This window comes from Trachurus trachurus, assembly GCF_905171665.1.
Source record: "Trachurus trachurus genome assembly, chromosome: 6".
Taxonomy (NCBI): Eukaryota; Metazoa; Chordata; class Actinopteri; order Carangiformes; family Carangidae; genus Trachurus; species Trachurus trachurus.
Genome location: NC_139897.1, coordinates 5202521 through 5272346, shown reverse-complemented (window position 1 = coordinate 5272346; position 69826 = coordinate 5202521). Strand labels below are relative to the sequence as shown.

Below are 69826 nucleotides of genomic sequence, written 5' to 3'. Positions count from 1 at the left end.
ACATCAGACCCCCACCCCCCCTCTCCCCCCTCCCAGTGTGGGTATTTATTTTATTTTTTATTTATTGGGTGGTCTTTTCATTTGCAACCCAGTCAGTCACGATTCTCCCCCCTCCGTCTGCACTGCACAGTGACTGCCTCTCCTGACGCAGCCAACGCGCACATTACTCACTTTAGCAGTCACGACTCGGGAATCCGTGTTGTTTCCACCGAAATTACACGCTCGATATTGAATTATTGAGCGAGATCTCCGCCGTCGACACGGTATTTTACTAGTTTGGCCGACGAAGAATCACAGACTTGTTATTTTTTGGTGTGTTTGGGGGAGGTGGAGGAATGTCAAGCCTATGTATCGCAGGTGAAGTGCAGTCGGGATTTTTTTTTTTTTTTTTGCCTGACCGAGGCAGGTGGTCGATGTATATGTAGGCTGTGTGTGTTTGTTTCTAGCCTCGTAGTCTGCATGCAGGAATTACTGGGCCAAACTGGCCAAAGTCGTGCTCAGACTGGGACTGGGGCGCGAGCGCGGATCCATGTGTCCCAGTCGGGCTGCAGACGCGGGTCGCTAACTCAGCTCTGATTGGCTCCTTGGAGTGAAAAAGGGTGATTCCTTCAAACTCTTTCGCGGAGTAGAAGCGACAATAGCGAAGCTGCTCCTTTCGCCTCTTGCGCGCCCTTCTGGTGGCGAGGACCCAAAGTTATTGTGAGGAGAGCTCTTGAACCCCCCCCCCCCCCCCCCCCCCGAAGTCAGACGCGTCTCGCTGAACTCGAACTCTGAATATCTCAACGATTTTTGCTACTTTTTCCCCCCTCTAACATTTTTCTCAGCGCCCTGCGAACCTGACACCTGCTACACAGATCCAGTTCAGTTCTTAACACGACTCACATTGCGAAGAGAAAGAGAGAGAGAGAGAGAGAGAGAGAGAGAGAGAGAGAGAGAGAGAGAGAGAGAGAGAGAGAGGTGGATTGGTAAAAGGAAATCAGACTGATTACTTTATAACTTGGTCAGACACAGAAGGAAATGACGGGACTGACGTGAGCAGAAGAAGAGCTCATCCAAGTCGACCCGACTCTCTCTCTCTCTCTCTCTCTCTCTCTCTCTCTCTCTCTATTGCACCCGAAGAGGCAGTTCAAACTCTATAGGCGGGAAAAGCTCTGTTATAACATCTATTCGAGCCAAATGTCTCCCCTTAGGAATTAAAAAAAAAAAAAAAAAAAAAAAAAGGCAGGAGGGGCGTGCTTTAGTATTTGTCCTCCACCGTCGCTTCTGGAGAGAGGCAGCAGCACTCACAGTAGTAGATGCTGTTGGTTTCCAAACAGGAGTAAATAAAGCTTTTGGCTGCCAGGAACAACCCCCCCACACATGCACATGAACACACATACACAGAAGACACACCAGCAAACACACCACCGCCAGCAACAGCCCACTACCGCCACTTGGTGTGGTTTCAGCACCATTGCTGCTGGACAGCTCCCGGGGTTCCCCATGCGGTGCGCCTGGTCTCTGCTGCAGCAACAGCTCCTTCTCTCCTCTCCTCTCCTCTCCTCTCCTCTCCTCCTCTTCCTCCTCCACCGCCGCTTCTCTGCCAGTACGACTCCTCTTAAAAGCAAAAAAAAAAAAAAAAAAAAAACGGAGGGAAAGGCGTCCTTAAGCTCTCATCAGAGAAGGGTTTCCCTTGCTTTCGCGGTTAAGCAGGGAGATGGGAGGGAAAAAAATAAATATGTGATAGAGACTCAACAGCGCCAACAGACAAAGGGAGTTTTTGCACTTGCTTATTTACCAAAAGAGGTGATTCCTACTCTGCAGGAAGGGTTGCTCTATGCTTCGGTTCTACACGCAAACATGGCCAATTAAATCCATGCTTACGACCGGGAGTCAAGTGTTTCTTTTCATTTCTTCTATCTTTTTTTTTTTTGAGTGTATGAGACCGAGGAGGAGTCAAAATATGGGAAGAAAACAAGCAGCACAGGCACTCACGAGCATGCACTACTGAAAAGATACAAAAGTAGCACGGAATTAAACGTGTTGCATGTGCAAATGTCTGACTTACCACAGTGCAGACACGTCCTCGTCCTAAAAGTGGAGAAAGACAAACAGACAGAGAATGAGATTTTTAGTGCAAAGCCGCAACAAGAGTCTGGAAAGATATGCAACAGATTAAGTCCTCCATTTGTTATTATAGGCTTACAGTGGCACGTCCAAGTTTGCTCAGGATCGCCTCCCTTTTTATACAAGTGATACCCGTCTGTCTATTTCTGGCGCACGATCAAAACTATGTTGCTATTTTTAGGTCACAGTACGAGGAAGGAGAGAAAAAAACACTCTCAAAAGGCATCGCTTAGGAGCGTTACGTGAAGTGCATGTAATGTAAATTAATTTTGCCTCTCCAACTCTGCACAAGAGCCCCGATTCCCCTCCGTTGCATCATTGCAGTGATTTTTTTTTTTTTTTTTTTTTTGGAACCCACTGTGCCTTCAACAGCACCACCACCTCCTTCTCATCCTGAAATCTCACTACTTTCTTCCCCTCAGCAACTAAAAATATGGAACTCGTCGTCGCCGCCAACATCATCGACATATGTGATGTCTTGTCGCCCTCTTCAGAAGCTTCTCGTCCCAGTGTCACTTCAGCTGCTCAAACTCATGAACGCAAAATAGCTCCAAATACTGATGAACGCGGATTACCCGACGCTTCCCGAGGGATTTTCTCTTTTCTTTTTAGTCGACGGAACACAAATTTAGTAATCAGGCTTTGCTGACGAGAAGAAGAAAAAAAATAATAAATAAAAAGCCATTTTTGTTGAAGGGCTGCGTCAGTTACTAGGCATTGACGTCACGTTTAGAGTCTCTCACTTTACAGCCCGTAGAGCCTGATTAAAGACACTACCGCTCTGTGATCAGCTCTTGGCAAAATGTGCCATGGAAAAAATGAGTGCCAGAATAGGAAGATTTTACAGGTGGATATTTGTGGTGTGGAGTCGTGGAAACTGTAGCTTTGGAGTAGGTTATCTCCTGGTAGAAACCCTCCTCTAATGCTCTAGCATCTGGGTTTCCACCCCCCACCCCCTTCCCTCCTCCTCTCTCTCTCTCTCTCTCCCTTGTCCATATAGTACCCCCCCTCTCCACCAAACGTTGGTGCTGTTTTGGTCTTGGAGAATTTTTTATCCCAGCATCCAGTGCATTTAGCGACCAGAACACAGCATCTCTGAGCCGACGGCAGAGGACAACAGCGAACTGAGCCGCTGCCTCCACCATCCGGTTCTTATATCCACTGGCCGTGCCCACGCACCAGACCTCGCTCATCCGCGGAATAGACCCACAGGGAGCGCACACTTGTCCGTGCAAAGGCGCACAAACTACCACCACCACCACCACCGCCGCCACCCCTCTCCCCCCTCTACAACACGCTCTGTCTCTCACCTCCCCTTCAATATCTACAACACATTTACTGTAAGACCCTCTCCACGCGCCCCACACCGTGCATCTGCACTCATGCCGCGTGGAGATTCACGAGACTTTACGAGATGGGATGGGTTGCGCTAAGGTGGATGGTATTGGGGGTGTGGGGAAGGAGGGAGGTGGAGGGGGGGCACTGAGTGGCAGCTACCCAGAAAAGTCGGCTCTGAGAAGGGAAAAGGGCTGCGCCCGACGCAACGGTTTGTGCTATTTTTATCCCCGCCTGTAGGCCAACTGTATGTCCGTGACTGCTGGCGAGTGCATGTAGGCTATAGAGACACACAGGACGCTGTCAGTATGTTTCCTACAACCACCAGTATAATGATAATAATAATACAGAATCATTTTAAGTTATAAGTTGTATGCTCTGGATTTTTTTAAGACATCAAATGAATCAAACCAAAGTAAAAACAAGATGAGTCAATAGTCAAATATCTCTTCTAACCCCCCACACACACACACAACAGCCACGCTACACACACAGTTCCCTGTAGTCCACAATCATTCAATCAAAGAGGGAGCAGTATCAATGGGAGTTGCAACCGAGGTTCCTCAGTGCAGTGCGCCAACGTCACCGCGTGGTGTCGACAAACTCAACCAGAGATCCCCCTTACCCCCCCCCCCCCCACCACCACCACAGCCCTCCCGCTTCCTTAAAAAAAAGAAAAGAAAAGTATGCATTCCTGACTCTAGCAAGTTGCAAACCGCAGCAGAGTTCCTCTCTGTGAACTTGAGCTGAGAACGAACGAGAGAAGATGAAATTCTCCGCATATTTTCCATGTCACAGCCAGTTCATGGAGTTCATTGGGTTTCAGGAGGTTGGTTTGTGCCGCAGCCGCAGTTTTCAATCGAAGTGCAATCAGTTAAAGCCACGAAGCCCAGAGAATAAAAACTGAGGCTGAAGACTTTTACTTTCACAATAACGAGGCTATTGCAGCTCTAGAGAGAAACACCTGTTCCACCGGTCGGTCGCTGTCCCTGGTCAGTTTTGCGGCTCTCTAACCTCCCCAAGGATGCGGCTGTAATTTACACACAGACAGCTGATATTGATGCTAAACCTTCTGCCCCAGCCAGCGCCAAGTTAAAGGGCGTGCGGGGTTCGCAGTCGTTATTGCAGCCATGCAAAAAGGAACAGGACAGTGTGTAATTTAGAGGTGGCTGGCATTGGCAACACGCGTGGACTGACGCAAGTCCGCTGCGGAAAGTTGTTTACAAGTGAAGAAATGAAGGCGCTTTAAGACTGGAACAAGTCTACATGTGAGACGCTGTCACGCTCCCTCACTCTCCCTTTCTCTTTAAACTTACATTTCCTTGACTGGCGTGACAGAGTAGAAACTATACAGAGCTGTCAAAATATTTCAGATTTTAGAACCACAGCAAACAGAGACCAAAACTTCCCTTCTCCCTATCCCTCCCTCTCTCTCTCTCTCGGTCTCTCCCGTAGTTGTTACTAGGCATCTGAGAAGAGCAGAGGATCCCCAACACGTGAATAACACTCCTACGCGTTACCGCAGCCCGCTCTCTTTAAAGAGCCTGCAAAAATCCCCTCCGATGTCAATATGCACAGAGACAGAGAGAGAGAGACCCAAAAAAAGACCAAGCTCCCTGAATACAGTCCCGCTGCTGTGTTTATAGCCTCGTCTGAGATCCCGGAGATAGTAACGCTTGTAAACAGCAGCATGCCCCCCGATGAACCTCAACAACACCGCTCTGGGAGGCTCGTGCAGCCAATGAGAAACAGTGTTAATTATGAGCTTCAGTTAGAAATCTCTGTGGGGACACACATCCGTGATTTTAAGCAAAAAAAAAAAAAAGGCACCAAAGGTTTCCCCTCTAATGACCGACATCATCGGATAATTTGTGTCAAAAAGGATGGATTCAGACTATAGAAGCGGCGGGTAACCTGATTTTGGGGAAAACAAATTGCGTCCCCTGCTGCTCACCAGACTGCTGCTAACCTCCAAGTACCCAAAAACATCCAGGCATGGTCCAACTGCAAACTTCCCTGACTAATAGCCTAGTGCACATCACATTCTGGGTTCGGGATTCTACAAAAAAAAAAAGAATGCACTTACCTCTCCGCTTTTTTGACTTCTCTCCCTCTCTCTTTCTCTCTTTTCTTTCTTTAAACACATTTTTAAAAGGAGGTTTTTGTGCAGGCTGAGACTGACAGAGCAGACAGAGGGAGAATAGAAGCTGGGGCAGCCCACAGTCTCTCTCCCCCTGCGCCAGGATGGAGAAAGCAGGTCAGTCCGATGTGCGTCGTCTCCCCAGTTCTGTCGGAGACTAAAATATTTGGTGTTGCCATTCAGGATTTAGGGAGCTATAGCTCAAATAAAGGTGGCTTGGCTGGGTGGTGGTGGTGGTGGTGGTAGTGTTGGGAGGGGTAAAGGGTTTGGGGATGGAACGTGGCGGTGGTGGTGGTAGCTGGAGAGGAGGAGGGAGAGTACAAGAGAGTTACAAATGTGAGCCAGCTGATAGAAAGAGCCCGCCAAATCAGGGGGACTTTACGCATTTGGGGAGGCGCGCCGCACGATTCGCCTCACTGCATCTCTCTCTCCCCCCTCCCCTCTCTCTATCCATCTCTTCTCCCGTCTGTACGTGTCTATGTGCTTGTGTCTATGTGTATCTCTGTGTGTGTGTTTGTCTCCCAGACAGAGACGGAAAGCATGAATGGGGCAGGAGAAGCACGAATGAGAGTCCGTTCTATTGTCGGCGCAAACACGCCTGGAGACGAATGAATGGAGCGCAATTAAAGAGGAAGGATAATTCATTTTAATATTCATTAAAGAAGAAATAATAATAATAATAAAAATATATGTATTGCAGTCACCAAATGCAGCCCCCTCTCTCTCTCTCGCTCTCTCTCTCTCTCTCTCTCTCTCTCTCTCTCTCTCTGTGTCTCTCTCACGCCATCTCTGTGTTTGTCTCTCTGTGTCTCTCTCCCCGGTCCTCTTCTCCAGCAGTGTGCTATTGACCTGCATTGACGTCATTGCGTCATTAGGTATCCCTTAGAAACACTGACTTTCAAAAATAGTATCAAATTAATTCAGCTGGCAAAGAGAGAGGGGTAGGGCTTCAGAGTGTTTGGGGTAAAGTGGTGTGTGTGTGTGTGTGTGTGTGTGTGTGTGTGTGTGTGTGTGTGTGTGTGTGTGTGTGTGTGTGTGTGTGTGTGTGTGTGTGTGTGTGTGTGTGAGAGAGAGAGAGAGAGCGAGAGAGAGAGAGAGAGAGAGGGAGGATGGGGGGGGATATGATGCCCCCCATCCTCAAACACACCCACCTTCTCTTCCACCTTTTTCCAAGCCACCGGGGTTATGGGGCTATATCCCAGACGCATCAATATCTGAAGCCTAAAGATGTGTCCCATAGGGTTATTTTATTTTTCACATTTTTCATGTGAAAAATAATTCACATGAAAATTGCATTTCACATGTGTGTTCATAATGGCTGCCAAACCAAATATATATAAGTACGGAAACAACTGGAGAGGAGAGAATGAAGAAACCGTACACTGATTAAGGCGATGGTAAAAGATAAGAAGTGATAGCTTTAGTAATCAGGTCAAGCGGGTCAGATAGGTCGATCTCTTTCAGTTTCTGGCTCCCTGTCTCCTCCAATCTAAAAATATCCTCCAGCTGACTACGTTGAAAAAACATTTTCCCCATTTAACCCACAGCTCTTAAAGCAGAGCGACGCAAAAGCAAACAGACAAGCAACCAGACAGACAGGTATAGGATCAGAACCAACATGTGTAATTCTGCAGGTTTAAGGGATGATGAGAAGAAAACCATTCAGTGCCACCGAGTCTCAACAGACCTGTAATGACCTCCAAAAAAACCCAGTAACTCCTACAAATACAAAACAGACATATTGATTTAGAGAACCCAGCCTGGTTCCTGATGAACAGATATGTTGTCACTGGAACATTTGGTACATTCAGACAAATTCAAAGAGATAAACAATGAAGGACTGGACGTGGCCCCTGGCAATGGATTGAATGGTGATGCCAAACTCAAGAATGATTCCATTCAGATATTTTTGTCTGTAGAGCATGAATACCCGGAGCTGTGGTGGTTTGTGCTTTTAGTTTTAGGTCATAAATAATGTGACTGAAGCTGTTTGAGAACAAAGTGTATCAAAGGTTTTTCTGAGGGTTCCCTTCAGGAGCTGTCCCTGGTGCTGAAATACCATCACAAGCTCTTTTCTTCTGCACAAATTTAAAAAGTGTTGGTGTAAAAGAACATTGTTGAAAACTGCTGTGACCAGTAGCCTCTTCAAAATAGAATTACTGTTGCTGCAAAATATCCTCACCACCATCTCTACAGACCTGCACACCTAATCCACACGGGCTAAAATCAAATGCATCACATGCACACTGCAAAACATTTGCCAGTTCTACACACGCTGAGATCTTTAAGGTAAAGTGACAGATGATTGTTGCTCAGTATAAATTATGCTCACCAAAGGGATATTTCAACATTTTGGCAAATTTAATTATTGTCATAATCCCTATAGTTTTAGGAGCAGGTTCATTACCTTTAATTGTTGATGCAAGCTGGTTTTAGATCAGCGGGGCAGAGACGTGAGCTCTGCACGGTGCACGGTATTTCTGCTTTTCCCTCATCAAACTCATCAAATACACAATCCAACAACTCCAAAACGCTCTGGTGGACAAGTTGTGACCTGCACATTCACCACGCTATAAATAATAATGTAACATTACAAGACAGAGTCATTTTCAAGATAAATGTGTTTGCTTCATGTGTCGTAATGTTACATAATTATATGTTATTATTTCTTCAACTTGTCCACCAGAGTGTTTTGGAGTTGTTGGATTGTGTATTTAGTTTGATGAGGGAAACGTGGAAATACCATGCAGCTTGCGTCTCTGCCCCACCGATCTAAAAACATCTTGCACTGACAATTAAAGGTAATGAACCTACTCCTAAAACTATAGGGATTATGGCAATAGGCCAATTTGCCAAAATGTTGAATTATCCCTTTAATGTTAATGTTAATCACAGCAGTGAAACATACTTAAGTGGCTCAGTTGGTTGACAGACTTATTGCCTGGTATTGGTGTCTACCATAGTTCATGAGGCTACATTATAAAGTGTGTTCATTGTTTTAACACACAACTAAAATTGCAGCATGAAATATAATTAAGGAGAAAATCCTCCAACCGCTGGACATTTGATACCAAGCATCTGGGATACTCACTCATCCTGCCACTGGATCCTGGATGAAGCTGAGCACTATGGAGGATTGCCACCTTCCTGCATAGGTTTAGAAAAAGGAGCAAAAATAGATATTCTGCAGTCAAATGTTTCAGTTAGGGTCAAAAAGGGCATTTTGTTGGACAACGGGCTGGTATCTTCATATTTGATATATGATATTATGTGTGAGCAACATTAGCTGTTTACATTTTTCTTTTAATCTGATTATGAGATGTGTTGTTTTGGAAAGTGTCGCCTCCTGCACATTTATGCAAGACGCACATTGTCGCTGATGAACTGTCACTGAACGCACACATGTAGATGTTGGCTATTGATTTGAAACGTGTCCATCTGTTAATCAATTTTTTAGGCCAGTTCCTTTGAAAAGTTTACCAACCTGATTTAGTTGCTTTTTTCCTGTCTCATAGACAGAGAGTCAGGCTGTGTGTGGTTCTATATGTGATATATGAAGAGAAGGAGAGGACAAGATTCAAAAAGGAGAAGGGAGGGAGGGGGGGTGGAGAGACTGTGGCAAAAAATATTTCACCATTAGACTAAATTAGGCCTCATGAATCATCCACTTGAATTGAGACACACATTTTGAATGTCGTAGGATGCTCCATCTCAAGTCTGCACTACACCGTGCAGGTTTTTTCGCGTGCCAAACACACTATAAAAAGGGTGTGAGTGCTGCTTGGGAGGAGGAGGTGAATGAACAAAGAGGAGAGATGTTCTGTCTACACCCTGATGCATAAACATATACCACTGACCCGCTGAGGTTATTGCAAATAACAGGTGGCAGGTCAAACTTGGTGGGGCTTTTTCTTCAGGCTCCCTCGTGGAGGTCCTGCAGCTGATGTCTGACCTCTCTGTGGATGGAAGGGGAAAAGATTCCAACAGAAACCAATAAAAAAATCACATAAAAAAAACAGAAAACAAATTTAAAAAATGATGCGTAAAACACATGTTCAGGTACAAGCTGTAGGAATTTGAGATGTGTGATTGCAGGACAAGGCGGGGGGACCCACATGGGGAGAAAATGTATCACGGAAGACGTCACCACCACCAGTGGAAGTCACGCAGCATTCAGGGGTCAGTGCCAAAGCTGACGACAGACTTAGAGAGACAGAGGGAGAGAGATCCTGGGTGTGACTAAGACACTCCGACCATGGAAAAAACAGTGTGCTGTCCTCCATTCCTCCTCCATAATAACATAAACACATGAGTCAGTCGGCCTATCTGAGCGGAAATGTTAGCCTTGATAACGAAATGAAAATAACGCTCCTTCCATACAGTCTATTGAGCTTCAATCCTTTGCCCTATCTTTATTTTAGCATGTCAATACAATAATAATACCTTCCAAAACATTTGCCTAGGGTGTATGATGGCCCCAGTCTTTTCCACTTGGATCCCATGTGTGTGTGTGTGTGTGTGTGTGTGTGTGTGTGTGTGTGTGTGTGTGTGTGTGTGTGTGTGTGTGTGTGTGTGTGTGTGTCAGTTGGATACACACAGGTCCTTTTAATTTGTTTGATGTCCCCTCCCATCTGCCTTGTGGCTTTCCATTCCAACTCGTAGGCTGAGTCTTTCTTGGAAACAGTAGGTGTTTTGGTCTGATGTTTACTATTGTGGCCCTGTCAACGAGGGCAAGCATACACTCTGAAAAGAGAGGATCCTCGTACTTCATGCTGGACCATTACACCTATACAAACAAATAACAGAGGAGAAGGTTTTTTTTTTTGTGGTTTGGTGGTTCATGGTTTTGTTTTTCTCATTTGGTCTTAGTGGCTTCATAATTAGGCGACTCCAACTTAAGCTAGTACCCACCCCTCTGGTCTTTGGCTGAAAGTTAAAAGAATAATAATAAAAAAAATACTATAAGCTACATAAACTAAAATGATTTCATCTGTTGTTTGGAGCCTGTATTGTTAAGGTCTGTATGGGACCATTTAAGACTTCTTTGTCAAATTTCTTTTCTACTTGATTATGTGTAATAATTCACTGAATAATAAAAAAATAATTTAAAATTGTTTCCACTCCAGGTGAACCTTTCCCAGCTTGCACCATTGTTGTTGAGAGTGTGCAGAGGGATGGCTGGCCAGGTTTTGTTTGAATTTCAAGCCCAGATTAAGGAACCCTGTGCCCTCTCCTCCCTCGCCCTCCCCTCCCCCTATTTATTTTTCCATCTCTCCTGCCTAAATGATGTCAATGGAAGCAGAGCTATAGTGCTATTTATAGAACGCCCCCCTTACACCACAAGCGCACAGAGAGAGAGAGAGAGAGAGAGAGAGAGAGAGAGAGAGAGAGAGAGAGAGAGAGAGAGAGAGAGAGAGAGATACACACGCCGCCACCACTTAGATTTACATACCCCCCCACTCTTTTACCCCCTCACACCCACAGCAAACACTAGCCGTCCTCAGCATCACATGCCTGGTGTGGAGCTCTGCTGCGCACAATAAACCACTTCAAGAGAAGAATCCGCATGAATAGAGCCGCTGAATATTTATGAACAGGTTTGTCACATGTACCGCGCGCGCACACGCCCCCCTGCCCCATCACCCATCCTCGAACCCCCCACCTCACCCCACCCTTTAATGTGTGTGTACTGTATGTTTGCTCTCTAAGCCTGGTTATTGGCCGTGCAGCCGTACTTCCCCCTGCCGGCGGAAAGAAGGAAAAAAAAAAAAAAAAAGAGAGAGAGAGAGAGAGAGAGAGAGCCCATTGAGAGGGACAGGAGCGATGCGCGCCCCCTGCGTTCTTATTCTTCTTCTGCTGCGGCTCTTCATTCACTCATTTCGTGCAGTCATTCATTCATTCATTCATCACTTCCCCCTACTCATCACTCATTCACACAGTTCCACCCTCAGTCTGTGAATGAAGGGGAGAATGGGATGGATGCAGGGAGCCCACCTGTTCCTGTTGGTGCACTGTTTGCTGCTCTTATTCTAGTTTTTGCTTTATTTAGGCTAGTTGTTGTTTTCTTCCCTATATATACAGTTGGAATCTGTATCTGTGCGCGTGTGTGTGCGCGCGTGGAAAAAAAAAAAAAAAGAAGGGGGGGGGGGGGGGGGGGGGGGATATCTAACAGACCAAGTCTCAGGGGACACCAGAGTACACAGTGTTCCCTGGGTATGAGTTTTGGGAGCTCTATGCATAGACCAAATAACACCCCCCCTCCTCCTCTCTCCCTCCTCCCATCTCTTTCTCTCCACGACTCTTTCTGTCTCTTGACATTCACATGCTGGATTACGTAACATAGTTGGGAGGGGGGTGAGGTGGGGTGGGGAGGGTGGAGTTTAAAGCTGGAGGGGAGGGTGGTGGGGGTTTAAAGTCTCCTTCTATCACAAATAAATGCACGGTTTGCTGCACAAGCGTCTTCGATTGAGAAGAACTCATGAGGTCTGTTTTTTTAGACTGCCTTCTATTTCTGAAAGGCGGCCGTGATAAAAATAAACTACCCCCCCCCCTCTCCCCCCTCCCTTCACAGATTCAGAAACGCTGAATTTCAGACCCCGTCCTTAATCAACAGAGTGGTGTAAATACCTGCGTGTGTGTGTGTGTGTGCGCGTTAATGATGGTCGAACGGAACAAAGACCCGTCTGGAAACCAGTTTCATGACTGGTTTTGATTCCCAGAGCTGCTTCCTTTAAAGTTGATATAGGCTACAGTCTTTATAGAGGCGGAGAAGCTGTATCGTTATGTTCAAATAGAACATAGGACGTTTGATTTGTCTCCGGGGGCTTTGGAGACAAAAAAAAATCTGCGCTTTAGCGTTTTGTAGGTTGGCGATCGGAAAAATTTCAGCGCGTTTTAAGATGATGATGATAATGATTGTTACTACTATCATTCCCGACGAAGCAACCAAAGCTTGATGTATGTAATATATACAGCAGCAGGGTATATTTATAGCGCTACTGTGTACATCTCCATCCACAGCGGTCACATGTGCAGCAGCCGCTTCCCTGCACTCCTGCTGAAGTTGACATGTTAACACTCACTGGCTGCTATATTTAGCTCAGCCTCACAGTGCTGTTACTATTCCCAGCATTGTACATGAGGGGGCGGACTTGGCGTTTTTTTTTTTTTTTTTATATGATAGGGAAGAAAAAGTTCCTTTTTCACAACTGATTTATTTTTCCACGGCCTGCTATCTGTCACCGATACCTCGCTGTTTCAGGGACGCAGCAGTTCACGCTCATCACGATTTTTAAGAATGAAGCAAGGCGCAAAGAAAAATGCGATTGTTGTCAAATCAATGGCTGAACAGAAATAGCCTGTTAGAGTTGGAGTGTTAGACGTCGACCACCCGTCCTTCACATGTCCCTGGAGCACAACACCGACCTGTGGGACTGACCTTGGCATCTGCCATCCATCCCCATGCAGGGCCGTCGCTAGGAATTCTGGGCCCCCTGAAAGAATACTAAAGTGGGCCCCTACCCCCTGACTTTTCCACTTTTTTCTTAGACTACATATGTGTATTATCATTTTTTAATTAGCCTACTTTGTTTTGATGCTAATGCAGCATTACTATGAGTATTAGTCGGGGTTGTATGCAGAATAAATCGGTCATACAAAGATTAGACTACTGGGTTTTTTTGTGGGCCCTACTGGGCGCTGGGCCCCTATAATTATCATCACCTTTCTCCCCTATACAACGGCCCCTATCCCCATGGAACAACAGGCTATAGAAAAGAGCAGGTCTATCTCCTCACATCAGGAATCTTGTCAAGCTGAACACTGTCAACTTGTTGAAGCCTTGCACGTACACCAGTGAACATAGTAGCCACACCATTCATTCACACCTGAGTCCGGTTCAAGACAAATAACAAGCCTTCAATGTAGTTACACTCAGGATTCCCAGTCAAGTCAGCAGCATGGATAGTTCCTATTGGATCAGCACCATGGACAGCTCCACAGCACAGCACACACTTCTACGGCCCTGTTCTTGTCTCCTAAAAAAAAAAAGGGAGTATGATATCAAGTCAAGGAAGGAAATCACAAGAAGCTGGTGCTCACACTACTAACTGATACCAGATTTGTCAGTATCACATCCTATGTTCCATAGCTGGCATGGGCAAACTATTCCACAAAGAGCCGGTGTGGCTGCAGGTTTTTGTTCCAACCAATCAAGGACACACAGTTTGACCTGCAGCCACACCGGCCTTTTGTGGAATTGTTTGCCCATACCTGTTCCATAGGATAGGACCTATATTCTGTCCTCCATAAAAAAAAGGAAGGTCTATATCATGTCTGATCTGAAAGAGATTGGGAGAGGTAGGCCCATGGGCTCTGTTTCCTGTCCTTTTATGTCCCTAATATCGACAGCTGTATCAGTATGATCAATTTTGTTGTTGTTCTTTCATTTCTGAAATGCGTTCTTGACAAAGTCCAGCCCAACCACCACAGCTGCAGGTTCTCTATAGGGCCACTAGCTGTAAAGACTCCAACTGTATACAGGCCTTATTGGTCTATTTCCCATAGCATTCTTGTGAACACCAATAAAGAGAAACTTTTGCATTCTGGTGACAAACTGTGGTGTAAAACAAAGTAGGGCTGTGGGAAGGCAAGGTTACACTAGAAACTACGTCAACGACTGTACTGTGGCCTGCAGTATAGGCGACAGGCTGCAGGTCAGGTGAAAAACAGAACAATAGTAGTGTGCATGACTTGTAACTATTAAAGCAGCATGTTTAGGTCCCATCTCTTTCAGGACACTAAACTTAGGCCCCTGTTGCTGGGCCTGAACGCAACACAGAACTATAACCACTAGAAGACAGTAGTGTGCTCTGCCCCCAACAGATCATGTCTAAAACTTCATCAGTGCTGTATAAAACAGAACCATGAAAACCAAAGTGTAAAAGCTGTATGGTTGGTTTTGCAGGGAGCAGCCACCCATTCACGCAGTGTGTTGGGGGACATGATGAAGACCTTGTTTCATCACCACCACCCTCCCAAAGGTTGATAATAAAGTGAGGAAACCCATCGAGTTCCACCAAGTGCTTCAGGACTATTGATTTACCTTCACTTCTACTCTCACATGGACTCGTACAGTCGCTCCTTCCTTCTCTTTCTCTCTCTGAGGGTCGTCTTTGCTTCCTCTCCCGCTGCTGCCGCCCACTCCTCCTCCACCACTTGATTATTTTCAGCTCCGCCGTGTGTGTGCGTGCAAACGCATGTGCCAGCTAGGCATTGGCTGGCAGGCTGACTGACTGACTGACTGACTGGCTGGATGGCTGGCTGGCTGGCTGGCTGACTGGCGGGCTGGTTTGGGAAATACCTGGTCACGATCAATGAGGAGAGGGTTTATCTCGGTTGCATACCGCCCCCTACTGGCCTGAAAGGGGAACTGGAGCTCAGACCTTAAACGCACCATGGTGCTTGTGCCAGATGTACAGTAGGCTACATCTGCAAAAGTACACCACTATCCTGCAACAGGGGTGGAGAAAAAAAGGGGGGGTAAGACATAAAACAGGTAGAAATCTATGCATCAGGAAGAAATGTATGTGATAATACTAATTTCATGTCTCACTGTCACTGCCATATTCTGCCTACTGTAGGTATCACAATACAACCATGTTATAAATAACATATTATAGTATTTTATTTATTATTTATCTCATTGCACTACTTCATTGTTTATTTATTTATATTGTTTGCACAACTGCCACTTTTCTTAATCATATACTTGTGCATGTTCTCTGTTGTATTGTGTTATTGCTCAGTTGTTGTCCTCATTCTATGTCTTTTTATGTGTGTACAAGTGTGTGACAATAAACCGGAGTCAAATTCCTTCTATGTCTGCACATACTTGGCAAATAAATGTGATTCTGATTCTGATTCTGATATTAAGACCCCACTGCTGTAACAAATAGCTACATAATGCTCACCAAACACCAACATGGCAAAGCTTCTATAGCTGATGGAGGATGTGTTTCCTTTTCACTGTTGCAGCCTTACTTCCTCCCATTGACTCAGCACAGTGCTGGACCAGTACCTGACACACAGTCAGGCTTTTTTTATCTCTGGATTTTTGCGAGTGGTTCATGAAAAACAAGGTTTGTGATTAAGAGCGTTTTCTTCTTTGTCTCCCTCTCTTCTTTGCTCAGCCGGTTCGCAGTGTTCCTCCATGTGCCTTAACCCGAGCACAAACACAAAGAGACAAAAAAGACATCATGAAAGCTTTAAGTGACTCTTTGGGTGAGGATAAAAATAGAACCGGTTGCTCTGCGAGGAAAACCCTGGTCTCCATCGCCCTCTAGAGGGGAGACTCCGCCACGACAGCAGAGGAGAGGAGACAATGCATGGATGGAGGAGCATCTTCTTCCCATTGCGTTTATTTTTCTGCAGTGAAGGAGCTCCGATGCTCCAGCTTGGTGAAATCTCTACCTTTACACACAAAAAGCAACATTTCCAGTCAATACATACATGTCACATTACATTACAGACTGGATTTAGACATTTTCAGTGTTTTAGGTGTTGCATTAAAACACTTTACATCTAAAAAATTGAGTTTCCATGGTTTGTCTTCTTCCACATCCCCACAGAATGAGCCTCACGTTGCAGCTCATGATGCAGTTTGCATCATAGTAATACAGGGTTTCTGCTTGAATACTGAAGGTGCAGAACCATTAAAAAAAAATCATTGCATGATGCATTTGTGGTAATACATTAATTTGTAACTTTTGTATTAATGAACTGCAGATATAGAAGTTGAAATCATTCAGCTGTCTCTCTGCACAACACTGCCACAGTCAATTCAGAAAATAGAGTTTAAGCCCTCTGCTTCTCCTCCCCCTCCTCCTCCAAAGCATCCACCTACACACACAAGCACACACACGTGTCTTCACATGCAGACCTGTAGCTCCCACTGGCAGATAACTGAGCATTCGTCTCAGTCTTTCTGAGAAATTTTAGAGCCGTTGGAGCACATGTTGACGTGTTATTCTTTACTGCGTATGCTACAGGATTAAAAAATCTGGTTACTTTAGGATGACACAAAATATGGACTAGGATTTAGGTTGAGGAATGAGGAATTAGGCAGGTGGAGGATGAGGATCAGACTTGGATTTCTCCCCAAACTGATACCAAGTTTAGTCTGACCCCTAAATCCAATATCATTGGCATCTTTCACATCAAATGCTCACATGCCACGTGGACAGAGACTATAAAACTATGACAAGAGAACACAATGTAGACACAGACGTGAGATACCAGATCACAGGATTAGGGTATCTCTGCAGCCCACGGCTACATTTATATACAAGTGTTGAAACACAGAAAACATTAACTGAATGCAAACTCTAAGAGCAGCCAGTAGTTGATTTTGATTGTGTAAAAGTCACATGTTGTAACACAGGAGTGCCACTCAAAATTGGGACAATGGTATAAAGTCTAAGATATGAGCACTTAACTTATGTCCTTCAAAAAGGGGAGTGAGAGAAGTCGCTGCAATGCCCTAAAGTATACTGGAATGAGGTGTTTGTGTGTAGGAAACCGCGTGCATGGCTGAACGTGCACAAAGCCGGCAGAGCCTCCGCCACCAGGGTGTGTAAAATAAAATGTGATCTAAACATGGCAGCAACTATTTATAGCCGCTTCAATTACAGAGAGCCTGATTCTACTCCTTTTTTTGTACACACACACGCGCAGAGGAAAAAGAGGAAGCACAGCCTTACTGCAGTAGTGTAGACAGCCGTGTCGTCTAAATGCACATACAGAACTGTGAGCTAAAATTACCCTCTCATCACCGCCTTGGTACAGATATAGGCGAGTACACATGAAACTGTAAGGGAAAGGAAAGACGGGAGGGGACACAGGATAACTGACTTGGCGAGTGAATGGAGAGTGAGAAGGAAGAATGGGGGTGGGGGGGTGGATCAAGTTTGGAAAAGACTTCAAACCTGTAAGTCAGGTTTTGACTGAGAAAGAGGAAGTTAGAAGCAGCCGACTGGTGCGGGTCCTGATCCCTGACAAGATTTCAGCAATAAACCAGGACACAAGTTCATAGTTCCATACAAGTTTATGATAAAAATCCAATGATCATGAATCATTGATTCATACAAAGTAACACAATCAGCCAATTCAACTCAAGCTCTAATTTAAAAAAAACAAAAAAAAAACAAGATTAAATAAAAAGGTAGAAAGAAATGCATTCATCAACATGTTGCAAAACAAGAGGATCTTTATCTTTTCCTACGACAATCTGACAAAAATATTAATCAATTACAACTTGGCAGTCTTTTGTTCCACAAAAATACACAAGTAATATTTTTTTAAAATTAAGGAAAGAAAAACATTTAGTCTTACTGGATCTATTGAACTACAGCCGTGGCCAAGAGGATTACAGGAAGTAAATATTGAAATGGCAGGTAGAAAAATCTGAGCCCATTGTCTTATCTTCTAAATACAGGAGACCCCCAGCCCCCAGGCCCCAGCCCCCACCCCCCAACCCCACTTCAAAAAAAAAATCCTGTATGTGCACATTTGAAAGAGACAGAATTGGAGACCTGTTAAAAAAAAAAGGAGGAAAGGAGGTGACAAATAGTCCGTCATGGTGCAGAAAAGATCCTGATGTGATGCAGCTCAAAGAGCAATATGTATTTGTGTGCGTGTGTCTTCAGTAGATTCGGCCCCGGCTCCTGTTGCCTCTGGCTCCAAAGCCTCGTCCCCGGCCCCCCCTGAAGCCGCCGCGTTCTGGAGGCAGACAAATAAAAACTTCAGTTTGGAAGTTCAATCACTGAGGCCCAACAAATGCTGAGTGTTGAGGTGCATACCGGTGTCGTTTTCGATGACGATAGCGAAATTATTTCGTTGACGCCCCTTTTTTTCATGACGATAACGAGACGGTGACGAGATAAACATGGCTCTTTGATCACGAAAACATGACGATTTTTGTTGATGAGACGAGAATGGACGTAAATGGTAGTGGTAGGGCTGTGCGATCGCCTCTAAATTTCATATTGAGGATTGTCATTGCTCTAAAGCTTCACACGATTTAGCAACGGCTCTGCCAAAAAATATAATGACGCTGCTGAGACGAGCCGCGGTGCGCCCAGTGCTTGTGATTAGAGTGACAGGCAGCGATCAGATCCGGTGACCGCGGTGCAGCCGCTCGGCGGTGCTGACGGGTGGGGTGGTCAGACGTTCAAAATGCATGACATTTCTGCTTATTGTGCGTGTAATCTGTCAATTAAAACTAAAAAGTATCTCCATCCTTGTGTGGTCACGCCCACCTGGCATGCAGCGCACATTCTGCTCAACACACCTGCCGGCACTCGACGAGAAGATACAGTAGCCTATATGGACGTATTTTAAATATAATCCATCAGAAAAAAAACTGAATGCACTACTGTTGCCACTTTATCTGTGTGTAGGCTAATGCATAATCATTAGACCAGAAAGTATTTGCTGTTGGGTGGAAACATTGCATACCATTCCTTTATTATTGTAATTATTGGTGGAAATAGCCGATCTACAAGCTCACAATGTGTTGCAATATATTGAACTTATAGATCTGCTATTTTCACAACTTGTGTGACATCAATTCATGAAAAAAACTGTTGAAATATGTTGGAAAAAAGGTGAAATATGGAGATAAAAGGTTTCTACCCAACAGCAACCTTCAATAGCCTACTTATTGAATTAATTTGTTAAGACTATACTTTTTTTTTTTTTTTTTAACTAAAACTGACTAAAACCTGTTTGAGTTTTCATTGACTAAAACTTGACTACAACTATCACACATAGAAGTGACTAAAATTGATTATAACTATTAAAGAAAAGAGACTGGATAATATTCCATGCAATATATTTAACAGAAACAAAAATAATAGTAGGAAAAAACACTGTAGCTCAAATATGCCCATGTGTAGCATCACATAAAGATGACCGTGCAGCAGGAAGGTACTTACACAAACAATAAATCAAGGAAAAAGTGCCACCGTGTGCTCTCACCATAGTTAAAATTGCCAATTGTGGCGCTGTACTTGCCACTGGGGGGGTTGTAGATTTGCCGTGCATCCCTCCGGGGCAGAGGAGAGATCTGTTTTTTTGTGCTGGCTCCAGAGCCCATCTCCTCAGCTGACGGACGCTTCGGCCTAAAGATGAACAAGGAGAGCGGATGAAGATCTGAGCTGCTGCAGAAACAGCTCAATGAAAAGTGTTTGTATGGACTGTGAGCAGACTTACGCTACTGCCTCTGCCTTCTGGACCGGTTTCCAGGACAGAGTGACTGTGCTCTTGTATGATGGGGGGTTGTGGAAGAGATCCTGCAAAAGACAGAGAATCAGCTATAATATAGTCTTCACTTTGAGCTCTCAACATGCAAGTGAGCAGAAAAATGGAAACAATTTACATTGTAATGAAAACTAAAGTCTACACTAAATACTTCTGTGACTAATGCAGTTTGAGTTGACAAAAGGAAAGGTGTAGCTAGAACTTGGTACATTGCATTACAACACAACTGTGAAGTGTTCCTGTTTCTCCTCATTTAACTGAGGTGAACAAAATCTGCATTAAGATACAACAATGTTTCTTCAGCAGGCGGTCCACGGTGTCTGTTGCTTCCTAAGAAATATTTACACTATGGAAAAAATTACATACATGTTGAGATTACAGAAGGACGTGTTTATAGAAAGATTGTTACCATTAACGGAGGTGGTGGGGGAACAAATGCATTAGTAACTCAGAGGGGCTTTTTGTTTGCTTGTTTCAAGATAAGAACTGGATCATAAGTGATACACAGAGGTGCTTGATAAAGATATGTATAGGTTGATATAATGAACTGATTAAGTGTACCTAAGCAAAGGGAATTGAAACCCATGATTAGTTTTATTTTGATATATTGGTGTTTTTGTCATCTTCTTTTGTTTGTTTGTATTTGATTATTCTAAATTTTGATTTTCTGATTCATTTTTACATGCACATATATAAAAAAAACTAATGCTGTTTGTCTACTAAGACCACTTTTGTAAAATGAATGGTTCTAATGGGTGTTGAAGTATTGTTGTTGTAAAAGTGGATGTGAGGAAATGATTAAAAAAAAAGAAAGAAGCTACAACAATGTTCAGTATGACAACCATGTTCAGTATGACAACCGACCACAGAGCGGTGCCAAACACACACTAATGCTGAAGCAGCAGTATGTGTTTGTGTATTGGTCAGCCCTCAGTGTGCATGGCCAGCCTTACCTTGATGAGGACATTGATGTTGTTTGTGATCTTCAGGGCCACCACTTTGATCTTGTTCTGATCAACACAAAGACAAGTTAGACTCAGAGGTTTACAGCAGGACTTCCAGCATATTCATGTTTTCTTGACCGTATGCAATAAGTGATCAAGTCTCTGCTGAAGCTGATTGTTACCTCCTCTGTCTTCAGAGCGTCTCCTGTCTTGCCTTGCAGAGCGACTCGCAGCTGTCTGATGTAAACCTGCAGGCCCCTGGCAAAGTACTGTAACCTGTTGAAACACAGAGGGCAGTCAATTTAAAGTGCCAATGCATTCCCAACAATCAAACACTGCAGTTTCTTATGAGTGTTTTGTTTTTGCGTGTCAGCCCCTCACCTGATCTTGAAGTCTTTGAGGCGCTCAGCGTCCACCTTGTCCAGGAGGAAGTCTGGCAGCTTCTTACCGAGCTGGTGGAAGCCAAAGAGGAGGCACTCTACGTAGCTGAACTGAAGTTTGGGCTCCTCGCTTGTCGAGTTCTCTCCATTTTCCACCTCCTCTGGTGGCAGCGGCATGAACTCCTGCAAAAACAGGAAACATTCTCTTTTACAATCACCTCAGACAACTAGGGTGTACCATAACACATTTTATGCAACTGGTTTTAATCTACTGGGAAAAGTGATTTTATAATCATGGTGGGTCCTACGCTGGAGCTACTAGTACTTGTTGAACTAAGGCATTCACAAGAGATGACTGACATGGCTGAGGAGTAATGGGCCAACCAAAAGTGAATAAATAAGGAACAAAGATATATACTACTAGGCCGTTGTTAAAACTGTCCCTGAATCATTGGTCTTTTACCTTTTATTTTTACTGTTTGGTACAAGACCCAGCAAAAATCAAAACATCTGTAGCTGTAGATTTTCCAAGTGAAAATGAAAAGCAAAAATGATCATATAAATGCAATGTTTTTGTTATCATGTAGCCCTACTCTATGCAGATATGAACATATTTCAATAAACAGTAATGAGACTGAGGCTGTCAGATCAAACTTCGTAAGAAGTCTGTTATAGTATTTAAATTTCCCTTCTTTAAGTTTTATATTGAGTTGGTAAAAGTAAAAGTGTGTTGCAAATGTTACATTACAGATTTGTTTGGAATGCCCTCTAGTGAACACGGGACATAATAATAAGCTTGTAGTATAGGTATAATGAGCTTTAAAAAAACAACAACATTACAAATCCGAATATAATTTGAATATTTAACATAAGAAGCATTAGAAACTCAAATCTGATTTGGGAGGATTGACAGTCCTAAATGAGACCAACAGCAGAAACTTCACTGAACCAGGCAACATCAACACTGCTCAGACACATTATGGAAAACAAGGTGATGCTAAAAGAGGAGGAAAATGTCAGAGCAGACGGGGGGAAGCTCGGTGTTTGATGAAGTGTGTCTGCTGGTATTGCTCTCCGTCCAGCTACGACAGGACAGTGTGTTCTCACCAGCAGCTTGGTAAACAGCATGTTGAGGTTGGCCTCCAGCTTGTCCATGTCTCCGCAGAACGGACTCATCTCGGCCAGCAGCTTCAGCACCTACACACACACAGAGGAATGTCCATTGCTAATGAGAAACAGTGTTGCGTGGTGCAGACTAATGACCCATTAACAACATGCATTTGGCTGACACCTCTGACAGGTGGCTGCCACGCTGACTTTGTTTACTACTACAACCGCTCACCAAATGTCAGACATTAGGAGTATCGACCTCACACCAGTGGCCATATTTGTCAGGGCTCCCGGGGATGGAAGTGCCGTTCCAGGCTAAATAAATCCAGGTCGGAAAACTACTGTTCTTGTCTAACAGTCAACCAGTTTGGACACTTCAAAGCTGATTAAGCCCTCTTAGTACAAAGAAATGGAACAAAAGTTTGGAGCTGCAAACTGAAAAGTGGCAACTGGAGTGGGTCAGGGAATTCTGTTATTGGTGACACAACTTGAAGCCACTGGATTTAACATTTAGGGCAAGTAGGAGGGAGGAAGTTTACCTTAACAAACAGTTAAAGTAGCCATGTCTTTACATTTGATTTTTAGAATAATAAGAACATGAGAGAAGAGGAGAAACTTCATGCACTTGGCTATTAGTTAAAAGACTTTATACAAACACGACTACTCATTGAACAAGCACAGACCAGTTTCAACCTAGAATGTCTTCATCGAGGTGCAAAGGAGGTGGACCAACTTAAAAATCTCACCTCAAACTATTAACTACAAACCTAGAAGTTCAAGTGTTTAAAGGGATAGTTCAACATTTTGGCAAGTTGGCCCATTGCTATAATCCCTAGAGTCTTAGGAGAAGGTTCCTTTCCTTTAATTGTCAGTGCAAGCTGTTTTTAGATCAGTGGGGCAGAGACATGAGCTACTCAGCTATTGCAGTGGACGTATTTTCGCATTTCCCTTTTCAAACTCATCAAATACAGAATCCAACAACTCCAAAACGCTCTTGTGGACAAGTTGTGACCTGCACATTCACCACACTATGAAATAATAATGTAACATTATGCCTCCGAGTATTCCGAGTATTTGTAGTTCCGAGTATTTGCTTCTTGTATCATACAGTAATGTTACATAATTATACACTATTATTTCATAGCTTGGATGATCTAAAAATAGCTTGTACCGACAATCAAAGGTAAAGAACTTACCCCTAAGACTATAGGGATTATGGCAAAACAAGAGCAAACAACTTTAACTTTTTCACGAGTGTTGACCTTTTGCCCAGATTACTAAAACCTTCTTTCTTAATTCTAAGAAATATCTTACACCAGTAAACTGACTGTTTGATCGAAGTTACGTTTAAAAAGAACAACAAAAAATCTCCATATGGATTACCAATTAGTCAACATAAAATATATAGTGTGTCTGAAGACATCACACACTCTTTTATTTAAATACCCCATGTCCTCTATTTGTTATAGTTTGTGGGGTCAAATCATGTTGATCTATGGTGGACACATACAGTGCATGTCTACCTGACCATGACCTGGGATCCCTTTTTCTTTATCCACATAAAGAACAGATACTGTCAGGAATGTAAAATCCTTTTGAAGTTCATTTGTGATATTGGGCTTTATGAGTAGAATTTACTTCAGGCCTCCACAACATAAGACAGCTTGGCCACATCATGATGTCATTCCAGGGGCATCAATGAACCAAAAAAAAAAATGAAAATACCCATTGCCAGTTTGACAGTAGGAAGAAGAACTCACCTCCAGCTGAATGTCCAGCTCAGCCACAGGACTTGTGAGGGTGCTGAGGTTGGGCAGCACGTGTTCACAGAAGTACGTTACAAAGCGTGTGGAATGGACGTTTTTCTAAAAGACGGGAGGGGCCAACGATTAATTCATTATCCGAGTACAGCAAATCACAGCCATGGCAATGTAACTAGAGATTTTTTAATGAATGTGTTTAATCTACTCAGTAGTGGTTTACAAGACTGAAGACTGAATGGTATCCAAATATAAAAGCATGCAAACTATAACCAGCCGTATGATGGAAACTGTTGAGCCGTCCTACTTACAGAGAACAGAGGCAGGGCCTGGCGCGTGCACTGCAGCAGGCGGTCCACGGTGTCGGGGTCGGCCGGGTTCAGGGCCTGTTCCAGGTACGCCTGCTCCACCACCATTTCCACCAGCTGCTGTCGGCCGTGAACCGTCTGCAGCACCCGCAGGCCTGACACCACGCGCATCAACAGCACAAACTCTTCTCCCGTCACATCTTCCAGCACCTGGGCAGGCAGCAAATTACAAACGACAGGTTCTTCATCAACGCATGTTCTTCCACTTTTGCACAGACCAGCATCCACCAAATCACATATCCACCATCACCACGTTTAATCTGCATCCACCTCTCTGTCTTTTTTTATTCTTCTGGTAGAGGACAGACAAATTGATTTCCCTTTAGGGATTAATAAAGTAATTCTTATTTGTATTCTAAAAGTGTCACTATGAAAACGATGTATTTGTTTTGCGCGTTCACAAGACCGATGATGTCACTGGAACCCTTTGTGTTCCATGTGCCAACGACAGTCGTTAGAGTGACAGTCGTTGGTGGAAAGATGGGTTTCGACTTCGTTAGTGCCCTATTGTGTTATAACGACAAGTCGTTGGAGACACATGAGGCCATTTGTGAACAGTTGTTTTTCTTCGAAGGTGAAAACTGACGTTCTAATGTGTGTCTTCCGCAACCACGCAAATTAACATAGTGCGCCGCGATAGATATTCGGGGCAGTCAACAAACAATTTTGTTGTTGTGCCGATGTAGAGCTGCAGCTTCAAATTTACAAGTTTTTTTGCACCTACATGTTCCCACACTATATACGCACACATTCTTTTTACCAATTGATCCACAGACCACTTATGTGCCAATCACAGATCAACTGTGATCTGTTGCACAACTACTTATATTTTAATTTCCCTTCTTGAAGTTTTTATATTGAGTTGGTAAAACTTACGTGTATTGACAATGTTACATAACAGATTTGGTTGGAATGCCCTTTAGTGGACGCGGGGTGTAATAACAAGCTGGTATAAGTGTATATAATGAACGACGAAAAAAAAAGCATTAGAAATTTGAATCTGATCTGGGGGGGGGGATTGACAGCCCTTATATACACACCAATTTAAAAGTTTCCCAAACAAATGCAAGTTTTAAAATAAAGAAGTGTCAGACTACACCTATTAACCTAATCTGAGTCTAGTCCATCATGCGACATGATGTATTTGAATGTAAATGATAGGTGCTTCACAGAGATCACTCAACAGCTCTACATTGTATGCTAACCTTCTTCGTCTCTGCAAAGACGTAATCCTCCACCTCCTTCGTCATGACGTCCTCTGGCAGGGTCTTCAGTTTGGTTGACAGGAACTTGATGGCCCTTTCCCGCACTATGTCCTCTCCCTGCAGGATCTGAGAGAAGAGGCCTCCAAGAGTACCTGGGCAACAATCAGGAGCACACGGGATTGTGTCAATGCAAGAGCAGGATTACAAATTCAACGGCCAGCTCCGGTCTGAACGAGGGTCATAATGATCAAAAACACTCACTCTGACTCAGCTCTGAAGAAAATACAGCTTACAAGTCAACACGTAGAAAAGTAAACTCACTCAGGAGGAATCAGTACCCACACAAGAAGAGTAAAAACTATCTTTTCTACCACAACTCTGAACTAGGCTGATTTAGTGACAAATATACAAGACTCTTAATTAGCTCAAGAATAAGAGGAAACAGCACTTACCCTTAGCATCTATCTTGAAGATGGAAATTAGAGCTACGTTCACTTGGTTGAATTCTGCAGTATCATCTGCAAGCAAAAAAAGATCACAGATTTGTTAGCAGTCAGTACCAGGGCTGGATTGAATAGAAAACCGATACATACAAAAACAAAGACCATGTATTTTCCTCATAAACATGCTGAGCAGTTGTTGTGTAGACAGTGGCTCAGTTACAGCTGCATGATGCGCAGGATGGCTGCACATGCTTTTCTGCATATCTAGGTCATATTATAAATTAAAAGATAATGCTGATGATTACTGGCCAAATGAGCCAGATGACCATCCTGTAAACCAGGAAGTAAACCACCACATGTTGACTTCTGTGACTCGGGCTGTTGAGCTGAGTCTGGCTATCTCACAGAATCTAGAGATCACATATTTGAGCTTCGCTCATGTTTGCTGATGTAAAGCTGTGAAAGTCAGCTGTGGATTGCACTTTACACAATACATATATATAATATTCAGGGAAACAACAGTTTTGCTCAGACCTTGAAATTCCAAGGATAAGAAGCACTTTCTACAAGATTGGTGTTCATCTGACTCATGAAGAATTCCATTGAAATTAACTGATTCTGGACATTGTGAATTAAAAGGTTAATTCAAAAAAACTATTGGGGAAACAGGGCAAACATCCTGCTCTTCTCAGTTTCCTATGTTTTTTTAATTATATTAATTTAATATAATAAATATCAGAATCAAGAGACCAAGTTGCTGTTCAGACTGAAAAGTCGTTGCTGGTTGTCCAGTAAATATACTAACAGATAAACAGATCCTGACATTCAATGGATCGTTGCCATGAATCATGTAAACAAAACTATATGACTAATAGAGAATATATCTTTTATGTTTTTGCATCACTGAACAGATGAAACATGCTGTTTAAACATGTCACAAATTATACAAGTATATCACTATAGTATATAGAAATTTTCTTTCATAATATTGTGATAATTTGCAGTCAACATAATTAAATGATTAATCAAAGAAACATTCAGCAGATTAACCAGCAATGAAATCAGTTGCAGGCCCAAACAGTTCGTCTTGAGGCATCCCATACCTGTCTGAAGGAGCTGGGTGAGAATATCTGCAACTCTGAGGATGTTCTCACCAGTTGCAAACCGTGGGAGCTCCTTGATGGCCTGCCGTCGAATCTGGACAAAGACAAGTGCACATTGACACGGTCACTTTGAAAAATTTTCCATTTTCACCGGAGACAACTCGATAAACGAGGCAACAAATGCTCCAGCCACTGATTCTAGTTGGTTGCGCATGTATGCAGGCCTGTGTCTTTTTACACTCACCGACACATCTTCATCTTCACAGAGATCAAGCTGAGCATTGATTGCTGCGTCGGCCAGCTCTGGAAAGCTGCTGAAGAACTTGGGGATAAACTGTGCTGCCAGGCGCTTCTCCTTAGGGCCTCCCTTTACGCCATCCAGGATACCTTGGTAGGCATCTTTGTGCTGTAGAATAAAAAAAAGAGCCAGAGAGCCATAAACAAGTGTAAAACATACAACAGTTGAGATTCACATTATAACATGGCATGACCTGTAGACACAGACTGGTTTTGGTCTACAGCTCACCTTCATGTAGAACTCCATGAATCAGTGCATACTGAACCTAACAGTGGGTGGTGGTTTAAGAAACAGGGAGTAAGAATTTCATCTGGTTGTGTTAAAAACCCCTGAGCATACGGCATGTTTGAGGCAATACAATGATTTTGAAGGCGAATCTGTGTTTATGAATCATGGAGTGTAGCTACTCCTCAGCCTATGTGTGTGATTCTCAGGGGCTATTTGTGAAATCTGCGGGGGGAAACCACATCACAGTTACGTCTGCTTCCACCAGGACAATAGACACTGATGTTGTACTGTGGGGTCAATGTAGGGTTGAGAGTTTTCTGGAGCTCTCAGTCCCACTACATCACAGAAGAGCCATGTAAAGCTGCAAAAAGACTCCCGAGTCCTGTCCATTCGATATCTCGAAAGGAAAATGGAGTAAATACATTTCTATTTCTGATATGCACGACTTGGTCACCTCAAATCGCTACTTATTTTATTTAAGTTGCTCTTCACGAATTAAACATGGCGACATTTAAGTTAAACTTTCCATCAACCTGAAGGTAATCCCCATTGAATTAATAGTTTGGGGTAAATAAACAAAGGGGCGATTTAAATCTATTGAGTATCGATGGTCAATTCAATAACAGCTATCTCAAGGGTCGCCATGGTGAGGCTGTTCACATTAGCCTGGTCACTGTGTTAGCTACAGATAGCCTAGCACGCACACAACAATGTTATGTAAGTCAACAAAGTTATCAACAATGGGACCAAACGAAGGTCCCGTAGCAACGCAGCAATACTATCGACTGCACGGTGTTTAAAAATGAACACAGAGAGCTAAACTTACCTGGCTGAGGGTGTCCTCCTTAGCGTCAGCAAGGACCCCGTAGTTACGGTACAGGTCCTCGATGGTGACCGCCATCAGCGTGCGTCCGGGTGTCTGCCGCTCACAGAAAAGACCGCCGAGAAAACTGCACAACAAACCCCCTTTCGGGTCACCTTTTCCCCGCTTTTGGGCGAATGGACCGCAACGATAATCTATTACCTGAAAATACGTTCAATAGAAAGGGAACGGGGAGGTGAAATTTCGAGAAGCCCGTGAATGAACACCTCCAGTCGCTGCTCCAGCAATGTTCTCCGGGCTTTTACGCTACGGAACAAAGGGTACGGCGCATGCGCGGTGTTAACCAATTGCACGCCGCGTTTCAACACACGTGATGATCGTGTGCGCTGTAGTGGCGCGCAGTAAATCTTATGAACGACCGACATGTAAACAGTTGTAGGAATATAGTCAGTGGACGGTCCGTCTTCTGCACGTTCACCACAAACATCAACAAACATTTGCTTAGCACAAGTAGGACAATGAAATTAGGCAATGCCCCATAAACTGGCCATTCTCATTCTGTGAACAACTGTAGCGTAATTATAGTGACTTATCTACGATAAATCTTTCAATGAAACCTTATGTTAACTGTTTACCACAGTCTATGGTTAATACTTATATGTATTTTTACTTTTGCAAGGCTAGCCAGATAAACATGTACTTTCTAATATACATTGTGTACAGTGGCATGCAAAAGTTTGGGCACCCCTTTCTGTTAATGTGAACAGTTAAACAAGTGGAAGATGAAATGATCCCCAAAAGACATAAAGTTAGAAATCCCTTTACATTTTAAACAGCATAACTTTCATTTTTTACATTTTCAAAATTACGGGAAAGGACAAGGTTTGGGCCCCATGCATAGTCAGTGCATAGTAGCCCTCTGGGTGCTGCTTTGTTTCCCCTTTTCACTCTAAAACTTTAGAAAACAAAAATAATACACTGATGTTGCTTAAAATATTGCAAAAGAGTGTTTTTTTGGCGATCATTTCATCTTTCACTTGCTTACTGTTCACATTAACAGAAACTTTGACCAGGGGTGCCCAAACTTTTGTATGCCACTGTATATTGTAACTGTGCACAACCCTGATCCCTCTTTCTGCATGACTGTTTCTGGACCAATCAGAGCCTCCCCATTGCCTCAAATCTGACCATGAGTAGCCTACTGTGTTTGACCAGTAACAGCACATGATAACAACAGATACATGAATAAGGAAAGTCAGTGCAAACACTTTTATTGAACCAATGCAGTTTCAGACACAGTTCTGTACAAGCAAATTTCCCTTCCAGTTAAATGTTTCTGGCATACAACTGAAGGTGAAGAACAAGGAAGCGCAAATTCTACAAACGTGGAGTCACAGGAACCTGATTCCTGCACCAAACTGAACACCATCACATATCCTGCAAGAAGAGAAGAAAACCATCCAAAGTCAATATACTGTATATAATAAAGAACAATCTGGTCCAAAAGTCTCTAGAATGAATGGTTGCAACATGTATGTGAAATGTTCTTGAAATAAATCTGACAGGTGGTGAAATAAAAAAATCCCACCCAAACCAGGCCTACCTGTCCCCACTCTGGACTCCCATGGGAATGCAGTAATTCAGCTCCAGTCTGGCAATGTTTCCCAACCGCAGCACAATACCCAGTCCATATGACCAGCGGATACATTCTGCCAGTTTCTTCAAGTGTGCTTGTGGCCCCTCACCTGAATAAAACACATGACATACATACAACCAATTAAGCTAAACAACAACAAAAAATATCCACAGAAGCACACATCAGTAATTTCTTCTCAAATTTGAGCCAACAAACCAAGTCCAAAGTCCAAAAAAAAATTCAAATGTATGTACCGGTATGTAAAAAAAAATCAATGTTTGTTTTACTCATGACTCACCATAGTTGAGGTTACAAAGGTTTCCTGCGTTGAGGAAGAAGTGCGTTCTAAACAGGTCACCAAACCCCCCCCTGCCTGGTCTGAAGGGGAGAGGGGTGTAGAGATGGAGGCCTCCAGCCCAGTAGGCCTCTCCTCCCAGGTAGTCCCCTGCCATACCAGTAATACCAGCACACAAGCTTTCAATTAACCACCAGACTTTATTCTGCTTACCAAGCCGGTTAGCCAAGTTAGTATCTCACCTTCACTCTGTGGGCCCATACTGTACATACTGAACCCTCTGATACTGGTTGGGCCACCTAGATAGAACCTAGGACACAAAAACACACAGGTTTGAGTTTTCTTTAAATACAAAAAGGGCCCTACAGTTGAAGTTTCTATTTTATGTTGACGGCCAGCCTCATTCAGAGGTTTTCAAACTGTGAGGTACACCTTCTCTGAGAGATTAGTCTTATCTAAATACATGACTGACATATGCATATTTGTATGTATGTGTTATGTTTTATGACAGTATCACAGTAATCTAGTGATAATCATGCAATATCATACTTTAAATGATGCTTCTTTATAAAACTAAAAAAAAAAAAAAACTAAAATACAGACTTAACAAATGTCTCTATTTTGAATAAGGGGGGAGGCCACAATAAAACTTTGAAAAGCTGGGTCTATCTGTTCTGTCTGCTTTCTGTACCTGTCTGCTATGCTTGTTGGCTTGTCACCAATGGGTAGGAGCAAACCACCCCACAATGAGGCAGAAAGGACCTGGAGGGAAAGTGAAAAGGTTTAGTAGAGCTGACTCACACATAATCACAGAGACAGAAAATTGACACAAAGAAGTGCATAGAACTGTTGTATTTAATCAGAATAATTGTTTGCCTGGATATAGAGCTGCAACAGTGTTTTTGTTAATTACCCTGTTACTCAGTTAATGCTGCTGCTTAACTGGGTATATTGCAGTAAATTCATTCTTCATTCCCAGTACCTAATTATTGCACATAAATAAACTGATAGATCTTCCAAATTTTTCTTGTACTCTGGCCCGATAAAACTGCTTTAAGTTAAACTAAACCTATATAGGATCATTTGATAAAAGGCAGAAACATAAAATGTAGAATCTTACTGAGTCCCAGAAGAGTGTTCTGTTGAGCTGGATCTCAAAGTCCTCCTTCAGGAAACTAGCATCTCCGCCAGTGTATCCAGCAAGTTCCTACGCAACCACAACATCAGTGATATTGTTTTCATGCAGCGTTTCAAAAAGCTCAGACTCAATGGTGAAGAACAAACCTGATGGATTTTCAACAAGCCGCCTTTCCTCGGAAGAATGGAGGAGTTCCTGGTGTCAATGACCATAGCGTGCTGGAAAAAGAAAATGTCATAACCAGTTTCCCTCTGAATATTCAGTTTCTTGTCACTTTTCAACATAATTCAAGTGCAGCATTCACATTCCCCAGCACACATTGTTATTGTACTGGTGAAGAAAAACGGGACATCAGGTTTGACAGATAATACAAATACAGTAATCCTACAATAAAATATTCAATGTAAAACAGGTGACACATACCGAAAGTGAGGACTTAAGGGAATGGCCACTCTCCTCCCGGACAGCGAATGAGGCGGTGCGAGCCAGACAGCCCAGCTCCCTCCACACTCCCTCCCACTTCAGGGTTTGGCTGGTTTTCCACACAGGGAACTATGTGTGGTGAGTTAACAATAAGACACCTCGTTATTACAGTACAGACCTCATGCAGCAAATGAAAATAAAACATACACTGTAACATTACACATTTTACTTATAATAACTAGAGAATAAAGGCTCTATAAATTTCTATTTGAAAACTTGATTTCATACATTTTCTAATTGAGTGAAATGTTGAAAAATTGTCCCATGAGTAGAAATAAGTATTTACACTCATTTCTGCAGAGACGCCTCGATCTGTCTCCCTCAGCGAACTCCATGGGAACTGACCGGTTACTTTGTAAAGGTTGATGGAGACACTGAAAATGAAAAAAGAAGAGATTTTTAATATCCTGCCAGGATTCCTTGTGATGACAAACTACATCCATGAGTGGTGTCCAACCTGTAGGCCCCTGCCCTCTGGTGGACCACTTAGGTATTGCAAGTATGCCAAAAATGATTTGATAAGGAAGATTTACATAAAATGAATGTAATCATAATATATAGGATATTAAAGGCATTCAAGGGGTTATTTTCCCCCAATATCTTTATGGGCTTTGATGTGAGCTGCCCATTCTTTTGATATTTCCAAGTGGGGCATGAGTTGTGCTGGAATAGACTGCCTTCTACTTTCTAACTGATGATCCAACTCTTAAAGGTACATTGTGTAAGAATTACTCCCATCTAGCATTGCGGTTGTATATCGCAAGCAACTCAATTGTATTTTTCATGCTGCATTCACATGAAATTGGGCAGACGGACGACAGCCGCTGCACGTAACGGCATAAACAAGCCTCTATGTAAACAAGTGGTCCGTCAGCACGAGGCAAAACAATACACGTGACAATATGTTGTCATGGCGATGTCGTATCGTTTACCTGACCCACGTTTTACCGGCTTTCTCTGGACTTCTGTGACTAAAATGACATCTGGTTTGTTACCGACGGCCGTCTGCCCGACTGCAGGTGAATGCAGCATCAGTGTAACGCTCCATTCCTCCTCACTGCGTTACCGCGGTGACTTTTCACAGACGCCACCTCGACCTGAGCCGACAGCTCCGGTGTCTCCGCTGAGTTTCCGTGGTTTCCTACCGTCACGCTGCCACTGAACGTAAAAACATGGCGACACCACATGGCAGCCAGCACCGAGCTTACCCGCTCCATGTAGATATGAATGATATGAACGGCAAATTCAGAGCTGAAAGGAACACTTCAGTTTGTTGATGGGGGTGATTACTGATTAACTCTTTCGCGACCACACTAATTCTTCAGCACATCCGCTCAGGACCACATGTTTTTGGCTATTTGTTTACCTTTTATCTCACGTCGAACCGAACTATGTACGTCACCTAGAAACAAACGGTCTTCACTTGGTTGCAGATTGACTTTACAACGTGCTTCTCGAAAAAACGGCGAGTTTTTCCGCCGTTTCGTTCGTGAGTACGAAGGAGGAGAAGAGAGCTGGGTTTCTCCAAAAACGGAGCTCCCGCTCTAGTTTCAGAGAAAAACGCACTTTTGTGTCAAGTGGCAATCTGCTCATTTTACCGGTACTCTGCGGTGTGGCATGTCTCCCAAATCATTTCTACGGCTAAATAAATATATTTGTAGGTAAATCTGGGGGGTGTGGCAGCGTGGAGAGCAGCGGTGCAGCGGTGTGGGTCTCTGGCTGCAGCGCAGCAGCTCCGGGACACTGCTGTGTGACTGGCCGGCGGTGGGTGCTTCGGGGCGGGGGCGGCCGGTGTTATGCCGAGAAGTGCATGCTTGCCGAGATCTGCATGCACAACAAATGTGGACCTGGATCATTCATTCATTACGGGGACGGGGATGCAGTATTCGGCACAGCAGTTTTTGGACCTGCCGAGATTTGCATCCCCTGGCTGTTTTAGCCAAATACACTACTTGCTACATGTATGAAATACATGTTCGTATGTATAAACACCTAAACCGTATTGTGCGTAACCCCAGCAGAGCAGGCACTTCTCGGCATGTGTTGAAAAGTGCCTGCTTGCCGAGATCTGCATGGGGGATGCAAATCTCGGCAGGTCCAATAAACTGCTGTGCCGAAAACTGCATCCCCGTCCCCGTAATGAATGATCCAGTTCCACGTTTGTTGTGCGGCATGCAGATCTCGGCAAGCAGGCATTTCTCGGCATAACACCGGTCGCAGCCCCCGCTGCAGAGCGCCCGCTCCGCTGCACCGTGAAAACAGCTGTGATAATGGGCTTTCAGATCCGAGTCTCCAAACCAGAAACGTTTGTAAACAACACCGGAAAAACTCGCCAGATTTGTCGTCGGTCGCTTTTGTCAAAAGAGGGTTTGGAAAGTCGCCAGATTCAGCGAGAAAGTTGCAACACTGTAGCCGACGGCCGCACAGCGCTGCACGCTGTCCCCAGAGCAGCATTCAAGGAGAACGATTACTCAAACAAAACCAAGATCACACAGTTTATAAAAAAACATTATGTTTTGATTTTAGTTTAAAACAGTTTTACATATCAGAGGACTACCATATTCACACACAGGGTACCTCAGAGTGTCTATTATCTTAATCTGTAAAAAAAAACGGTTTTGACGAGTTTGCTCGTCAGTGGTCGTGAACGTTCGGCAGGCTGTGACGAGTTAACTCGTCAATGGTCGCGAAAGAGTTAATGAAAAACATACCTTTGAACGAAATCATCGATTTTCATGAATAGATAACAGGAGAAGTTACACAATGTACCTTTAAACATTTTAGAAAACAAAGCAAATATTCACATTTCTATGATCCTCACACACATTGTATGGCAGGATTGGATTGTATGAACAAATGTATTCATGAGGCTTTTTGGACCTTACTTGCGCTCAAAGTGTCCTGGTTGGGGTTTGAAGAAAGACAGGCCATAGGAGGTCTCTTTGGTGCCATAGGAGAACTGGAAAGTGAGTTTCTCTGCACGGCCAAATACATTAGGTAACTTCAAGCCTAGTACCTGGAAATAAAGTTGTGTCAAAGTATGAGATACCTTCATTAAATGACAAAACAGCATGTGGCCTTTCAGTGAAGGCTGACATGAAACATCCTAGTGCTCACCATGCTTCCTTCATTGTTCCCAACCATAGTGTTGTAGCTGCCCGTCATCCGCCTCAGTTCAGTGACCTCAAAGGTGACATCGAGGCCGTTAGGAAGAGCATGCTCACCTGGAGACAATAGAAGGCATAGAGAATAAAAAACATATTTTACTGTTAGTTTGAAACAATGTCTCAACTGGTGACAATCATTACTGACCCCATTTCATGCTGCAACACAAAATATTAATCGATATAATATGTGAATTGATTTGAAAACCGGCATATGCTTGTATAAACATTAGACTGCATCATGACTGATAGTAAGTACCTCGTGAGGTGTCGATGACAACTTCAACTTTCCTGAAGATGCCGAGACGCAGTAGTTTCTGTCGGGCTTCGTGCGACTTTCGCATCACCTGCACCACAAATTAAATCAGGTTTTGATGAAACAACTTGCATTCTAACAGACACACACTGAACTCAGTTGATTAAGCGCTGCTGGGTTCACCTACATCAACCAAATTTCTTGCCCGGAATACTTCTGCGATTTCATAAGTTAACAGGTCCTCCTTGGTTCTCCCGAGCCCGTCTATGTGCACTCGTTGAACCACAACCTAAAAAAAACAAGAGTGTGTGAGGAACAGGCAACAGGACAGAGAAGAGTCCAAGTGAGAGAGCTGTGGAATAGTTGTCTGAAACAGATCTTACATCCTTATTTTCCAGAACTTCTTGTTTTGGGTCCTGATCAAGCTCTGGAGTGTCGATGTCATCTGGTTGAACTCCAAGCTCTGGCCCACGCATGGGCAGAGGGTCCAGGCTCTGCAACACAAACATTTAAGTATTTATTACAGTGCTATACCAATTAAAACTGAGTCTACTCCAAGTGCCATTCAAGAGTTTAGCGCTTTATCTAACAGTTATCGTCATTATCAAAGTTTTTGACTATAGACTGATCTGATTATTATTTCCTATATCAATCAATTGTGTCCATCACAGTTCTCTCTCATTAATTGATAAATTGTTTCAGCTCTACAAAAGACCATAGCAGGAAATAGCATGACAGAAAAACAGAGTAAAATAAATTCAGTTTGAATTATTTATCAGTATGATTTATTTATTATTATTTAAACAATTAAAAGAACAGTTTATATAGCCTATTTTACGGGCCCATACAAAAGCTCTGTATTTCTAGACGGCAGGCAAAAGTCCAGTACAGGATGAGTTCAATGCAGTGGTGGAAAGTGACTTGTTACATTTGCCTACTGCACTGCACCTATTTAAATGAAATGCTGATACTTTATTCAAGTAAAGTACCACGCCTATTTAATGCGACTATCGGTATATATAAAATAATCAACAACTAAATTATGACAGTATGCAAAGTGCTGCACATTATCTCCCACCTTTATAAGCTGCTTTCATATCAGCGTATCAATAATTAATCCAATAATATAATAGAAACGGACACGTCTTCAACATGAGCGCTCTTGCTGTTAGTTCTATGTTTTGATGTTAACGTGTCTTTTAGCTGTCATGTGTATTTCAGCACCGCGGCATTGCGCTTACACACAAATGAGAATGCCATGAGCGTAACACATGCAGAGAGACTGCTGAGTGGAGGTGCCACTTGCATTTCACATTAGTGCGCTGTGCTTTTATACTGCGTTTACGTTTCATTCTAAAGTTACAGGCTAGTCATGATTAGCACTGAATTTCCAGAGTTTGCTGTCACAGAGCCTTGCTGTGGAGTGTACAGAGTGGGCCTGTTCTCTTACTGCACAGCAGCCAGATAACTGAACACACAAAGAGGTCAATGTCATAGCTGACACGGTCACTAGACTCGTCCTTACCCGAGCGTGGACGGTGCCCATGCTGAGCTCCGCAGGGCGCTGTCCCGGTGAATAAAAAGGGAAACTTTGTATGGACAGAGACAAAACTAGTTTAACCTACAAGTCACCGGGGAAAGGCGAAGAAGTTCCGTAAAAGGAGACGGCCATGTCACTTCCTGACCACGCCCCCTGCCGCTGCGCGTTCAGCACGTCAACGCTGCAAAATGAGAATCAATGAGAAGAAAATTAAATAGCATATCGCCACCATTTACACATTACTACTTCTGTTGGTAGAATGTTGCATAAATCATGTGATACTTTCAGTCTCAATGAACCACATTTATTCAAAAATCAAAACATATGAGGAGTTTATAAAAACAAACATGTGTTTTGTAATGGCACAAACCTAGCAGCATTTAACAATCAACACTGAAGCAGAGACGAAGGACTTTGACTGAAGCCATTGTGAAGGGTTTCATGATGACTCTTACATGTTTTTTCCCCCTATAAAAAAATAAAGAAATTTGAATTTAAAAGAAAATGTAACGATTTGGTGCTTTTGCTCATATTATTTCAGCAGTAGAGGTAACATTTGGATGATTAGTTGAGCAGAAAAATAAATGTGATTGTTTCTGTTTGAGATCTGGGTGAATATGTGTACTTCATATTGAACATACATGTTTTGTGTCAATTTTCTGTAGAATAAAATTTAAAAAAACTCAGTTTGTGTTCAGATCATGACTAGTAGATCATGTCACATCAGAAAATAATAGTCAGTTTGTTAAAATCATCCATTTAACTCCGTTAGGACGTCTGCAGGTTGATTTTTTTAAAGTATATTTTGGGGGCTTTGTATTGCCTTCAATTGACAATACAGTGGAGAGAGAGACAGGAAATGGGGAGGCAGAGAGGGGGAATGACATGCAGGAAAGGGCTGCCTGATGCGGGATTCGAACCAGAGCTGCCTGCAGTGAGGACTGAATTTTAATCATTATCATTGAACTGTAAATAAAAGTGAAAACAAAAGAATAACACTTGTGTCTTTGGTAGTCGTACAGTGGGAACAAACCAAGATGGCATCACTTTATTATTTCTCAGTGTATTTAATCATTAACCTTGTTAGACGTTGTGTTGTGTAGTTGTTGCTCATGTTTTCACTGTGAGTGCTTAGGTCTAGAGAGTCATGGGGTCAAAATGGTCCATCAGTGTCTATGTAAGATTAGCAGTCCCAGAGATACTGTAATCATTTAGAATAAAACTAACAGTTTTTCAGTATTTTATTTTTCAGTAAAAAGGGAAACTCATTAGAACTGGATTGCAAAGCATTAATGAGTTTGTGGCAAAAGAAAACACCACATTGTCTTGACATCTGTTTAAAAAGAATGGTCAGTACTTTATTAAAACTAAATCCCAGCTGTTTCAGGCAGTTTAATAATAACGTTTGTATTAAATGTGCTTGTTTGACCGAATGCAGTACTCCAAGTTCACCATTGTGCGTATGTTGCTGAGCATCTCTGCAGGCCTTCTATCCTGTAATAACAAAATGAGAAACCAAACCAAATAATTTCATTACATAATGGATTTTGAAATGCTTGCGAACATTGCCTTTGTTGTGCTGTTTTGATTTTACAAGCTGTACTTACGCCTCTGTTTTGAAAGTCTCATGGGATATTCTGTCTTCATTAGCACCTTGAGGACATTCGTTGAAGTTTTTTATGCCCAGAGTGGTCAGAGCTGAGGGAAAGAAGACCGGGAGAGTTATTCTATTGTTCCACAGGTGAATTAATGAGTTAATAGGCTACTACATGTGAAACTATCATATTGTAAGAATAAATACAATGCTGTCAATACGTGAGATTGAACACAGTAATGTTTTCATTAGTGATATCGTGTGCAGTCTCAATCTCTCTTCCAAATCTGTCTATGTCCTGTACTCACCGTGCTTGTATTGTGCAAATGTGATGTGTTTCTGATTAGCAGGGTCCAGTATGCCAAAGACTGCATCCAGATTGGAGGTGTCAAACAAATTTGGCCCTCTCTGAAAACTCTGTTGCGAAATCTTCAGTTTTTCCAGCTGCTCAACCAGGAACTCTCTGGGCTTCTCTGAATGAGACAATCAATCAATCAATCAATCAATCAATCAATCAATCAATCAATCAATCAATCAATCAATCAATCAATCACTAATACCACAGTTATAGAGGTTAAAATACTGATTGTTTCAGTGCTCTAGTCCAGTGGTTCCCAACCTTTTTTGGCTCGTGACCCCATTTTGACATCACAAATTTCTGGCGACTCCGTGATCACGGCTGTCAATCAAGATGCGTCAGCTCAGATATTTTTATATGCTGCATTTTATTTGAACTTTATTTGATTTTTCAAGAAAGTGAAAGTATAGAATATTGTTTAAGATTGTGTGTGGTGTTTTTAATCATTCTTTAAAAAAGAATAATAATTAGTTTAAAAAACATTTTTTTATTGGTAATTTCTTTTATCAATTACTAGCCATTTCAGGTGACCCCATTTGAATTCCAGGCGACCCCACGGGGGGTCCTGACCCCAAGGTTGAGAAACACTGCTCTAGTCTAGGGATTGTTTGAAGGAAGTTTTGGAACAATAGCAAGAGAGCAATAACTAATGTGAGTGACTGAAGAAAAAACTAATGATTTCATTCATATCACACTGTGAACCTGCCGCAGTTGGTAACAGTAATAGTAAGTAACAGAAAAGTAACTTCAAACTGTCAAATAACACCATCTTCTGAGTTGTAACGTTACTTCGTGGTGCTGTTGAAGTGCACAGATCTAGTCCAGCACAGAGAGGGCTAAGATGACAAGAGTACTTGTGACTGAAAAGCTAACTAATAATGCCTTCCCGTTGTAAGCTAGCAGTTGCCTTTCCAAAAAAAACGAGTCATTTTTCAGCCCAGCGTGATAAAACTGATCAGTGGAATCTAACCGGGTCTGTAGAAGAAGAGCATGCTGGTCAGGTTCTCCATTAGCTCCGGTATTTTGTGTTTTTTCAGATATTCATCAGCGTCCTGTTCTCTCGGCGTCGCCATCTCCATCTCTTCACATTTGTTTAAACTTGTTGCTAGGATACAAATCCACCGGCTGCGCACGCACGTCTTTTTTTTTTTTTTTTACAGACAAAGAAAATACTTTATCAACTTAAAATTTACATTCCAACATTTGTTTCTCGAGTGGCTCCCTGTCTACTTCAAATTTCAACTCTGAATGAAACAACTGAGTTTGTACATTAGCCTACTACACTCTAAAATTTCCATTTACAAATGTATTTCTTATTTAAAGTGTCCAAAGTGTGCCATGGTTCCTTTCTACATCAGCCAACCAAACTACACAAAATTTAAACAAAACAAACGACAGATGATCTAGCCATATTAGCTCACATCAAGTGTCCAGCTCTAAAACCAAGTTATGCCGAGACCGTCTTTGGTACAGTGAAAAGGTGTAGTCTGTGATGTTGATGTTGCTCCACCGTCTTTGGACTCCCCTCATGGACACGCGCTGTGGACAGACTGGGATTTACGGCTTGTTTTCACAATCTGTGACAGGTTGCATTGAAATACCCATGCAGTGTAAACAATATACTGTACACCTGGTGGCTTGAAATGGAATTTAATTTAATCATATAGGCTATTATCATTATTATTCATGTAAGCTGCCATATGACATGTTTTACTTCTTTGTATTGTGTTGTTGCTGTGAGGTGCTTTACCTTTGTACACAGAACTTTTTTGTCACTGACTTGTCCTAACTTCTTTGGGACAGCTATTTCATCGAGTACTCTTTGGCCAAATGTAATTGAAAACTATATTTATACCTGACCCCAGATAAAACACTTGGCAAAAAAACATCTACTACAACAAAACAACATAGAGTCCCTCAACAAGACGGAGGTTGAGGCACCTGTCTTAAATGTTGCTGCTCAGATGTCTGACATTTGACATTTATAACATTGTGAGATTTGGGGGAATCGTGAGGGGTTATGGGACAAATATATTGATAAAAGACAGATGTCCTCATAGCTGCATGCTGCTAAAATCGGTGTGTTATCAGCAATTAATGAAATGTTAACATATTTGTTATAAATTCACTTTTTCTTCTTCTTTTTTTTACCAGGTTGGTCAGTTTTTATACATCAAGATAGTTTAGTTTGGTATATTTTATTTAAAATATGTTTTGAACCATCAACTTCAGCACTTTTGCTGTGTATTGATGAAGCGTTCTCTTATACATACAGTATCTCACCAGTCCTTACACAGATGCACACACATTCAAAAAGGATGAGATATATCCTGGAAGGCCAAATACCGATGACGTAGCATCTCTTGTTCTTTTTAGAAGAAAAAATCAACCAGAAGATATCCATTCACAGGTGCTCTGGGAAATGACTCTACTCGTAGGGAGGCATCAACCTTTAGCTGTTGGCAAAAACTGGATAAAATCCAACGAGTGTCTGTCATTCAGGATGTATAATTCCACATCAGTCCACCTTTTGTTCTTCTTTAAACTTCTGAAATGCAGCAACAGCTTCCTCTCTGGCTTTGTAGCCCAGCAGTTCCGTCTTGAGCTCCCCAGGCCTCGGTGGGATCTCTGGTATACTCTGAAAGAACAACAAGCACCGTCACACACATTATAACAAACTGATTCTGTATAGTGGTTGTGGTTTGTAATTTTACCATATTTTCAGCTGATGACTAGAGACATTATGGTGAATGCACATCATAAGGATGTGTCACCTTATGCAAAGACATGTTTGATAACAGTAGCAGCACACAGTGTTGTTGTCTGTACAAAACTGGAACATTTACAGACAACAAACGGTGGCCACTTGGGAAAGATTTAGTCCCTTACCAGATCCGGTAGGTAGTACTGATGGACGACCTGTGCCCCCAGAAACATAGATATTACACTGGCTCCAAACATCCTCAGGTACCGAGGCCATGACACACCGGCTGGCATCTTCACACACTCCCTGAGCCTGGAAAAGAGAGAAAGAGATTAGTAAACACAACTGTGAGTCAAATAGAAATATACAGTCTTTGTCTGCTCTTCATTTGGTTCCAACCCCTTTCTTGCTAATATTGTGTAATAAAATGGCAAAGTAATGCCACATGATAAGGAGAATCTGCAGCTATCGTGGATCATGGGTTACATTTTAGGGTTTCTGGCTAAGAAAAGATAAGGATTTTAATAACAAACTTTTTAGGATTGTTAAGCACCTGTACAGTGAATGCATTCACTGACAGGCTGTTTGTTATTAGCTCTGATAATAAAAGCTATCTGGAATGAAAGTTTGGAAAAACAGATAACGGCAGCAGAGCGACAGAAATCATGAAGTTGAAGTGATATTTTAAGACCTTACCTCGTTTATTTCACTGTCATTTAATCAAATATCCGCAAGCTGAGGTTGATTTTCACCATTTTGAACAGAAAGTGTCATGCAGGTCATGCCGTTTAGCTAACACGAAGATGCATTTATAGGGCAGGAGGTGTCACTCTGCCCTTCTTTTTTGACACCACCAACGAATCTGTTTACCCTCATCAGTTTATGAATTTGTTGGCTCCGCTTTTGTGAATGTATCCTTTGAAATGGATTTTATTTATTTTAAAGCGTCATTGCTAACCCCCCCCCAAAAAATCGCAATTTTCTAGCATAACATTTTGTCTTCACTTTACAATAGAATTTGTATTTTTTTTTTTTTTTTTTTTACTGCACAGCTCAAGCCGCAAGCTGCAATCTGCATACTGTGTGTTGTGCCAGTTGAAGGCAGATCAACCAGAGCAGTTACAAAGGAAAGGTAAACAATGGTCTCGAGTCGAGGGCCCATATGTGGGATTTTCACGATTTCGCAGTCGTCCAGTTTTTACAGCGGAGTGATGCGCTTCACAAAACTACAACATCCACCATCTGCGTTCTTCTTCTTTTTTTTTACAGTCTATGGTAGGGTTTCTCAACGGGGGCGGTACCGCCCCCTGGGGGGCGTTCTGAACTTTGTGGGGGGCGCTGGGAGCGTGAGGGCTGAGAGGGGGGCGCTCAGGCAAAAATGGGGGGCTCCACAACTTGGCTCCTACAAAGTTCATTTGAGCTCTACTTTTTCAACTTTAATGGTTTCCCAACTTTTTAAGTGCAAATAACCGACATAAATAACCTACTTTTCAACTGATTTAACCTGCAAATATAACACTCATAATGCGGGAAATTCCCGCACACGTTTCAAACCAATCATAATGCACACTACAGGAGCGCTGCGTCAGACGGTCTGACAATGACACACACACGTCTTTGTGTAGTTTACCCATAGGCTACTGAATGAAGTTAGATGGATTTTTTTTATACCAAGTAGCCTACAGCCAAACATTAGTGTAGGCTACAGGCTGAAGAAAGAGGAATAGCAGAGCTCCTATGACGGCTCGTCCCTGCGAGGACCAGCCGTCTTTTTTTTTTTTTTTTTTTTTTAGCTGCGCCGTCTTTACAGGTGAACCACACGCACATGTCCGCCCGACTTTACCCGACAGGGTTTTCCTGCCGATCTGGTGATTTTTGGCCGCCACCTTAATAGTTACAGGGTGCATGTTGGGTCTTTACATATAGCGTCTTGCACCCCGTTTGAAGAGGGAAGCCCGTAAATTACCAGCGGCGTCATGTCAATAGAAACCGAGGGGGCAGGTGCCCCTCAGATTTGAGGGATGATTTTTTTTTTTTTTTTCTAAATTACTTTACCTTACTTATTATTTTACCATCTAGCTATGATCAGTGGTCATATTGAGTGAAATGTATTACAAATAATGTCATAGTCCATCTCAAAAATACATCATTGCCTTTTTCCAAAAATTACAACTCCCCTCCTTTCTGATGGATGTGGTCTCTTCCGCCCTGACGCACACACGCGCACCTTGCCTGCATCAGTCCGTGCTTGGGGTAAAAAAAAAAAAAAAAGTCTGTGCTAGGGGAGGGGAGCTACCTTCAATGGAAATGTGACAGCAGTGTAACATTAAACTAGGGATTTCCAATGTTTAATCAAAGAGGAACTATGGAAGTCCACTGCTTTTCCTCTGTTTTGCTAGCAGTCCCTGGCCATGTGCATTTGTTTACAATGAAGCCACGAAAAATCAATATATGGAGTGGTGAAATAAGTTTTTTGAAATACATCCACCTTATTGTTCCACATTGTTAGCCAAGATAATGTTTCTGAAATTCAGTTTACCAACTTTTCAGTCCCCAGTTAGTGCCCAAAATAAGTGATTTGAGGGCATCCTCAAAAAAATTTTGCACGCGCAATTGGACATTCTAGCACCAAATCAACAATCTTTTTTTTTTTTAAACCGCAACATAGGGTTCACATCATGATATTGTTTGTATTTTGAGCATTAAAACTTCCATAGTCCATAGTTTTCTTTGTTTGATATGTCAAGAGACTTTTGGTTAAGTAACCATGGACAGCTCCGTCATCATTACCATCATTATGGGCAGTTTTTGTTCTAGAGACCTGTAAAAAAATAAATAATTTAGGTCAAATGCTGGAAATTTGAAGTCCGCTTTTTGAAAAATTTCAAATCCCTTGTGAAAACACACAACTTTACAACTTTCTGACTTTACCAGAGTCTTAGCTTCACGAAAGCAGTGAAATATGAATAAAGTCACAGATAAAAAACAAGTTTAAAGCAAATTTTGTAACTGTTTTTTTTTTTTTTTTGGGGGGGGGGGGGGGGGGGGGGGGGCGGTCAGAGGATCATGGTATGGTCAGGGGGGCGTTGGTTCAAAAAAGGTTGAGAACCACTGGTCTATGGTATAAATTCATGCTGGTGCTGTCAGACCTACAGCTTCTTCTGCCATCTAGCGGTAGCTATGTCAGACTTTCCCCATTCAGTGTTTTCGTGAGTGTATTTTATATTGTTTTAATAAATACAATACCTGTACTGATTTACTAACATTTTATCGACGGTAAAAATGTTTTATTTGTTCGTGCATTGTGGCTGAGCTTCTACCTCCCAGCCAGAGGGCGGCAGCACCGCTTCAGTCAGCCCCAGCAAGAAGAGACGTCGACCGACGTCGACCGTTTAAATGGTCTTTGTTATGGGAGAGTTCCCAGCCCCCCGTCTGCTTATCTGAAAACTAAAGACCAAAATGTATGACAGGTATGTTAGTTTACTCATATATGTTTCATCACCGTATCGGTCACCTGCGCGTTGACCGCAGCTGTAGGACCGGGTACTGCCGGGAGTTTAGTGTTGGTTAGAGCCTCGACCTTCCTGTCTTCCTCTTTGTGGCAGCTCTGTATTGTATGTGTCTTAATCTCCACACAGCTCATGTTCCCAGTGTGTCTAAATGTATCTGACACTGCGATAAATGTGAATGTATTCAAATAAGTCAACAGTTAAGATGGAGGAAAACCAGTACACATCACTGACGGTTCCTACGGATTATTTTCAGCAGTGGTGAGTTGGTGTTGGAGGTGGCAGGTCCTGGGTTTTCATTTTCATGCATGAGATGGAGAGATTAAATATCATTTTACCAGCGATATTGTAAACATATCAGTGTACTCCATATATCTAGGCTTGTAGCAAGTGATAGTGCAATAAAGATGGGAATAGTCTGATAGTTTTATTCTGAGGAGCCCTGAGTTACTGTCCTGGTATGCAGAAATTAATGTTACAATTTCAAAAACAGGTGATCCATGGATGACAGAGCTGCAAAGAATAGGAAAAAGAATCAGCAGCTATTCATTATCAATAGTTAAAATTTTCATGCAATAATACCAATCACTGGCTGGTTTAAGCCATTATTTGATATACAAATTGAATATGTTTGGGGTCTGGATCATTGGTTGTTTTCAAGGAAACGTTGTGTTGTGCTGTTTTTCACTAATTTGTGACTATTAGCAACTAAAATATGGAGAAAATCAGAAGCAGGTCAATCAAAAATGAAGATAAGTTTAGTTGTGGCGCTAATGAAAACTTACCGCTGGTCTCACAGATTCAAAGACATGACTTTACACCATCACTTGCCACAGGCTTAATAAATGCTCCTGCACTGGCTCCTACTCAGCCTGTTTTTCCAACTGTAGTGTGTATACACACCCCAAAATACTCCTCACATGTCTGATTTGTAGTTCACTTCATATCAGTCACAGTGTTGATGCAAATCTTATTGACTGTTTGTGTATCTTCATTCCATGCTAGATATTTTGTTACTGAGGTAAAAGCGCAGATTTAGTCTGACAAAGACCTACTGTACTGTATGTGTGGATGTTACAAATACATGTTGTTTGAAATAGATCAGATGTCCTCTGATAAACAGGTCTTCATCAGCATGTTTGTTTGCAAGCATTATGTCTTCTAAGTTTTCCTCACCCACTTCACACACCGCATTAAACACCAGACACGATTTATTTCTTTTCTTGCTGTCGTCGCGGGTCGCATTCATTGTCTGTTTCTGCTCACCTTCCTCTCCTTTTCCTCTTTAACCTTCTCCTTCCTCCTCATCTTCTCCTCTTCTCTCATTCCCCGCTTCCTGGTTCCCAGGTACCAGTCCAGTCAGCAGAACCCCCAGGCCCAGCATGTGATGCCGTATCACAACATGGGCCACTACCTGGAAGATCCCAGAGATGAGCCTGTCATGGCCGAGCTGTCGGTCCACCGGGAACAGCCTCTTCCCCAGGAACCTTTTTACCAGAACTACCCTGCAGCCCCAAATCACTACCAGGAGCCCATGTACCAGCAGAACATCAGGGGGCGGGAGCAGCAACTGCATCAGCAACATCAGCAACAGATGCAGCAGCATCAGCAGCAGCAGCAGCAGCAGCATTATACAGTCCTGCAACCTCAGCATCACCATAAAATGCAGCAGCAGGAGCCGTACATCCAGCTCCAGCCTCAGCCTGCTGGGCCACCTCTAGGTATGGATCTAAACTTTCCCTCACACCTAAAGACCCAAGTACACCGAAGCAGAGTGGTGTCATGGGAGTTGTTGTCTTCACCACCTTTGCTGCAAGCTTCTCTCTTTAGATTCCCTTAGTGTGAGTTGTTTGAGGTGCTTTCACCAGGTCCAGGACCATACCAGTGTAGACACAGGATGAAGCAGTTTCACATGAAAGATCTGTGACTCACCAGGGCTCCAGTCTGCCCCTAAATGGAGGCGTTTCACCCCTAAAATTTGAGACATTGCAAGTAAATTTTTCATCTACATGCGCATGTGCATCCAGTAAATTGGCTGTTTTTTTTAACACTGGTGCAACATGGAAGGGGCAACTCAAAGAATCTGGAATCTGCCATTACAGGTGGCAGGCACAATGTGTGTGAGGATCATGAATGAAAAGAAATGTCAATATTTGCTTTGTTTTCTAAAATGTTGAAGTTAGGGAGCACTGTGCTCCTTGTAAATAAAGTTAGTCAGCGCCCTGCTCACTGTGTTACAGTTACAGTTGTAAAAATGTATAAATATGTCAAATGTATTAGGAAAAATTCAGCTTTAAACTGGATAAAGTCATATTGACACTGACTTATACATACTTATACATTTGTAACATTACTGACAGGTGACCAAATGAACTAATGGAATGAAGTTGTGAAGATTTCCGTAGGTTTGAGAATTTTGAGCTATAACAATGAAATAATATGATAGTGTTAGACCCAGTAGTGTTTCTGTCTGCACCAATAAAGTGTGAAATATCCTTAAAATTTCTCCTAGGAACTCCTACAAAAGTTTTGGAGTCATGCCTTCACCACTTTTCTGTGTTTTCTCTATTGACAATAACATTGTTGTGGATTTCTGGTTGAATGTTTTTGTAGTAGCTGTGATACATCAACACTTTCCTCCTCTCTGCCCTAGCTGCGACACCAGTGAAGAAGAAGAGAGGCCGGCCTCCTAAGCACCAAGCGGAGGAGGGCATGACGCAGGAGGAGGAGGACGAGGCCGAGGCAGCCAAGAAAGCCAAGCGGATTCTCAACCGCTTCAACGGCATGTCGGTGGCTGAGGTCATGGCCAAAACCCTCCCAGACGTTATTACCTACAATCTTGACATTTTGATAGTGAGTTATTTCCTGGTGGCCCATTAAGAACTGAGATTGATTGATTGATTGATTGATTGGTGTGGATAACCAGTGGGTTGATGTTGTTCTACAAGGAAAGCTGACACATTTTAGAAACACTTTACACGCAATGTATCAACGGTGTGAAATTTCAGCAACATGAAATTGTAGTTCTTAGGTCTGTTGCCATGGTAACCCCTTCATGTTTCTCCTCAGATTGGAATTAACCCAGGACTATTGTCAGCCTTCAAAGGACGCCATTACCCAAACCCAGGAAACCATTTCTGTATGTTGAAATTCCATTTCATTACTGACTACAGTGTCCATTACTCCACCCTGCTGGACACAGCAGTGGCTCCATCATCGCCAACATTTGTTGTACTGTTCAGATTACACACCTTACAATAAGGGTCCCTTAATTAACGTTAGTTAGTACATTATTAAGCATTAATTAACTGTTTACAGATATATTAACAATCATTATTATGTATTACTTAGGATTAGGAAACACATTAATTAATATAGCCTATTAGTAAGCAGTTAATTAATGTTTACTACTCAAAGTTAGTTAATAAATTATTAAGTAATAATAAAAGTTGAATAATGTAATTAGTTATCATTATCTATGCATTACTCAGCATGAATTAACACATTAGTTTATATATTAATGCTTAATAATGTACTAACTAACGTTAATTAAGGGACCCTTATTGTAAAGTGTTACCCAGATTTGTTCAATCTCATAACTTCAAATGCAAGTAGAGATCCCATCATGCGGATATGATGCAACAGAACTTTACCACTTTAAATTCAATGTATTGTTGCAGCCATAAAAATGGTGTCTTGGGTTTGAATTGAGTAGTTTTTGTTCACTTCTGATTTTATAATGGGTCAGTAAAAGGCAACACCAACCATTTAGGTGAAGCTCTGACAGAACATTTGCTTTCACACTGTTCAAAGAGTGTTTTATTTCTTTTGTGCATCGTATACAGTTTTCTTTTGATTTCCCTGCATGGATTGTGCACTTCTTTTAATCATTCTTGTGTGTTTGAGGCATCCAAACACTTTTTGTTACTGATGCTGTCGGTTCATGTTTCAGGACAACAAACCTTCTCTCATCCTGCAGTGTTTTTACATTTGCTTGTTGATCGCCACTTGTCCAAATAAAACTCTTCAACTCTTCTGTCGTCTGCAGGGAAATGTCTGTTCCTCTCTGGTCTGACCGACGAGCAGCTCAACTACATGCACGATCAGAGCCTGCCGGAGAAGTACAGCATCGGCTTCACCAACATGGTGGAAAGGACCACACCTGGCAGCAAAGACCTCTCCAGGTGAGAATAAAAAACACAATAAGATAAGATAAGAAGACTTTATTGTCCAATGGTTTAAAAACACAGTGGAAATTTGCCTTTGGCATCTTGGTAGTCAGCCAACAATAACAGCGGGACACATCTAGCACAGTAACAATAAAATAAATAAACACATGAAATACAACAATACAGTATCATACAACAGCTGCGGTTTCACTATAGCTCAAAGTTCACCTGAAGATGCAATGAGAAATTATGACATACATTTATTGAAGCATTTTCCAGAATGATTCAGAAGACTGAATTCTAAGACCGATTCTAAGATCTAACAGCGAGGTTGTAATCTAGTGTGAACTGACTAGATCTTACTGGTTTTATGTTTCTGTTCCAGCAAGGAGATTCGTGAAGGAGGCCGACAATTACTTGACAAACTGCAGAAGTACAAGCCTTTAATAGCAGCTTTTAATGGGAAAGGTAAAAATATGAAGACACTTTAGTCCATATCTGCTGGATATGTTTACATGGAGTATCCATAAAGCTATTCGATATGTTTAACAGTGTATTTATATGTTTTTTTGCAGGTATTTATGAAATCTTCTGCAAAGAGACATTTGGTGTGAAGGCAAAGAATCTGGAGTTTGGTCTGCAGCCCTACAAAATCCCAGAGACTGAAACTGTATGAAGTCACATTACTTACACATTACTCCTTGAAATATATTTAGCAACACAAGCAACGGCCCTCACAGCATACTTCCTATCTCACCTAGGTGTGCTACCTGATGCCCTCATCAAGCCCTCGCTGTGCCCAGTTTCCCCGTGCGCAGGACAAGGTGCATTTCTACATCAAGCTGAAGGAACTGAGAGACCAGATGAAGGGCCTGGTACCCAACCCCGAGGTGGCGGAGACCGAGTACTCCTTCAACCTACAGCTGGCTAAAGGTAAAACGCTGGATGCAGAGACTAACCTGCTCATCCAGACACATTTCTGTCTGGGGAAAGATTTAACCCCTTCCCAATGGTTTTCCTGTGCAGAGGACGCCAAGAGGATGGCAATCAAAGAAGAGCAGGTGGATCCAGAGTATGAAAGCTGTAGCAGTCTCCACGACAACACGAGACAAAGCAGCAACGTCACCAACTGAAAGAAACCGAAGAGGAGAGAAGAACCAGGCCCGTCTACTGTAGCACACAGGTACTGCACTTATCCCAGAGGTGTCATTCAAGTAGTGACAAGTAACAAGTGGTGAAAGAAGTATTCAGAACTTTTACTGAGTTCAACTCATCCAAGTCAAAGTTAAGTAAATGTACAAATGTATTACTAGTAAAATATACTTTAAGTATAAAAGTTATATATACAGCCACAGTGTTCTCTATCAGGTCACCGTTATATCAGTTAATCATTTTTGATTAATTTACATGTGAACCCCATCTTAAAGGAATAGTTCACCAAAAAATGAAATTAAGTCATTGACTCACCCCCATGCTGATGAATACTCCGGAGTAGTTTTTTATTCTTCAAAGTGAATCTGGAGACCTGGGAGGCCGGTTCGTAGTCCAACGAAAACTTTGTTTGAGAGTAATAGTGCCCAACATATTAAGTCCACAAAACTACACGAAAACCATGTAATATTCCTCCATACTGCTCGTCTGCTGCAATCCAAGTGTCCTGAAGGGGTATAGTCCAGAGTTTACTGGAAACAACGTCATTTAGGACATTTTTACAGCCTAAACAGTCCTGTATTGAATTTTCCTGGGGCGCAGGTCCGGTCACGCAGACGTGACCGGACCTGCGCCCCTGAATGACTTTGTTTCGGGTAAACTCTGGACTATCTCCCTTCAGGACACTTTGATTGCAGCGGACGAGCAGTGTGGAGAAATATTAAACGGTTTTTGTGTAGTTTTATGGACGTTTTTGTGTCGGGCGCTATTACTCTCATATAAAGTTTTCGTTGAGTCAATAATGACTGAATTTCTTTTTTTTTGGTGAACTATTCCTTGCAGGAGAACTCATTTGATATACTTCCTGGTATACTGGGGTAACTGAACTGTATAACAGGGCCTTGTGTATTTTTAAAATAGGAAGCAAAATAAGTAGTAATTACAGCCATTGGATAAATGCTGCAGATTATAATCTAAAAAGATTTGTACCTATAGTTAAACAATAATGAGTGACTTCCCACCACGGTGACTTAGTACCTATCTTAAAGGGATAGTTCATTGAAATTTCACTCATTATCTACTCACCCTCATGTCGACTAAGGGCTGGGAGAAGTTTCAGAGTTATCTATGGCTTCTCTGAGTTACAGGGGGTCTCGGCGCAGCAGTGCATGCCCATATAACGGTTGCAAATGGATACCAACTGTCTTCGTAACAAAAAGACACACCAAAAAACATCCAAATACCTCCATGCTGCTCGTATGTAATGTCCGTCTTGTATTGAAGCCCCGAAAAACATTAAATAAGTCTATATTTCAAGCTTGTTTTGTAGCGGAAGATTCTCGAAGCTTCTTGAAGCTCCTCTTCCCAGCTCGTCCAAATTTGACGAACCGGGAAGAGGAGCTTCGAGAAGCTTCCGCTACAAAACAAGCTTGAAATATAGACTTTTTTTTTGGGGGGGGGGGACAATTTCGCATTTCAGGGCTTCAATACAAGACGGACATTACATACGAGCAGCATGGAGGTATTTGGATGTTTTTTGGTGTGTCTTTTTGTTACGAAGACAGTTGATATCCATTTGCAACCGATATGGACGTGCACTGCTACGCCGAGACCCCCTGTAACTCAGAGAAGGGACGGATAACTCTGAAACTTCTCCCAGCCCTTAGTCGACATGGGGGTGGGTAGATAATGAGTGAAATTTCAATTTTGGGTGAACTATCCCTTTAAGCACAACATAAGTCTTAATTGTTTTGTTTTTGTACTGACAATCAAGGAGGTATCAATTCATTTGCGAATCTCATAAATCATGGCTTGCTTTGAAAAATGTAAATGATACAAAGATTTAGTGATGTTCTGCAAAGCAGTGTAATCCATTTTCACCGTGGTATGTTGCAGAAATGGACATTGTAAGCCGGTCAGTGGAGAACACGACACAGACGGAACCACTACGGCCGGAGACCTTCACCCTGCAGATACCGGCTGTACTGGCAACACGATGCATCAGTGAGAGCAGGCAACCCACTGATGACACCACAAAAGAAGAAGACTCACACTGTTCCTGAGGCTCTGCAATGTAACGCACAAGAAAGAAAGTGCTGACAACAGTTACATTTTCTAACTCTCAAACGGACTGCATGTTTTTGGTGTTATTTTTTATCACTATTTATTGCATTTTGTAAGGTACGTGTATGTCCAGTGACTTATTTTTGTATTTTGAAAGAATGACATTTTATGATTTATCAGCTGTATAAATACGTAATTGTACTCTGGAATTTCTAATCTATAATTGCAGTTATTAAATCTCTTCTAAAGCTGCTATATTTATCGTCTGATAGCTGCAGTGTATATAACGCACACACAACACATCACAAATGTGTGTTGCTTGAGTTATTTTCATGATTCACTCCCTTAATGAAATTATTTTCTTCCCAGCAGCCCTCTGTTCAGTTTACTGTTTCATCTATTGTCTGTAGGTGGGCTACACCCTAGACAGGTCACCACTCTGTTACAGGGCTACATATAGAGATGAACACCCCACACACTCACATTCACACCTATGGACAATTAAGAGTCACCAATTAACCTACAGTACTGCATGTTTCTGGACTGTGAGACGAAGCTGGAGAATCTGGAGAGAACCCACGCAGACACAAGGAGAACACCCAGATCTGAAAATGGAAACCAATTGAATCCAACCTTGCTAAGAGGCAATAGTGCCATCCCATCCACCACACCACTGTGCCACCAGAGTTTCCCGCCACAGTTTTGAATACTTAGTGTGCTGTGTACAGCAGACATACACCAACATTGACAAGTTAGAAAGAAAAACAGCCATTAAAATCACAAAGAAGCTTGGTTTTCTTTTAAACAATATTTTTCACTTGTGTTATCTTTATAACATAGTTGTAGTTAAGAAAAACCATACAGGTCAATTCAACTGACCCAACGGAACCTTTTACCAGTGTTAGAAGCCAACACAAAGCCAAATAGTTGAATAGTCAATATATAGGCATTCTGACTTGAAGTAATGTCATATTGTTACAAATAAAAGGCACACTTTACTGTGTATTAGACATATAAACAGTATGGTTTGGGGGATTGTAAAATGAAAAGTACATGTTATTGCAACATTGATACAATGGTCTGTGTTCCCATCTAATTGTCGCATAGGCAAATTAAATAGTGACATACTCATGGATGTATAGATCCATGGAAATACTGCACCAAGCTTCTTGCACCACTGTTTAAATACCACAGACTATCAGCCAATCGGAAACAACCTCAGAGTTTAAAAGTCGAGCAGCTCATACCAATTCTGAAATAGGGGTGTTTCCTTCTGTTTATAATCCAGTTTACACCACGCGGACCGCATTTAAAAATATATGTTGAAAACAACGACAACAGCCTTTTTTATGAAATAGTCTTGAGCATGTTCCTGGAAGCCTTTTTTCTTGACTACGGTTTAAGTTATTTTTCTTTCACACCCCTATGTCCCAGACTTGAGCTCTTCCGGTGTCAAAGTTGACCGGCAGGACTGTCATGTCTTTGTTGTCTCTGTAGCAGCTCAAATATAGTGGATATTGGAGCGTGGTGGATGGAAAAATAACATTTAACTGGACAGAGGAAACAGTTTTAACCCTTACCCACACCAGGTACGTTTAAACTCATGAATACGGCTAAACTGCGAACAGTTTCTTTGCGAGGAATCTCAGTGGAGGCGAAACCATTCATCCATGCTAAGTTAGCCTAGCAGCTAGCCGCTGGCTAACATTAGCTGTACTTGTGGCACTGGTACTCAACCGCTGCAAACACAATTCATGTCATTAATCAGAAGACATGAAACCCCGAGGACCGAAATCAAGTACATTAACCTGCTAGTAGCGTACTCTAAACCTGTTTAAAATAGGGCCAATTGACGATTTACTGTCATCCGTGTTTAGCTTGTTGGTTAGCTTAGCAGTGGGAGAAAGGAAACATGTAGGCTAGTTTGTTTACAGAATTTGATGTTTCAGAGGTCTACTGTTTCATAAAATGAGGGCTACGTAGAGGTGTTTTAATTTCATTTTTTTTGCAACATCGTCACCTGCCTTGTCCTTTGTTGGTATTATTTATGTCATGGTTTATCTTTTCTTGCTAACTCCACAGTTCGTCTCCAATACCCTGCCACATGCATTCAGTTTCATACACTGCCAGACGCTTTGATTTGTTAAAACACTTGTACATCACCTCAACGTGCATATATTGATTTATTTAATAAAGTCAAACCACCCAAAAGATGGAAGAAAAGATGAATGGATCACTGCCTGTTGTCTCCCCGGAGTATCTTCAACAGTGGTGAGTCTTCCTCCTCACCACAGTGTGCCCATACAGGAACAAAACTCTGAATGGCAAAGTGTGATGAAAATGAAATGAAAGCATGTGCACCTACCCAGCCTTTTGACTTTTGTTTTATTATTTCCCCCCCATAATATGTCGTTTGGATTGTTTGTACACCTTGGATGACAATTGACTTGGTGTGCTGTGTACACACCGCTGCAGCATATTGTTGTGCTTTAATTCAGGGAAAACAAAGATGTGTCTCTGATCATTTCATTACATATAATACCTTCATGACGGTCTCACGGTTGTTGGTTGAACTTAAAGTCTGTGTATAAAATGTGGTTTGAAAACAAGTTACAAGTTAGATCTGATTATCTTATTATGTACACCTACAGACCTGCAATAAATTCTACCTTGATTGAGATTAGATCAGTTTTAATTTAAACATTTTTAAAGACAAGATATATATTTATTTATAATTAAAGAAATCCTTGTTCCTTTAAAATGACTAGTGCAAAAGAAAAACTGGGAAGAGAAAAGGCATTTCATAGTGCATTCTAAATGTTACATACAATAGCTAGAAATGAAAAACAAAACATAAATGTTTATACAGGGTGGCAGGTAGAGTCATGGACAGTGCAAGTGCAAATCAAACGAAAAACAAAATTCTGCTCATATTGAAAGGACAGAGTGGCATCCACAGTATTGATAGCAGAGCATAACAGGGAAGATACTGCACCTTCACATACACATATAATGGAGGTCCGCAGGTATAGCCACAGTCACGAGGTACCGTACCAGTGAGGAGAAGTGACAACGTGTGGCGGTTAGCGGTAGTTAAATTAAACTCACTCACCCATAAAAGACGTGCTAACCCACTTGCCAAGTGGTCATTGACCTGTTGGCGAAACGGTTTGCATCGTCAGCCGCGGTGCGGGGAACCCGGATTCGAAACCCACTCAGGACAAGCCAGACAACATAGGTTACACATATTGCACTCATAGATGGTTACAGATTTAAAGAGGTGGAGTCACCATTCAATTTCATGCACATTTTATAGCAGCATTTTGGTGTGAGGTCTCTCTAATATTTAGTTTGCCCTGCCTGATGCATAAAGCACAAAGCTCCACAAATACCTTAGGCGTTCATGAAGGAACCTTCATAGGGAGCCAGTGACCCATAACATCTGTAGGAGAAAATGTATCTGTTATGTATTATGACTGAGTTAAAGTCAGTCAACCACAGAAAATGATAAAAAAGATATATAAAAAAGCATAGTGATTACACACTAAAACCCTGGTGTGACACAGCTTTAATCCCACAGCCCGACCCACTGCCACTTTGCTTGTTGTGTGTCTTATTTAACAGTTTTTCTTCACTCTTTTCCTACCACAGGGTACAGTCTGCCCAGCATTTCCACAGCCTCCAGGCCCAGTATTCAGGCTTCAACCAAAACAATCAGTATCACTACCCAGAGGGGCCGGCAGGAGAGACAGCCATGGCACACATGGCTAATCCAGATCCCATGATGGATCAACTGGAGCCTGCAAACCTGGCAAAACGTACTTCAATCTCATTTGTCATAGTTTATGTAAATGTTCCCGTCCTTGGATATATACTACCTGATTGGAAATACCATAAATGTGTTTGCACAGAAGCTTTGTATGATACCAAACACTCGGCTAAACTAAATGTAGTGAAAGATTGAATCTTCTGCTACAGTGCAAAAGTAGGACAGCTGGATAACATAGTTCTTCCTGTTGAAATCCCCTGTTCCTTCTCTTCTTATAGCCCCAGCCAAGAAGAGAGGCAGAGCAGCTCAACCCAAGGAACCCAAGCCACCCAAACCACCTAAAGTACCCAAGGCACCAAAGCCACCCAAGGCACCAAAGCCACCTAAGGACCCAAATGCACCAAAAGCCAAACCTGGTCCTAAGTCCAAGAAGGCCGCTGATGCTCAGGCAGATGGTAAGCAGGAGAAGATTGATGAGAGCTTCAAGAAGGTGAAGAGGAAAGTCGACCGCTTCAAAGGAATGTCAGAAGAGGAAGTCATGAAAAAAACTCTACCAGACCTGCTGGACTACAACCTGGACTATGTCATTGTGAGGCCACGTTTCCATCGATTTTACAGTGAAACCCAGCACCATGCTTTGGAAAGAAATTTAGTTTTGAAGATTAAAAAACATTTGCCTTTTTCAGATCGGTATCAATCCAGGTTTGATGGCAGCTTTCATTGGACGATGGTTTCCAGGACCTGGGAATCATTTCTGTAAGTTGTGTTACAAAATGTTTTTCTGTAGAAAGAAATGGTGGAATTTGGGCATTTTTACTGTTATTGCACCCTCCCCGTGTTATGAATGGCACTGTTACACCATTAACTTCAGTCAAATATATCAGCTTTGTCAGCTGCAGAGATGAAACAACCAGTAACTTTTTTTCATTTCAGGGAAGTGCCTGTTTCTGTCAGGATTCACGGAGGAGCAGCTCAACCACATGAGTGACACCACACTGCCTACCAAGTACAAAATGGGCTTCACCAACATGGTTGCCAGGGCGACACCAGGGAGTAAAGACCTCTCAACGTAAAAACACATTACTGTTCAGTTTGATCTCTGACCACCATGCTTGAAATTTGATAGAGACAGAAAGTTTGTATTTGGTCTGAAGAGGGGACATTCGAAAGGAGATGAGCAACCAGGAGCTGTTAGCTCTGAGACCAGAATTCTGCTGTGATGCTGTATTTTAACCATTTGTTCTTTTGTTTTCATCTCAACAGTAAAGAGTTGCGTGAAGGAGGCAAAATCCTTGTTGAGAAATTAAAGAAATTCAGGCCTCTTATTGCTGTTTTCAACGGGAAATGTGAGTAGTCCTCCACTACAGTACAACAGCTGCTCTAAAATGAGTCTTTCAAGTGGATTTAAGTGATTCATCTGTTTTTCTCACAGGTATCTATGAAATGTTCTGCAGAGAGATGTTTGGTAAAAAACCAAAGAAACTTGACTTTGGTCTGCAGCCGCACAAGATCCCTGACTGTGACGTGGTGAGAATTCAAACATCTTACAACTGTGCATCTCTTTATGATATTAACACAATTTACACACACATTGGAAAACATTAGAAATGCTCTCCGTCTGAACTCGCATCTCTCAGTATCGTTCGTCAAGAATTTGAAAAAAATCTTGTTTTCCATCAAGTTAAAATGTCGTATGAGTATCATGTGCTGTGTCTCAATTCGAATACTTCCATACTTAAACTAAGTATTTTGAGTACCGTATTTTCCGGACTATAAGTCGCGACCTATATTCAGAAGCGACTTATATATTAAAAAAAAACCTACGCTATGACCACAAGAGGGAAGCAAGGCTTTTATTTCTAAATCCCTCCTCATTCAGTGGCTCATCTTCATCTTCCTCACGTGCTGTTCTCCTCGCTGCGCTGTCTGACCTGTCTCCGTTGCGCCGTAGCCCAGTCAATTCAGAGTATTTTCACAGCGTATTCTGCGGTCCGTCTTCGGTCTCTGCTCCGGTCCCGACTGTGCTCCGGACACGGAGCAGAGAGCCAGGCCCGACAGTGCAAGGCTGTCCCTCTCTGAAGCAGAGGAGAGGTCGGCTTCACTCCCGTCCGTCTTCACAGACAGTCCACAAAGGGTTTCTGATCACAGGGTTTCCCGCAGCGCTTTCCTAAGAAAGAAAGAGCTGCCGCCTAAACTAACGTGTTAAAAAAAAAAAAGTAGCGATATTCGCCGCCGCCGCCCCCCATCGGACGATCGCCTTCATTCATCTCCGCATCCTCACACACACATAGTAGGCTACACACACCACAGAGAAGCGTGTACTAGCAGCGCGCTGTAGGTGCCGGCCTTTCGTGTAAACAAAGCCCCGGCCATTATATGAGACCCAGCTATTAATTAAATGTTTGAAAAATAAATGCGACTTATAGTCTGGTGCGACTTATATATGTTTTTTTCCTCTTCATGACGTATTTTTTGACTGATGCGACTAATACTCAGGTGCGATATATAGTCCGGAAAATACGGTATGTAAGTGTGTCTCACTGCAGTGTACTGCCTGTAAGTACCCGGATGGAACTCAAAACAATCCAAAAGTAGAATGTGGAACGATGCACACTTCACACCCTCAATGATCGCCGTCGGGGCTACATAGCGGAATATAACATGTAAAACAACATGCCAGCAGGCAAATGTTTTCTGCCAGTAAGAGGAGCTGGCTGATGCGGAGGCAGCGGCATAATCTCCACCTCACAGTAAACAGGTGACGCACACAAAGAAACAGAAAAAAGGGAGGAAAAAAGGACAAGTAAGGAGTTCATTATCGCTAATAACAAACAAAACAAGCCGGTAGATGTAAAAGAAAACATTGGCAACTGTTCCAGCAAGTGCACATGCACAACAGCGGTTCGATTTGAGACAACACTAACAGTCAAAATTTGCACACCACAGAAGTAAGTACATAGTCTATGTACATAGTATAGTACATGACAGTGTACTCATTGAAGTATTCGAATTGGCACACAGCAATAGACTATAAAGCTCAGGGACCATAATGATAAGGAAAAAATGGACTAAGGAGGTAGAGCAGCTCATCCACTGATCATAAGGTTATTGCAGTTTCTGGATCCTCCAGTCCACACTTTGATGTGTTTTTGGGCTGAGGGGTGTGTGTGTCTGTGTGTAAAAAGCTTCATACGAATGTGGTTCAAGGTCTGCACTTAACAGTAAAATGACTGATGCCTGCTTGATATCTGACAAAATTACTGACAGGTGAAACGGTAGGACTGAATACTTAAAGGGATAGTTCACCCAAAATTGAAATTGCACTCATTATCTACTCACCCTCATGTGGACTAAGGGTGTATTCACACCTGTTTAGTGCGCACCCTGGTGCGCACCAAATGTTAAAATGATACATTGTTTCATTTTTCAGTTAGTGCGGTTGCGTTCACACCTGCTTTTTATCATTCGGGACCAAACTTGGAGAACGTCACGTCTCCATGACTACCGGTTGGAATCTCGAAGCGCTGATTGATAAAACTTTCATGATGGAGACTCAAGTAGGGCCGGTTGTTAGTGGCTCTGGTCATTTATTTCTATATTGTTTGCATGTATAACTCTGTTTGGTACTTCCGGCTGGTTTCCGGTTGCGTTCACCCAGCTCGGTCCCGTTAGTTCCCGGTTAAACGTTAAACACGGACCTCCGCTGCTCGGTAATCAGCTGCTCAGCGGACCCGAGGGACAGACCCGCCGACCTGTCCGGTGTCTGAGCGGACTCAGCGGACACGCACCGACCGGCTGCCCCGCTGCTGCTGCTGCTGCTGCTGCTGCTTCGTTTGTGGGGACAGAGCTCCGCAGCACCGGAGCACCGGGCGGTCTCCCCGCTGCGTTAACCCGTTGTCAGTGACTACGGGAGCCCTTTTAGCTCAAACTTGTTGAGTTCGCCTGGCAGTTGGCTCGCACCAGAGTGCGGTTGCTTTCACACCTAAACTAGTGCGCACCAGAGTTCGGCTGGAGCCGAACCGAGACCACCTCCTCAGGCCGCACTAGTTTTGGTGCGCATTAGAGTGCGATGTGCTTTCACACTGACCCAAACGGGACCAAATTTAGTGCGCACCAGATTTAGTGCGCACTAACACTGCAGGTGTGAATACACCCTAAGGGCTGGGAGAAGTTTCAGAGTCCTCCGTGGCTTCTCTGAGTTACAGGGGGTCTCGGCGTAGCAGTGCATGTCCATATAACGGTTGCAAATGGATACCAACTGTCTTCGTAACAAAAAGACACACCAAAAAACATCCAAATACCTCCACGCTGCTCGTATGTAATGTCCGTCTTGAATTGAAGCCCCGAAATGCGAAATTGTCCCGAAAAAAATTAAATAAGTCAATATTTCAAGTTTGTTTTGTAGCGGAAGCTTCTCGAAGCTCCTCTTCCCGGTTCCTCAAATTTGGACGAACTGGGAAGATGACGGACCCTGGTTCGTCCAAATTTGACGAACCGGGTAGAGGAGCTACCGCAGTTCGGGGCTTCAATACAAGACGGACATTACATACGAGCACCATGGAGGTATTTGGATGTAGAAAATTAGTGAGTAGAAAATGAGTGAAATTTCAATTTTGGGTGAACTATCCCTTTAACATGAAAAGAAAACAGCAGTGTCCTTGGGGGAGCTGCCAGTCAACCAAACCTTTCAACTATTAATTCTGCTTAAAGATATACAGTACCTGAACTGACCATCATTTCTCCTGCACAGGCTCTGTACTTGATGCCGTCCTCCAGCGCTCGTTGTGCCCAGTTCCCTCGTGCTCAAGACAAAGTCCACTTCTACATCAAACTGAGAGAGCTCAGAGACCAGCTGAAGGGCGTCCGAAAAAGCACTGAGATCGAGGAGGTTGATTACCAGTTTAACCTGCAGTTGGCCAAGGGTGAGGCGGGAACTTTTTCTTTTCTAAAACTTAAAGGACAAAACAGCGTCATGACATATTGATGTAACGGTACAGAATGTGAGGAGCATCTTTTGAATGAATGTTTAAACACTGGTTTGGCAGCCCCTGTGTTTCAGTACATTAAAATCTTGCCACTAGCCCATTCAGCCGAGAGCATGATAAACATGTTGTTTATTTTTTTCTTTTTCTTTTTTTTTTCTATCTCCAGAGGATGCCAAGAGGATGGCCATAAAGGAGGAGCAGTACGATCCTGGTTATGAAGATGCATATGGTGGAGCGTATGTAGAAAAAGGACCTGAAGGAGAGCAGGCCGAGAGCCAGACCAACGGTCACTGTACATTCTCATCTGTAGGAAACTCAGGTACCAACACATACACACTGCCGAGCATGAAGGTAGAATTAGGGGTGATCTCAAATATTCGACGATTTGATTCGGAAAGGTCTGATTCGACTATCAACCTTGTCTTTGAATCGTCGTAAAATGTGGCTATGAAAAAAGATTGTACCATTCTGATTATATAGGGGTGCTCGCTGCTGCTGAACGTCTGATTTTCCATAGAATTTCTTTGTTTTATAATATAGGCGAGATTATTTAGATACAACAACACAGTGAATGCTGTGACTACTCTACTTGATTTTGTTTCCCTTCAATGGAGAGAAAATAAAATTCGGCCTAAAGTTTTATTTACAAGATTAAACTAAGGTACGCATCTCTGTCTATCAATCACGCAGCACCTACACACACATATCATGTCCACACAACGATGGGACTTCACGTTTTCTTTCTCCATACACACTGGTTAATTCACAGCACAAACTCATACTCATCATCGCTACACTGTCCCCAAAAGACAAACGGTGATGTCGTGTACGTGATGAGTGAGATCAGACAAGGATGAATGGAGAATGTTCTGTTATTGTTATCTTATTCCAACTGAAGAATTACATTTGTTTATTTGGGTGTTTAAGCTCTTTTCTCCGGTGCGAAAAAAGACGCAAATGAGATCATGTATCAATGAGGGAAAAACCAACATGATTCAACGACTGAAGGTGAAATCTGACGAATCGGATTCGACTATGAAAATCCTTAGTCTAGGACAGTTAGAATACAGTGATGTGATTCAGAGCTCTTGAGCAATGGCATGATAGAGTGTATTCAGACATGTGGCTTGTTGGCTTTGTTCCGATTCAGGGGCTTAAACGATACAGTTGTTGCATTTTTCTTTTGGATAATTTATGATCACATGGTAACAGTCCCAAATGGTCCAACGTTGTAAACAAATGCCATATGTGCAAATTAGCTGTTCTCTCATTGGTCAGAAATCTTACCTGAAAGGAGGAGTTTATACAGGAAAAACAACAACCGTGGAACATCAGCAGTGTGTGTGTGTGGCTAGTTTTTTGAGTCAGTTGTGTCGGTTGCCGAGTTGATTATGTTCTCACTGCAAACCAACGGCTCCGGGCTCGAATGGAAGCGAGCTGAGACCAGAGTGACTGTTTGTTTTATCATACATCAGAGCGCTGCTGTTTGCTGTGCTCACATCTGCCCAGAAGAACCCATCTTTTGAGTTAAACACTCCCTGTTTCAGAACAACTGCTCCAATACACCCTTATCCTGCATCATGACCACTGATTTTCAGTCCATTCAGATTAAAACCCTGAATGCGGCTGCTACTCTCCCAACACACACCATTTGAGAACTTAAAGCAGATATCAGCTTCGCGGCCGTTTCGGCTAATGCTGCGTTCAAGGCAGGCTTTTGAAACCGTAAGTTACAGCTTCAAGTCACAACTACGACTTGGTAGCGTTCCAGGTAACCCGTAGCTCGTGTTTTTACCATCCTGTTGTCTGTGAAAGTTCCCTATAACGGCCACTCGTAACTTCCGACCCGTGAACTCGTACCAGATCGAACTGGTATGACTTCACAGGAAGGAAAAACACAAAGTACGAGTTTCTTTGAACGCACCATGAGTTAGCAGCCCCCGCCCTTGTCAGGCATCAATTGGTCCTCGTGCTACGTCACCACATTCACGCGCAGCCCTTCATGCCGTTCTCTCTCCTCATTGGATAACACTTGTATCCCACAAGGAAAATTTTCTCCTCGGGTTACAGCAGAGCAGAGTGACGGAGAGACTCGTGTTTAGGCTGAAATACTTCATGTAAGTGATTACTGACGGAAAATAGGACTATTTAGGACTTATATTAACAAAAACATTCCACTGATATCTGCTTTAATGCTTGAACGCTGCCCATGAGGATTGATTAAACATAAGAAGTTCAGCAGTGCAAACATTCATGCCTGGTGAAAAAATTAAAGCAGAAGTAAGCGATCCGGTCATTTTGGCTAACTTCTTGTCAGCCGATGGAGTTAGCAGTCCCCGCCCTCGTCCCTACGTCACCACATTCACACGCATCCCTTGGCTAGACACACAGAGAGGACCGCCCCTTTATGCCGTTCTCTCTCTCCTCATTGGATAAAGGTTGTAGGATACAAGGAAAGTTTTCTCCTCGGCTTACAGCAGAGCAGAGTGACTGACAGACCCGTGCTTCAGACCAAACACTCTATATAAGTGATTGCTGTCGGAAGATAGAACTATTTAAGACTTATATTAACACAAACATTCCGCTTACTTCTGCTTTAACATGAATGAGCACAGAGCTGAACAAACAGCAGTGTCATTGTGTCACATAATGAGTGTGTTTGTTCTGTTTGTGTAGAAGGAGCACAGGAAGCATCCACGTCACAAACACCAGGCGGTCAGCTTCCAGACGGACAGTGGATGACCCAGTCGTTCACAGATCAGATCCCAGACATCAGTGATGGACCCAAAGACGGCAGTGTATGAGGAGGACTTTGCCTCTTGTGTCAGATCTTACATTGTTTTCCTCTTTCTAGTGCCAGAGTGGAATATACACAACGTAGATGGACTTTTTTAGAGATTATGCAGAATATCCTCTCTGTGTTTTATATTGTTTGTGATCTTGTACACATGCATGATCGTCTTCATGGCAGTTCTTTTTAAATATGTGAAATCAGGGACTTGACAATGATGCTTGACTGTCATTGGAGGAGGTCATGTATTTTAACATTGTTTTGCCTTTATACTGTACTGTACTGTACTGTACTGCACTGTGATGCAGTAGCTGTAAACATTCACATCTACTGTTTGAACAGTAGGTTAAACTCCAGGCAGTTATTTTATAACGTGTCTGATCAGCGTGAGCCTTCATGATCCTCTCTGTGACAGAGGATTTAGCTAAGCATTAATATTTTTTACATTCATGGTGCTGTGAACTGACCACTATGCAAAGTGGTCATTCAGTGAAACAAGGCTCATTATGGATCTGAAGAGATTCCACAGATGGAATTTCAATGATTTTCAATATAATGTTACAAAACTCAAACAGCTTTTATTTTGACTTTTATGTTTTTTTGTTTTTGTTTTTTTGCTTTAGGAATTTTAGAATTGTGTTTTGTATGTTTATGGAAATGTCACTCACAAGGAATTTTATGAAACATATGTCAATTAAAATGTCCTGATGATGCTTTTTCTAAATTTGGGGTATTTGTTGTTTTTGTGTATACATTATGGTGAGCCTTCGTGCCACAGCTAACTGTGGTGTTCTATTTTTATTTTTGGAGAAAATGCATGATAAGGAAAAAAGAAAAACAATGGTTTAAGTGGAGGCAAACAGAAAAGAGAAGGGCTGACACGAAACATAGGTTGTACACTATAGTCTGATTCAGGAAGGTAGTAACACTCAGAACACCCATGATCTCTGAGACACACTTGCTTGCTATTAATATGGAAGATGGATACAAACTTTTTTCTTAAAGAGAAACTATGCAGGGTTTTTAGCTAAACTGTGCTACATTTTCACCTTAATTTAACAGCTTTGGAGTAATTTTGATGGTTTAATAAATGACTTGTAACTTGTAGAATGAAGGCTCTCTGCCTTCCACATAGCGTCTCTTGGCCTAAAACCAACCTTGCAAGATCAGCACCTCCGACCCGGAGCACTGCTACATAATCTCTTGTTTAAGACTAGGCAAATATACATATCATAACATCATAAATGATATATAACGTTATCCACCACTCCATGGATTGCTTTCTCGCCAGCATCGCTGAAAACAAATGCACATGACCACGAGGAGGGTTAGCAAAACAGTGGAAAAGTGACCGGACTTGCACAGTTCCCCTTTAATGTGTCTTCATTAACTGAATGCACAGCTCCACTACTTCCTGAACTTAAAGCAGAAGTAAGTGATATTTTTGTGTTAATATAAGTCTTAAATAGTTATATCTTCCGACAGCAATCACTTACATACAGTGTTTGGACCGAAACACGGGTCTCTCAGTCACTCTGCTCTGAGCCGAGGAGAAAACTTTTCTCGTATCCTACAAGTTTTATCCAATGAGGAGAGAGAACGGCATGAAGGGCTGTGTGTGCAGCCAGAGTCAGTCTGGTGCAGCCAAGGGATGCGCCTGAATGTGGTGACGTAGGGACGAGGGCTGGGACTGCTAACTCCATCGGCTGACAAGACGTTATGGTGCGTTCAAGGCAGCCCGTAACTCGTGTTTTTCCGACCTGTGAAGTCGTACCAGTTCGATCTGGTACGAGTTCACGGGTCGGAAGTTACGAGTGGCCGTTATAGTGACTTTCACAGGTAAAACAGGTCGGAAAAACACGAGTGGGTTGCCTGGAACGCTACAAAGTCGTAAGTCGTGACGTGAAGCTGTAATTTACGGTTTCAAAAGTCTGCCTGGAACGCAGCATTAGCCAAAACGACCAGATCGCTTACTTCTGCTTTAATGCTACTCCTTTATTTCCTGTTTTACCTTATTGGACAAACTGATTAATTCAGGTGTGTTTGACCATTGTGACTACTCAGATACACCTGGATTAATCAGTTTGTCCAATAATGTAAGACAGGAAATAAAAGAGCAGCATTAAGTTCAGGAAGTAGTGGAGCTGTGCATTCAGTTAATGAAAAAAAAAATTGTATCCATCTTCCATATTAATACGCCCTTTTATACCATACACAGAGATCACAATTTCATTTCATTTTGATTTATTCCATTCATGGTATATATACTACGCATGGTTGCACATATTTACATAATGTACATAGTCACCATAAATGAAAAGGAGCAGGATGAAGAAAAACTTATAGTGCCTGCCCCTCTCTATTGTTATAATTGCCTTGGCTTACTATCAACACCAATATTATACTCTTATTTCAAAAAATTCAAGATGATGAAACATATACCGTAATAAGCAACCACTCGTCTATCTTTTCTTTTTTCCCTTCTTTTTCTCTTTCTCCTTTTTTGTAGGCACTTATATTTTCTTTTTTAAACAATATCAGCCATTGCAAGAGTTGAATGTCCTATGGCCTGTATTGTAGAAAATAGATGTCCAGGCCTGGATCAGAATATGTTTCTTTTTTTCCCCCCTAAACATTTGCTTATTGTTTTTCACAAAGTGGTAAACCAATTCCAATTTAATTTTTAGTAAACCGATATGGCCACTAGACGGCACTTCTGTCCCACTTCTGGATAGAAAACTGACCCCATGGAGCACACCATGCCGCATGTCAGAACTACACCATATTGTTGTATTGTTGAACCAAACCGAATCAGCATTTTACAATATTCCCCATTAAACTCACTATTGATCTGACACAGGTTCTTGAAAGACTTGGTACAATCACAAGCTACTAAATACGGCAATATATGCAGGAAATATATCTTTAAGACTGACATCTTTTTGTTTATTTATTTACTTATTTATTGCTAAAACTAAAAGAAAGAATGGAAAAATGTAAAGAAATACAGAAAGAAAGAGCAGAAAAGAAAAACAGACTGTGTTCATGTCTGCTGTTCAGAGGAGGAAAGGGAGAGTGTCAGTATCAGTGATGTTGGATGAAGGCTCTCTGCTCCTCTTCCACCTCTGTGGTTTCCTCAGCCCCACGGCGTGGCGTAACCTCTTCCAGCGGGACACAGAACCCACAGATGCCATCTCGTTGGCATCTGTGGGTTCAGGGTCAGAATCAGAATTAGAGAAACACTCGTCCTCCCACTCCCACCCCTCCTCGTCCTCCCACCCCTCCTCCTCCTGCTCGTCTTGTTCGTTCTCTGATTGATCTGGAAGTTCTTGTTGGGATGGATGGTCTTGGGGCTTCTCTTCAGGCTTTTCCTGGCTCGTGATGTCTTCTTGGTGAGGCTGAGTTTTCAGCTCTGTCATCAGCTCTTGCTCAGATTTTTGTTGAGCAAAACTGGTTTCTTCAGCCACCTTGCACCGAAGGGCTTCCAGCTCAGCCCTCAGGTCGCTCTGCAGAAGCAGTTCTTCGGACACCCTGGCAGCACGAGCCTTTGTATCTTTCTCTAGTTCATGCTGTAGGTCCTTGACCTGTTGCTTGGCACTGAGGATCTCAGCTTCATACTTCTGGATGTATGGGTATAAAGCCCTCATTGTCTCCACTTCCTCTTGGAGAGCCATGTTCTTATCTTTCTCATCTTGGAGCTGTGTGATGAGCTTATCGTTTAGTTTGGCTTCATATTTGATGCGAGTTTTCAGAAGCTGCTCCTGCTTAGATGCTTCATAATGAAGAATGCTGATCTCTTTAGTCTTCATGCGACGGAGGGCCTCCATCTCAGCCCTCGGGGTTGTCTGCAGGAGCAGGTCTTCACACACTTTGGCAGCATTGGCTTTTGTTTCTCTCTCTAGCTCATGCTGTAGTTGGTTGACCTGCTGCCTGGCACTGAGGAGTTCACCTTCAAACCTCTGGATGTCTTGGTCTAGAGCCAACTGTTTCAGTTTTTCTTGGAGTTTTGTGTTTTTCTCTCTCTCTGCCTGCAGCTCAGCCATGAGCTCCTCTTGGCTGAGTGAATGTGCCACTTGCTGCTCCCCATTGTCTTTTTGCGGCAGTTTCTTTGCGGTGATATTTCCAGTGCAGAAGGAGTCTGTGTTTCGGAGCTGTTCCAGTTCTCTCCTGGTGTCTTTCTCTCTGTTTATGAGTTGTTTTATGGATTTCTGTGTGGCCAGCTGCTGTTTGGTCTGATCCAGCTCTTGGGGAAGTTGGACCTTCCGATTCTGCTCTCTTTCACAGCTGGCTTTCTCTCTCAAAGTGAGCCTGTGGGCCGGGATATTGTCTCTGAGTTCTTGGATTGTTGTCTCATTTTTTGATGTTGTATTACAACTCGCCATTGTGTTAGCCTGAAGAATTGTCCAAGACGTGTTGTGTAAAATCACATTGTGCTCTCTGAACAGTCAGTTTCAGTGATATTTGGGCAATGAGCCCACCCAAGCGCTTTATTCTAACTATATATGAACTGATGATGTTATCGATGATGTCACGGATGATGTCAAAATTTGGCCTTTTAAGTAGAACATTCCATTTTTGTTGCTCTTTTCTGCTAATTATTGAACTGATGATGTCACTGATGATGTCACAGTAGACAATTTGGCCTTTTAAGTTGAACGTTCCATTTTTGGAATGTTCTGATGATGTCACAGTAGACAATTTGGCCTTTTAAGTTGAATGTTCCATTTTTGGAATGTTCTGATGAACATTCCATTTTTGTTGCATGTTTAAATTCAAAATCACAATAGATAGGAATAGCAATAGATTAGCTTCTATCCATCTATTGGTGTCACACAGATTCCCCGCCCAGAAATGTCCCGACTACACCAAAATAGGGTTGGGTTCTGCAGACACAGTCACCACCACACATGAGAAGAAGCCCACAGGTGATGATTAAGCAGGATTTCTTTTGTAATAAGTATAAGTAAGTGTAAGTACTTGAAAATTGGAAATACTGTATACTAGAAAAATAATCTGGTTATTTATACTGTATATAGCTATGTATTTATAGAAAGCCACTTCCTGTTTTAAGCCACGCCCTTTTCTGTGATGTAGAATAGTGTCGCCAAGTTTCAAGAGGGACAAATGCATACATGTAACAAAGCTAAATGCTCTTCCTGTTGGGAATAAGGAACGTCGCTGTATCGCCACTAAATTTTCATCACAGTGTTCATCGTACATCATCATCGACACCAGATTTGTAAACCAACTGAAAAGAAGAGGGAAAAGAGAGGGAGAAAGAAAAAAAAAACCTGCAGTAATAAATAAACATGATGTTTCATTCATCCATGAGGTGGTGCTATGAGTGTAACCAAATATGGGCATGCAGATGTGTTCAGGGGGAGGCTGTTATCCTACATATCCAATTATGGTCAATTTGGATAATGCATGATCAAGATATGAGGAGCTGATGTTCCACGGTGAAGGACCCGTGCCACCATGGGCAGCCTGTTACATGAAGGATGTTGATATGGACTCAACTTGTTTAGCATCATATGGCGATGTCAATAAATGTCAATAAACATTTTCACAAGGGGGGGGTATAAGGGGGATATCCAGAAATGTTGAAGCGTATTTGGAAAAAAAAAACTTTAACCCGCGGAGTGGCTCTTTTTTTCAAA

At 42.4% G+C, this 69826-nt stretch overlaps 6 protein-coding genes across 13 annotated transcripts; 2 read left to right on the top strand and 4 right to left on the bottom strand.

Annotated features, from left to right (window-relative positions):
- Positions 1-17707: 17707 nt before the first annotated feature.
- On the bottom strand, positions 17708-28851 carry api5 (apoptosis inhibitor 5). Of its 2 annotated transcripts, none has more exons than XM_083973022.1 (14): positions 28562-28851; positions 27458-27612; positions 27214-27307; positions 26120-26185; positions 25668-25819; positions 24406-24612; positions 24095-24199; positions 22332-22421; positions 21226-21407; positions 21027-21120; positions 20854-20910; positions 19853-19932; positions 19619-19761; positions 17708-18358 (listed from the first exon to the last, which is right to left on the bottom strand). In XM_083973022.1, the coding sequence occupies exons 1-14, from the start codon at positions 28638-28640 to the stop codon at positions 18282-18284; spliced, it is 1581 nt and encodes a 526-aa protein (XP_083829148.1). In that variant the 5' UTR covers positions 28641-28851; the 3' UTR covers positions 17708-18281. The 2 variants fall into 2 exon arrangements, with proteins under 2 accessions (XP_083829148.1, XP_083829147.1); XM_083973021.1 differs by having other exon boundaries at positions 27458-27619; positions 28566-28851.
- A 964-nt stretch (positions 28852-29815) lies between these two features.
- samm50 (SAMM50 sorting and assembly machinery component) lies at positions 29816-37201 on the bottom strand. Of its 2 annotated transcripts, none has more exons than XM_083973156.1 (15): positions 37060-37201; positions 35918-36028; positions 35722-35823; positions 35538-35625; positions 35232-35338; positions 35000-35130; positions 32401-32488; positions 32055-32183; positions 31778-31849; positions 31614-31700; positions 31185-31255; positions 30736-30803; positions 30497-30643; positions 30166-30307; positions 29816-29999 (listed from the first exon to the last, which is right to left on the bottom strand). In XM_083973156.1, exons 1-15 carry the CDS (start codon positions 37078-37080, stop codon positions 29954-29956), a joined length of 1410 nt encoding a protein of 469 aa, XP_083829282.1. In that variant the 5' UTR covers positions 37081-37201; the 3' UTR covers positions 29816-29953. The 2 variants fall into 2 exon arrangements, with proteins under 2 accessions (XP_083829282.1, XP_083829281.1); XM_083973155.1 differs by having other exon boundaries at positions 30497-30653; positions 30737-30803.
- A 1321-nt stretch (positions 37202-38522) lies between these two features.
- Positions 38523-40105, bottom strand: efcab10 (EF-hand calcium binding domain 10; the record flags this gene model as incomplete). The annotated part of the gene is made up of 4 exons (XM_083973480.1): positions 38523-38568; positions 38682-38772; positions 38977-39141; positions 39997-40105. The coding sequence occupies 4 exons, from the start codon at positions 40103-40105 to the stop codon at positions 38523-38525; spliced, it is 411 nt and encodes a 136-aa protein (XP_083829606.1).
- A 939-nt stretch (positions 40106-41044) lies between these two features.
- uqcc6 (ubiquinol-cytochrome c reductase complex assembly factor 6) lies at positions 41045-42547 on the bottom strand. Its single transcript, XM_083972838.1, has 3 exons — positions 42427-42547; positions 41916-42042; positions 41045-41664 (listed from the first exon to the last, which is right to left on the bottom strand). Exons 2-3 carry the CDS (start codon positions 42021-42023, stop codon positions 41545-41547), a joined length of 228 nt encoding a protein of 75 aa, XP_083828964.1. The 5' UTR covers positions 42024-42042; positions 42427-42547; the 3' UTR covers positions 41045-41544.
- Positions 42548-45081: 2534 nt separating this feature from the next.
- Positions 45082-52638, top strand: tdg.2 (thymine DNA glycosylase, tandem duplicate 2; the record flags this gene model as incomplete). Of its 4 annotated transcripts, XM_083972884.1 has the most annotated exons (11): positions 45173-45200; positions 45433-45500; positions 46587-46960; positions 47893-48092; positions 48309-48378; positions 49288-49423; positions 49794-49876; positions 49984-50078; positions 50170-50341; positions 50435-50591; positions 52454-52638. In XM_083972884.1, 9 exons carry the CDS (start codon positions 45445-45447, stop codon positions 50539-50541), a joined length of 1293 nt encoding a protein of 430 aa, XP_083829010.1. In that variant the 3' UTR covers positions 50542-50591; positions 52454-52638. The 4 variants fall into 4 exon arrangements, with proteins under 4 accessions (XP_083829011.1, XP_083829012.1, XP_083829010.1 ...); XM_083972885.1 differs by lacking the exon at positions 45433-45500 and having other exon boundaries at positions 45082-45200; XM_083972886.1 differs by lacking the exon at positions 45433-45500 and having other exon boundaries at positions 45111-45191.
- A 1441-nt stretch (positions 52639-54079) lies between these two features.
- LOC310986799 (G/T mismatch-specific thymine DNA glycosylase-like) lies at positions 54080-64732 on the top strand. 3 transcript variants are annotated; one of them, XM_083972879.1, is made up of 11 exons: positions 54086-54210; positions 54818-54892; positions 56273-56439; positions 56669-56979; positions 57077-57146; positions 57324-57459; positions 57654-57736; positions 57823-57917; positions 61141-61312; positions 61542-61694; positions 64052-64732. In XM_083972879.1, exons 2-11 carry the CDS (start codon positions 54834-54836, stop codon positions 64177-64179), a joined length of 1374 nt encoding a protein of 457 aa, XP_083829005.1. In that variant the 5' UTR covers positions 54086-54210; positions 54818-54833; the 3' UTR covers positions 64180-64732. The 3 variants fall into 3 exon arrangements, with proteins under 3 accessions (XP_083829007.1, XP_083829005.1, XP_083829006.1); XM_083972880.1 differs by having other exon boundaries at positions 54704-54892; XM_083972881.1 differs by lacking the exon at positions 54818-54892 and having other exon boundaries at positions 54080-54210.
- The last annotated feature ends 5094 nt before the right edge of the window (positions 64733-69826 follow it).

Bases quoted from the DNA above. Each gene is read 5' to 3' on its own strand.
- samm50 (XM_083973155.1), bottom strand. From the start codon at position 37,080: ATGGGCACCGTCCACGCTCGG. The intron at 35,131-35,231 runs GTGAGCACTAGG...CTTTATTTCCAG, and splicing joins GGAACAATGAAGGAAGCATG to GTACTAGGCTTGAAGTTACC. The intron at 30,308-30,496 runs GTGAGTCATGAG...TGTTTTATTCAG, and splicing joins CCTTTGTAACCTCAACTATG to GTGAGGGGCCACAAGCACAC.
- LOC310986799 (XM_083972879.1), top strand. From the start codon at position 54,834: ATGGAAGAAAAGATGAATGGATCACTGCCTGTTGTCTCCCCGGAGTAT. The intron at 56,440-56,668 runs GTACTTCAATCT...CTCTTCTTATAG, and splicing joins GCCTGCAAACCTGGCAAAAC to CCCCAGCCAAGAAGAGAGGC. The intron at 61,695-64,051 runs GTACCAACACAT...CTGTTTGTGTAG, and splicing joins CTCATCTGTAGGAAACTCAG to AAGGAGCACAGGAAGCATCC.
- uqcc6 (XM_083972838.1), bottom strand. From the start codon at position 42,023: ATGCCAGCCGGTGTGTCATGGCCTCGGTACCTGAGGATGTTTGGAGCC. The intron at 41,665-41,915 runs GTAAGGGACTAA...TTGTTCTTTCAG, and splicing joins AGTACTACCTACCGGATCTG to AGTATACCAGAGATCCCACC.
- api5 (XM_083973021.1), bottom strand. From the start codon at position 28,640: ATGGCGGTCACCATCGAGGACCTGTACCGTAACTACGGGGTCCTTGCT. The intron at 19,762-19,852 runs GTAAGTCTGCTC...GTTCATCTTTAG, and splicing joins CAGAAGGCAGAGGCAGTAGC to GCCGAAGCGTCCGTCAGCTG. The intron at 18,359-19,618 runs GTGAGAGCACAC...GTCTGCCTCCAG, and splicing joins AATTGGCAATTTTAACTATG to AACGCGGCGGCTTCAGGGGG.